We start from the raw sequence: 72,089 nt of genomic DNA, 5'->3' as shown, positions 1-72,089 counted from the left end.
TTCTAAGTGCATAAGACAAGGAGGAGGGAACAAAGGCAGGACAAAATAAAAAATGTATTATACCGTGTGTCATTCAGATTGCGCAAGTGCGGGGAGGCGGGGGAGATGGAAGTGAAGTTAACCCACAAGTGCATTCAGCGGGTGGCTCTTAAGTGCAGAGAGAAGGGACTGTAGGGTTACAGATACGGACCCTTAAGTGCTGAGGAATCTGGAGGCACTGTGAGGGCAACTAGACATGCAGGATCCTGGGCCCGAGTTCAGAGGTTTACCAGGTGACCAGTGCGCGGAGCAGTCGGGTGCATCAGCAGGGGAGAGGAAGAGAGAAAGCGGAAGCGAAAAGGAAGGTCTTGAGTTGCTTCCGGAACCGCAGGTAGTTCTGCTCAAGTTTGAGAGAGGCAGGGAGGCTGTTCCAGAGTGAGGCCCTACCCGAGGAGATAGATCTGCCCCCAATTCTATGCTTGGAGAAGCGTCTGACCCTCAGAGAGTTGGATTTGGATGAGCAGAGAGCATGAGAAGGAAGATGTTTTAGAAGAGAAAGTTGGAGGTAGAACAGTCCCAGTCCCCAGAAAGCCATGTGGACGATGCGGAGGGTCTTGAACTTGATCCTTGCAGCCACAGGGAGCCAGTGAAGAAATTCCAGAGCTGGAGAGATACGATCCCTGGGCTTGAGGCCAAGGACAAGTCTCAGAGTTCTGTTCTGGATAAGTTGTAAAGGTCGTAGAGTAGAGGCAGGAAGATTTAGAAAGAGACTAATGCAATAGTCCACCTTAGAGAGGTCTGGAGACAGTGAGCTTCTGGGCGAAAGTGGGAAAATGAAGAATACCACTGAGGAGGTGCAGCTGGTAGTTTGCCTTCTCAGAATTGTTCGAGATGTAAGGAAAGGGTGGAGTCGAAGATGACACCAAGGTTCTTAGCCTCACAGGAAGGAGCAGGAAAAGGGACCAGAGTGGGCAGCTAGAGAGGAAAGGAAAGAGCGGGTGTCACAATGAGGAGGGTCCTCTTACTGGCATTAAGGCAAAGATCATTGGTGGCACACCATTCCTGAATTGCGACCAGACAGTCTGGTACGAGAGAAGAAGCAGAGGTGGCTGAGGGGGAGCCTGAAAGAGAGCTGAGTGTCTTCTGCATAACATTGAAAATTGGAGCGGAAAGTAGCGATGCAGTGGCCAAGAGGTACCAGGTAGTGGTTGAAGAGCCAGGGAGAGAGGTTAGATCCCTGTGCAATGCCACAAGTAGAGAGAGAGATAGAAGAGAGGAAAGACCCCACTTGGACCTGAGATGGTCGGGTGGTGACAAGAGGTCAACGGGCCAGGGCCTGATCAGTAATACCAAGGTTGTCGCATAGGCGATCGAGCAGGATGGCATGGTTGACCTTGTCAAAAGCAGAAGATAGATTGAGGAGAACGAGGACAGAAGGGAGATTAGAGTCAAGATTGGAGAGCAAGTCTTCACGGGTGTTCAGAAAAGCAGTTTCCATGCTTCTGGCAGCTCTGAAGCCAGACTGGTGTTCACAGAGGTAACCAACAGATTCAGTATGTAGATTAAGCTGGGAGAGGGTCAGCGTTTCCAAGAGTTTGCCCAGAAAAGGAGTGATGGCGATCAGGCGATAACCAGAGAGGAAGGATCGACCAAGGGCTTCTTTAGAAGGGTGTGCACAAGGGAGTGCTTAAGGGGCAGGGGAACATTCCAGTGGCAAAGGAGTGATTGCAGAGATTGGCCAAGGCTGTCGATGTGGTCCTTGATGGATTTGGAAGAGCAGGGGTGAACCTGCTTTGACAAGACTTTCATAGATCAGACTTGCCTAGAAACATCGTCAGAGGTGAACAGGAGAAAGGAGGACAGGAAACAGCCTCAGACAGGCCAGGAGTGATAGAGGAGGAGCAAGAGGAGGTTGGGGAAGAGAGGGTGGAAAGGATATCCTGAGTTTTAGTGGTGAGAAGAGAGGACAAGGCCATGCAGGGGTATAAAATAGGCTATGGTATTCTTATTGAACATCTGATCGCTAAGATGGAGTCTCCATTCAGCATCGTGTCCTGCAGTTGAGTGGATTCCACATAGAGGCTCAACACAAATCTAAGATTCAAATGAAGTTTGTTAAACAAAAGACTTCCCTCTCTAGGTGTAAGATGCAAGGAAGGTGTCGGGACAGTTCTTCCTTGAACATCTCCTACAATGCAACGCCTTCCTTTTCAAAAGTTCACAAGGGGTTGGGTTTACAATTGCGTCACTAACACACAGTCTAAGCAAAAATCTCTTGTACTCCCCATGGTTGGTCCACTTGCTGATGGAGGGATACGCCCACATCATGATTATCACAAATCTTCTCTCACTATTGTTGTCTCTTCCACCAGCCGCAGCTTGTCTTCTACGTCCAATGCCTGCAACAGTCCCCTTTTCCAAACACCCACACTACTGTGTAAGAGGCTGGGCTTGTTGTGCACTCTAGTTCCCACCCCTGCGTGTAGTTTGGGTTTAGCTTTTGCACCTGTGTGGGCCGATTAGTCGGGACACTGGATTGGCTCGATGTAATTCCCCGGCCTGTATCATGTATGCATGATTGAATCCTACATTTTCTATTGGGCTGGCACACAGCAGCTTTAAACAGCTGGACTGCCATCTTTAATCTGGATCTCTCTGCACATGCATTGCGCCCTCCCGTCTCCAAAGTGGAGATGTTATGATAGAATGACCAACCTCCTGTTGAACTCGAGGATATCAAGGACTTGCAGATCACCAGGAAAAGTGTTTTTTTCACGACATTGTATTGGGAGTATATTCAAAGACCAGGAACAATCATACAAACAATGCGTGCATAAGTGGCCATACAAACTAACACATGTGTGCTGTTCTTTATCCATGCATTCATCATTAAATAACATCATTGTTTAATCCCAATCCCAATTCAGATGCTTTAGTTTAGCTATCCCTTCGAGGGGATTGGGTCCTCTGACGTATTTCTTATCTATGACAGTAATCACCAGTGCTGTGAACTTCGGAAAATGTTCTGCGATCTGCGTCGATAACGTCGATACGCTGTCCTCGAGGGCCTCCGTCGAGCTGACGTCACTGGATGTTATAAGTAGGACGTGCGACGCCCATAGCCTCAGTTCTGTTTTTTCCGCTAACGTGTTTGCTTTGGAGATCTCAGCGTGCCTCGGTTCTACTGAATCTTGTTCTTTCGGTTCTTCGAACCTGTTCGTTTGTGTATTAACTATGATGTCTTTGGCTTCTTCCACCCCGCGGTCGGGTTTTAAGAAGTGTCGGGTTTGCGGGTCCAAGATGTTGACGGACACGCACGATGCTTGCCTCTGGTGCCACGTGGAGGACCACGAAACGGATGACTGTGTCGACTGCCAGTCACTTACATCGAAGGCCTTGCGGGAGTATAAGAAGAAGCTGTCGGTGGGTAAGGTAGCCAAGCCCTGGAAGTCGCGATCCACTGGACTTTCGACGGACGATTCGAGGGGGGACTCTCTGCATCGTCGTCGTGAGTCTGGGGGGTCTCGGTCCAGGAGTCGGTCTCGCCATTCTTCTGCCTCTTTGAGGCACTCACGGAAGCGCCATAACAGGTTGCCTTCTCCATCCTCATCAAAGGACTCTGCCCGGCGGCAGGTTGCTTGTCCCAACAAGCATTCCACTCCTGCGGAATGGGATTCGTTCCGGCAGGAGATGATGCCGATTTTTCAGTCGCAGGGCGCTGTTCCATCCATGCCGTCGAAAGACGCCGGCTGTGAGCGTGCTAGAGATGCCACTCGTACGCCTCCGGGCTCGAGCGGTCGTCGCGACCACCGGGCACCTTCGAGGTCCCGGTCGGACAAGGCTGGTCGCTCTAGGAATGCCCGTTCCAGGTCCCGGTCCTCGACGCCCTCGAGACCATTGGAGCCTGTGAAGTCTTCGAGGAAGACATCGACGCCTACGGCACTGAGGTCGTCGAGGGACTCAATTGAGGATCCGCCTCCGAGGAAGCCGTCAACGCCATCGGCGCCCAGGCTGTCAAAGGCCACGCTCGGGGCTCCGCCCTCGAGGACTGTGTCGACGCCGTCAAAGTTGTCGGTGCCGCGCTCGACGTCGACGCCGATTCCGTCGACGCCCTAGACACCTTTCGAGGCTGCTTTGTTGGAGGTACCTCGTGGCACGGTGGAACCCCCCAGAAAGGCTCTGGCCAAGGCAAAAAATGTCTTTGTCCCTTTTTCTGTGCCCTCCTTCCAATCTCTGGATTATATTTCTGAGGGTGATGAGGTGTCTGAGGAAGGTATGGTGCCTGAGGAGGTGCCTGATGAGATTTTGTCTGGTCATAGCCAGATTGAAGACCTGCTTCAGTCGCTGCACGATGCCAGTGATCTGGACACTTCTCCGGAGGTGGAGTTCTGTAGGCCTGAGCCTGGCACCCATGCCGAGTCCTCATAGCGGCGCCTTATGTCGAGGGTCACGGAATACTTGGGGTGGTTTGCGCCACCTATGGATTTTCTGCAGGATGACCTGATGGACATCCTCGACCAAGGTTCTCCAACTGACCCGGTACTGCCTTTCCATATGGCTTTGCAAAGAAGGGTGGCGGCAGCTTGGACTGCGCCGGAGAGTATCCTGGCAGTGAGCAAATCTTTTCTGCGAAAATACCACCCAGCCAGTAGCGACCCCTGTTACTTGACCACGCACCCCACTCCAGAGAGTTTGGTGGTGCAGTGGCTACGGCCCCAGCAAAGCAGGCATCGTACCCTACCATCCCTCTGTGAAAACAAAATCAAAATATCGAGGCCGAGTACCCCAAAAGGAAATACACCGAACACGGGTTACAAAGGAACATACAAAGTACTTTATTTTATACTGAATCCAGTTACAAAAACAGAGCAAAATCAGATAGCTATCGGCCCTCAGTACAACACAACGAACTCCAGCATGGTTCAGTGTGTTCCGTGAGAGAGGTTGTACATTAGAATGCATTCGCTTTTTATACACTTGGTGGGCACGATGTCCAGCCCCACCTCGGGTTAATATTCCACTTAATACATCACCGATCTAGGGTTTGTGCCAAGTCGCGAACAACCGCATATAACTGGTTTGCCTTTAATACATGTATCAACAAGCCTATGCAATAACTGTGTATTCTAAGATTTTCCATGCAGGCCTTCTCAAACATTAATACAATGTAGTTAAACAGATGTTCTACGTTCAGTATTTGAATGCATTGTTTCAACATATGCTCGTGGATTAGTTTAATTGCACGAGTAATCCTTTTACACACAGGTCAACGAAGGACAAGGTCTCAGTTCACGACCTCAACAAGTGGCCTGCATACAAGTTACATATTAGCTATGTACAGAGGTCAAGACGGCCATGTTGTATTCTGGAATGACATCGTCCACCATTTTAACTCACAGGGTGACTTTTACAAAGCGAATCCTAAAATGGCGGATTGACCTAAAATGGTGGCTTACATTGTTTTAAGATCAGGACCTTGCAACACAGATTCTTTTGCAAGCGACTTTCGAGCAGCTTGGCGTAGGCCAATATTAATATATTTATTGCAATAGGAGGCACGATATAATTTCCCTTTTGACAAACCCTCCTTTTGGCCTATGCCAAGTGCTAAAACTACTTTGGATCTCCTTGCAAATCACTCCATGCATCATCGTCCATGCACCCTGAATCACTATCGGAAATATCTATTGCCATTAGGTCATTTGCTAAAATATCTTTCAACACATATTCTTTGGAAGTTTTATCCGGGGCATACATTTTATGTCCTATCGAACCTATTGCTTGTGCGCTACATCCCCTAGCATCGAACACATACCAGGTAGACACTGAATAGAGCAACAAAGAAACAACAGGGTTCCCAAAATAATTAGCAAGACCGAAAGTACCTTCCAACCCAAAGATCACGAAGTCCCACAACCAAGCGCTTAGATCCCAGTTTCCCTCAGGAACATGCACTTCGGAACTAAGGACGTGCAGATTCTGTATTGCGTGGAAGATAGTTGGGGAGGAATCTGGTACGAAAACACACCAAGCTGACCCCACTAATTTACACACACCACGACGCTCAGCTATAATGACATCTAATGCCATTCGGTTTTGAAGTGCTACTAATCTTATCGCCTTTTGTTCTAACGTCATATTATAGAGTATATCTGTGGTCCGGTTGATGGTTCTCTCCAGTACTCTCGCTAGTTTTCTGATATCTTCTGAATTCGACATCTGCCCCCAAAATGGCACAACTGATTTAGCTATATCTCCCAAGATTTGTGCTGGGGTGTCACCATTCTCGTCCCGCCGTGGACGGGCCTTCGAAACTTCTCTTGTACTAGCTATAAACAACCCAGGTAACAGGATCCCTAAATAACAGGTTCCCTGCCAATCCCTGGGCAACCATGAGAATGCTACATTACCGCAGACAAAGTAGACAGGTTCGCCTACATACAAAGGTCTGTTTTCCCCAGTCAAATTTGCAACGTTGGCACAACCTGGAAAATTTCCCATCGACTGAGTTCCATTCCTCTGTAGCAAAAAGAAACTGAATCGGGGCTATGGTTAACAGTGTAGGAAGGAGGCATGGCATCCTTATTGCCTATTGGAGCCATCTTAAAGGAAATCAAAGATTGGAAAAGACGAGACAGTTTATCAGAAGGCCTGATTGAAGCAACATTCGGTTTACTCCTGTTTGCGAAAAGCGAGCATCCCAGGGGAGTCAAAACACATTTCTCAAAACTATTAAAATTGGTGCCATCAAAGTTCCCTGAGATGCTATCATTCTACCGGCCAAAGAATAGTGCTCTAAGAGAAGCATAGCAAGCAGTTGTCAAAGGTAAAGGATGAATATACCAACCTAGCCCCTTACCCCCGTGTTGCGGTAAATGTGAGCAGACCCAGCAGTTAGATCTATTAAAAATGGCATGCGTAGCATTCATGATAAGCAGTAGAGTATTATTGTGGTACCTTTGTCTGTGCTGAGAATCCCTAGGGGATAGAGTATGCAAATGTACAAAGGGAGTAGGAACAATAGGTGCACTTTCAGTGGGCAACAAAAGCTCTAAAGAATGGGTTTCCTTGAGGTACCATAATCCTAAGGCAGCGACTATTAAAAACCCAAATATCATTGTAAAAATACAGCAATACATTTTTCGGGGCCCAGGCATTTTGTCCATTGTCCCGGTTGGTCACCCCCTTATTTACAAGTCCCATACGAGCGGTAGCGGTAGTAGGCATTGTAGTCTTCAAATGGATAACCCAAAGTTCGTTGCTGGCGACCTCCTGGTCGAGCGACTTCTTAGTCCTTCCACAACCCTAGCCAACAGAATCCCCTTTCTCAAATTTGGGCAAAAAAAACAAGCCCTTGATGATCCTTTTCTTCTTCAGATTCACAGCAAAACTGTGCCGTAAGTCTATTTCCTTGGGCGTAGATTGTACCTTACTTTTCCCGGTACTGATTGATCCGGAAACAATATGTCATCACTTCCTGCTGGAAGCAACGTATCGGAAGCAAATGAAGGTGCTGAATTCGAAATAGCAGTTTCCGAATGCAACATTTTTGGAGAGTGTGGAGACAAAATGGCAGCTTCCCCAAGCCTCACGGGGTCAGAGAGATTCTCCGACACACTCTCAGTGCTACTTACTGCTTTGGGATTGTTGGTTGCAGTATCAGCAAGGGGTTCTGTTTCTTCTGTAACATGTGGCACAGGGTGAGGAAGTTTCTTGACGTGTGACGCGTGGATCAAGTTTTCTCCCAGCGACCCGCACCGCTGTCTGGGTGACAGGACTTGGAATGGCCCACGCCCGCGAGGCAAGAGGAGCACTCGAAAGATTTGATGAGCACCCAGCTTCAAGGCCGTATGCTGTGGCCCGGGCCCTCATATCGCACAGGTAAAGCTTCTCGTACCTGGTGATGAATCAAATACAGGTTTTTAGTCAACTGGCTACAATAATCTGAAAGTAATACATTTTCAACATTTCTTAATGAGTTACATTTTGGAAGGTTCCAAATATTGGCAGACTCCCCATTACCACCTCAAATGGAGAGAGCGCAGTCTTAGTTTGAGGGGTTGTGCGCATGGATAACAACACGATCGGTAAGGCATCTGGCCATTTTAGTTTAGTGCCGGCACACGTTTTAGCGAGCTTGTTCTTGATGATACCGTTGTATATTTGTACTATTCCGGCGCTCTGAGCATGTCTGGCCGAATGGAACCGTTTGTCAATTTGTAATGCCGTACATATCTGCAGAATTACAGCAGCGACAAAATGTGGGCCATTGTCCAACCAGATAACTCTTGGCAAACTGAACCGCGGGAAGTACTCTTTTAACATGGTTTTCGCAGTGGTCATGGCTGTAGCATCTTTGACAGGGAAAGCCTCAAACCATTAACTAAAAGCACAGATAACCACCAGTACATATTTCTTATTATCGCATCGTTCCATTTCAATAAAGTCAAAGTGGATTACTGCAAAGGGGACAGAGGGTGGCCCAAAACTACCCATTGGAGTTACTGTCCCTTTTCCCATGTTGTGTTGTAGGCAAATCATGCATTCCTGGGCGTAGCGCTGGGCAATTTTCAAAATGTTGTCATTTACCCAAACTTTCTCTAACATTTATGTCATCCTCTGGGCACATAAATGCATAGGACCATGGGCCATGATGACCATCATCATGACATACGCGTCAGGTAGTAGCCATTTCCCTTCTACTATGTCCACCCAACACCCGTCATCGTCAAGTTTCCCCAAACCTTCAGCCCACCTTTTGGATTCTTCTAACTAACGTGGCATCAGCTTGGATATCCCGTACAGACCCAACACCCTCATCCATTGCATAAGCATCTATAGACTCCCTTGAAACATACATCTCCGTAAGGAGATCGGTAGCAGTTTGCCTAGCTACCTGATCAGCAAAAGCATTCCCTTTCCCTATATCATCTGTAATCTTTTGATGTGCTGCACATTTCATAACTGCTAACTGAGTAGGGAGCGCAAGCGCTGACAGTAGTTGTACTATTAGGGAACCATGTTGAATTTTGGTGCCATGCGAAGTTAGGAACCTTCTCTCTGACCAAAGTCTCCCAAAGTTGTGAACTACCCCAAAGGCATACTGACTATCAGTATATATATTTACTGCAAGCCCTTCGGAAAGTTCACAAGCTCGGTCAATGCTATAATCTCTGCGGCCTGCGCAGAATTATGCGTGATTCTCTTAGTTTCCACAACCGTGCTCAATGTAGTGATCGCATAAGCAGCTGTGGATGTACCATCCGGAAGTTTGAAGCAGGAGCCATCACAAAACAGCTCTCCTTGCGGATTATCCAAGGGAGTATCTTTCAAATCAATTCTACCCTTTGTCTCTTGTTCGGTCGTATACAATCAATCATGTGGCACTTCATCGCTGCAAGTAGTATCTTGCGGGAAAGGTAGGAGTTCAGCCAGATTAAGAACACAACACCTCTTAATTTGAATGTGAGGAGCAAACAAGATCAATTCATATCTTGTCAACTGTGCAGAAGTGAGGTGCTGCGTTTGAGTTTGGTTCAGTAGAACATCTACAGAGTGAGGCACCATCAGGGTTAGATCATGGCCTACGACCATTCCCTCACTCTGTTTTACAGACGCAGCAGCGACAGCTCGCAAACAGGATCAAGGGTGGAAGAAAAGTAACCGCACGGCCTATTCTTCCCTCCATGTTCCTGCGTTAATACACCCAAAGCACATCCATCACATTAATGCACAAACAACACAAAGGCCTTTTCATAGTTTGGTGTGCCCAAAACTGGTGCAGAGCATAATGCAGTCTTAAGCAAGTCAAACGATTGCTGGTGTACCGCGTTCCATGGCAATGGAGAAGAAATGCCCTTCTTTGTCAAAGCCAACATCGGTTTGATCACTAGTGAAAAATGTGGGATCCACAACCTACAGTAAGAAGCCATACCTATCAAGGCCCTAGCTTCCTTCTGTGTATTTGGGACAGACATGCCAGAAATGTGTTTTATTCTTTCAGGTGTCAATCTTCTTCCCTCCTTTGACAGGAGATAGCCTAAATAGGTGACCTCCTGACAACAATATTGAAATTTTTTAAGCAAAGCTTTGTGACCATACTTAGCTAGATGGATAAGTAACAACACAGTGCCCTCCTTACAGGCACTCCGAGAGTCAGCAGCTAGAAGCAAGTCATCAACGTACTGAAGCAAAGTACAGGTAGAGGGCAATTCAAGGGTATCAAGTTGTTCCTTCAAAGCCCTACTATAAATGCTAGGACTCTGTGTACCCTTGAGGTGCACGAGTAAATGTGAACGAGCGTCCCCCTAAGGTGAACGCGAACAAATATCTACTATCCTTGTGTATAGGAATACTAAAGAAAGCATTCTTCAGGTTCACAACACTAAAGTAAGTAGCTGTAGCTGGAATCATGGTTAGGATTGTCGTTACATCAGGCACAATTGGAAATTGTGGTGCCACGACTTTATTAATGGCACGTAAATCAATTAAGAAACGGAATGGAATTGCATTATCGCCTTTCTTGTACACGGGTAAAATCGGACTGTTACAAAAACTCCCTGAAATTTCTTCAATCACCCCGCGATGCGCAAAATCGGAAACAATGCATTTCAAAGCTTGCTCGCCCTCAACTGAAATCTTATACTGAGGAATCTTGACAGCTTCAATCTGTAAAACACCGACATCATTGTCGTCGACAGCCCACAATCTCTCTGGTAAATTAATGAATTCTGGAGGAAAAGGTCTAGTCAAGAATTGCTGGACAGAAAATTGCTGTGGTGAAATCGTCAAGCGTACTCCATCAGAAGAACGATAAATCACTGCATTTAATTATTTTATCAGATTCAAACCCAGCAAGTTCTCTCCGCAATCCGAAGTCAACAGAAATGGACAATGGTCCGTAAAGGGACCCAAAGAAATAGGTACCAGCAAAGAAACCGGACAAACAACTGGTGTGCCAGAAAACCCTACAGAAACATTGGTTTGCCCTGACAGTGGAATGTTTGGAACCTGTGAATGATCAATGGAACACTTCTGTGCTCCAGTGTCTATCAAAAACTGATGTTTCATATTTCCCACCACCATTTCAACGTAGGAACCTTTCTGATTGACGGGAATAGGTGTAGGTTCCAAACCCTGCTTCGGGCAATCCTAACGAAACAGAATATCATCGAAAGGAAGCTCTTCAGATAAATATGCAGCGGAAGGATGATCAAATATGTTCCTGGTGTCCACACTCGGAATCTGATTGTCCTGCGAGAAAGGTTTCTGAGGGTCCTGTGTAAACTGACCTCTACCAGGGCTCCCTACACCCGGGCAACCTCTGGATCGCCTACCCATATTTCCAAATGTATTAGTTGACCTTTGTTGAAGGACGGGGCATTGTGCTCACCAATGACCCTCTCGACGACAATAAGCACACTGGTTAATGTTCACAGGACCCAAGGGCACATTCCCCTGCGGGACATACTGACCTCTAACCTGAGAACTAACCCCTCTGGGGCCTCTAACAATTTGTTGCAATAGCACTTTAGTTTTCAGATCGCCTTTTCGTTTTTCAACCCTATCTTTTTCATTATTGACACGGTTCTCATAGTACTGAGCCATGTGCAGTACTTCTGATTGTGAGTTCGCCTGCCAAGTGCTCTCAGAAGACATCATTTGTGACTGGATGTCGGGCAGCAATCCACGCACAAATTTGTCCATGAACAACCTTTTCCCAGACTCTGTGCCTAGGTCTTGTCCACTGAAATCCGAGAATACCTGTTTGAACCGATTAAAAAACTCGGTAGCACCCTCAGACTTTCCTTGGACACAGGCCGTAAATTTGTCCCATATAATTCTTTTTTTCTGGAATTATAGTTTTCAATTTTGCAATAATTCTATCAGGCAAAGTTAGTATCACCTGAGGCGGTCTTTCACCAGCTGGCCTTTCTCCATCGTGTCTAGTTATATTCACCCATGTATCTCCCAACCCTGGTATGTCGTCAATAGTTCTAACTTGTTTCCATAGATCTACGGGCAGGAGTACAGGGAATAACAAATCAATATCGCCTAAAATGAATACTGAGGATTGCAAAACGGACTCTATTTCTTTGTAGAATCCTGTCGGATTTTTCAAATAGTGAATGGATTGTCTAATAGTGTTCACTTCCTGTCGTGAAAATGGGACATGAACGAACTGTGATACATAATGTGCGGTAATGTCCACAGCAGGTGTACCTGCTGCAACATTAGCAGGAATCTCAACCTTTGGGACAAATGTCGGAGGTACCTCTCTCATAGGCAACTGAGAAGTAGGAGAATCTGAACGCTTACTAAGCAACAGAGCTAAATCGAGCGCTAAAGCAGTCGAAGAAGTGTCAAGTGAAATAGCTCTCTTGTAAATACTCAATAAATCTGTGGGACAACGAATCTTTCTTTTTACACAATCATCCTGTAGGTACTCTATCATTACCTGTATCACTTTCCTCTGCATTTCTGGTGTATACTGACTATACGTGTCGTATACTTCAACAGGAGTTATCGACATATCCGAAATCCATCTAAGTGCATCTTTCGTACAAATTTGTGCTTCCTTAGATATCGATTTACGACAAGGAAGGAACCGTTTCTGTACGTACATATCTTCCTCCTCGTCATACTCATTCTGTAACTTTTCTAACTCCTTTCTATACCCAAATAACCTCTCAACATGCTCATTTACCTTCTCCACAGTGTCTCTAGAAAGCGCTACACTATTTAGATCCCTTAACCCTTGCGGGAGATCTGCATTATTTAATCTTCCCCACATTATACATAGCTGAATCCCTAAACCTTCAATAAAAACATTTTTCTCAGGAAAATTATCCATATTACAAAGTGTGGCAAAAACACTAGCTTGATCATCCTTCTCCATACAATGCTTAGCCCATGCAATTAACTCACGTTTCTTCTCCGGTGGTACAGTATTGCGAGTGACAGCCTTTGACCCTGCACCTCAATCGATTACAAGCGGCGCAGGACCACTTGGAAGAGAGGGAGCAGGCAAACTCGATGGAGGCACTGTAACTGGTGCGATAAAAAGAGGTGGGGGAGCTGGCGGAAGGGCAACATTAGGAGGAACAGGAACAACAGGAACGATAGCAGGTAGAACAGGAATAACAGGTGGAAGAGGCAAGACAGCAGGAAGAGGAACATACGGAGGTGGCGCAGAAGCACCAGGCCTTCATATAATAATTTGTCAATAAACTCATAAGAAACATAAAGATCTTTAGAAGGATAGATTTTCTGAATACCGAGTGAGAAAGCCCTATCCATATGTTTAGTCACCTCAGACTTTGTCCTGATCATATAACAACGCTTTTTCAGCGTTCGTTTTATGACGGCGCGCATGTTTCTCTCTACTTTTAAGTTGTTGAAACTCTTCTTTTTTCCAATTCTGTAAAACATCAAATGCTGCAGGTCTAGCCTTTTTCTTTAATAGAATTGACTCTAAATACTCAATACGAGGGATTTCAAAACTACCATTGATTGGCCACTGAAGTTCAGAGGCATGTCTGGTTTGTCTGTGACAAATGTCATTTAATACTATACTTCCAATGCCATGCTTACCGTACATAGTACATGCCGGCGACCCCTCCTGTGGTGCCAGACGGCTAATTTCCAAAGATTGTCTATTGAATAATGCCCTAAAGCAGATAGACAATTTCCCAGGCATATATCAAATTCTTGGTGTTACCTGGTCAATAATTGTGTCTGCAGATACAATGCGCCAAATTCAAATTATCAGGATTAAATTAAGAATCGGGCCACGACTCACATGACCAAACCTAAGGAGGTCCAATCGGATTTCAAAGAATCTCACCTAACTAATCTTACCTCGTGTATGGTGATTTCGACAAATCTGCCCGCCTCGATAAGTGGACCCTCGTCAAGATGCCGTCTCGGACCACACGCTTATCGTCCAAGGATCGGGTGGTGCAGCGCTGCTGAGGTGTCGCGTCTCGTTCATTGGGGCCCCTTATGTCACACCGTCCGATCCTGGTCCGATAGCGTGCGTCAACCTTCAACAATCCGGCATCAATCTTGAGGGTCCCTATTCGGGCACCAGGTGTGAAAACAAAATCAAAATATCGAGGTTGAGTACCCCAAAAGGAAATACACCTAACACGGGTTACAAAGGAACATACAAAGTACTTTATTTTATACTGAATCCAGTTACAAAAACAGAGCAAAATCAGATAGCTATCGGCCCTCAGTACAACACAATGAACTCCAGCGTGGTTCACTGTGTTCAGTGAGAGACGTTGTACATTAGAATGCATTCGCTTTCTATACACTTGGTGGGCACGATGTCCAGCCCCACTTTGGGTTAATATTCCACTTAATACATCACCGATCTAGGGTTCGTGCCAAGTCGCGAACAACCGCATATAACTGGTTTGCCTTTAATGCATGTATCAACAAGCCTATGCAATAACTTTGTATTCTAAGATTTTCCATGCAGGCCTTCTCAAACATTAATACAATGTAGTTAAACGGATGTTCTACATTCAGTATTTGAATACATTATTTCAACATATGCTCGTGGATTTGTTTAATTGCACGAGTAATCCTTTTACACACAGGTCAACGAAGGACAAGGTCTCAGTTCACAACCTCAACAAGTGGCCTGCAGGCAAGTTACATATTAGCTATGTACAGAGGTCAAGACGGCCATGTTGTATTCTGGAATGACATCGTCCACCATTTTTACTCACAGGGTGACTTTTACAAAGCGAATCCTAAAATGGCGGATTGACCTAAAATGGCGGCTTACATTGTTTTAAGGTCAGGACCTTGCAACACAGATTCTTTTGCAAGCGACTTTCGAGCAGCTTGGCGTAGGCCAATATTAATATTTTTATTGCAATAGGAGATGCGATACAATTTCACTTTTGACACCTCCTGATAGGGACGACAAGCATTTTGATGGTTGGGCGAAGAAAGTGTTTTCTTCAGGGGGTATGGCTTTACAGGCAGCCCACTCCATGTGTGCTTTGTCACGTTTCACACACACTCTGTGGAACTGTATTTCATTGGCGGCTGAACATATTCCCAAAGGGGAGGAGCCGGATGGTTTTCTTGCAATTGTACAGGATGGCAAGGATGCTATGTGTGAGTCCGTTCAGTCGGGTCTGGACATGGCGGATTGTGTCAGCCAGTCCATGGTGGCGAGCACCGCAATACGCAGATTTGCGTGGTTGTGGAAGTCTGGGTTTGTTCCTGATGTGAAAGCCCGGCTCCTAAACGTGTCCTTTGATGGTGAACATCTTTTTGGCAGCAAGGCTGACGAGGGCCTTGAGAGGTTGCAGACCTCAAAAGCTGCAGTGAAGTCATTGAGCGCTCCAGTTCGCCAACCTCTGCCTTTTTATCCTAGGGGACAGCAATGGTGGGGAGGTTCCTTTCGATATTACTCAACCTTTAGTAAATCGAGAGGAGCTGCAAGTGAAAGGGGCCACCTTAGGAGTGCCAGAGGTGGAAAACAGGGTACTCTAAGTGCCAAGGCCCCTCGGGCAGTTTCCTCTTTGCCCTCAGACGCTGCCGCAGCCGCTTCAGCTCAGTCGTAAGGCCATGTCCCATGGTTCGCCGGTTGGGGGAAGGCTGGCGCAGGATCTTGTAGAGTGGCGTGCCATTACTTCAGATGTGTGGGTTCTGGAGATCATAGCCCACGGCTACTGTCTTCCTTTCCGGCAGTGGCCTTATGACAATCCACCAGGGAATCTCTCTTTGAAGTGTCCGGATCTGCTCCTTGCGCAGGAAATTCAGTCCCTGCTGGAGAAAGGCGGCATAGAACTGGTGCCTGTAGCGGAGAGGAACAAGGGATGGTATTCCCCTTATTTTTTGATTTCAAAGAAAAACGGGGGATTGAGACCCTTCATGGACTTGTGCGGTTTGAACAAGCTCCTCAGGAAGGATAAGTGCAAGATGGTTACTCTTTCTCAAGTCCTCCAGGCTCTTCAACTTTAGGACTGGTTTGTGTCTCTCGACCTCAAGGACGCTTACTTTCATGTGCCGATCCATCCCAAGCACAAGAAGTACCTGAGGTTTGCGGTTGGAGACTCGCACTTTCAGTTTCGGTTCCTGCCGTTCGGATTGACCTCCGTCCGAGGGTCTTCACCAAACTCATGGTGGTGTTGGCAGCGTATCTCAGGAAAGGGGGGATTCACGTCTACCCCTACCTGGACGATTGGTTGATCAGGGTGCGCTCTCCCGAGGAAGTCCTGGATCATCTGTCTGTCACCTGCCACTCCCTTCACAAGCTGGGCTTCTCCCTTAACTTAAAGAAGTCCCATTTGACGCCAACCCTAGCGGCTCCAGTACATCGGAGCAGTGCTCGACACATCCCTGGGTGCAGTGTTTTCCTCCCCAGGTGAGGGCTCTTCACATCCAGCAGATGGTGCACAAGTTTCAACACGCCCAGTGTCTCCAGGCGTTCGAGTTCTTGAGGTTGCTCGGCCTCATGGCATCCTGCATTCTTCTGGTGCCAGAGGCCAGGTTGTGGATGAGATCTCTGCAATGGGCCCTCAAGATGCAGTGGTCACAGTCCTCCGGCAGGATGTTGGGCCCCGTTGAGGTGCCGCCCTCGGTCGCCTAGGACCTTCTGTGGTGGGCCATTGAAGGCAATCTGATGAAGGGGGCTCCATTTTGGCTACACTGGCCGGAGGTAACGATCGTGACGGACGCATCCCTCACGGTATGGGGAGCGCATGCAAACGAGTTGACAGTCAGCAGTCGTTTGTCTCTGTTGGAGTCCAGACTCCATATCAATCTGTTGGAGCTGAGGGCCGTCAGGCTTGCCCTGAAGGCTTTTCTGCCGACTGTGCTAGGGAAGAATGTCCTGATTCTGACGGACAACACAGTGGCCGTGCACTACCTCAACAAAAAGGGGGGGGGCAGGGTCACTTCCTCTGTGCAGGGAGGCGATACAGCTCTGGTTCTGGGCCATCCAGCAGGAAGTTTCCATCTCGGCAGTTCATCTGGCCGGAGACGAAAACGAGACGGCGGACGCTCTGAGCAGGCAGAGCGCGATCTCTCACGAGTGGGAGTTGGCTCAGGAGATTCTCATGGAGATCTTCGCCCTTTGGGGGACCCCTCAAGTGGATCTCTTCGCTTCCAGTGTCAACCGGAAGTGCGAAAGGTTCTGCTCACTGGAATGTCCTCCAAAAGGAGCCTTGGGAGACGCGTTTGTGGTGGAGTGGTCCTTTCCACTGCTGTACGCGTTTCCTCCAGTCCCTGTCATCTCGCAAGTGCTGCGGAGGTAACGGAGGTTCGGTTCCCGGATGATCCTCATTGCTCCGGCTTGGGCCCAGAGGACGTGGTACCCAGACCTTCTCGTCTTGTCCATCTGCCCTCCACGTCGTCTTCCCTACCGAGACGATCTGCTCTCATGGGAGGGGGGTCAGGTTCTCCATCCAGAGGTCAGATCCCTCAACCTTCACGCTTGGCTTCTGAAAGGTTGAGGTATAAGGGTTGGGACCTCCCTGAAGACGTGATGGAGGTGTTGCTTTCGGCCAGACGGCCGGCAACAAAGTCCATGTACCGTTGCCGGTGACATTCCTGTGGTTCTGTCTTTTTTGCTTTTGTTGGCCCACAGGGGCCTGCAAGTGGGTACTGTTAAAGGTTACCTGGTGGCGCTGTCTATATTTAAGCGCTCATCTGAGGAGTGTTCCTATCCTTTAATTTCTCAGTTTCTCAAAGGACTCACTAATGTGTTTCCGCCGTCACCTTTCCAGGTGCCTGGTTGGGATTTGAGCCTTGTTCTGAAATTCCTTATGGGTGCTCTGTTTGAGCCTTTACATTCTTGTTCTTTGAGGCTGTTAACCCCTAAAACTGTGTTTTTAGTTGCGGTCACTTCCACTCGCAGAGTGAGTTTCAGGCACTTTCAGTTAAGCCACCCTTCACTGTGTTTCATAAGGACAGGGTTGTCCTTCGAGTTCGTCCTTCCTTTCTTCCAAAGGTGGTGTCGGAATTTCATTTAAGCCAGAAGGTTATCCTTCCGGCATTTTATCCTCCTCCACATCCTGGTAAGGAAGAGGAGAGGCTCCATAGGTTGGATCCTAGGAGAGCTTTAAGTTTCTACATTTCACGCATGTCCCGGGTCAGAGTGGACGATCAGCTCTTTATTGGTTATGCTGGAAGGCATTTGGGACAAGCTGTTACTAAGCAGACTTTGTCTAGATGGATTATCTTGGCAATTTCTGAATGTTACAGACTGGCGGGTAAGGACCCTTCGGTAGGCTTACAGGCCCATTCTACTAGGGGTATTGCTGCCTCTACTGCCCTGCAGAGAGGTGTTCCTATTCGTAACATCTGTGAAACAGCCACATAGGCTTCGGTCCATACTTTTGTATGACACTATTCCCTAGATTCTATCCATGGGCAGGATCTGGCCTTTGGCAAGGCGGTCCTTTACTCTGCAATTTGATTGGGCATTCTAAATTTCTATATTCTAAATTCTTTTTCCCTCCTCCATACGTTGATACTGCTTTGGGAGTCTGTCATAGATATGGAATACGTCGGAAGACCCAATCCCCTCGAAGAACAAGTTACTCTCTTACCTGGTAACGTTCTTTCGATGGAATGGTCCGACGACGTATTCCATATCGCTCCCTCCCTACCTGCCCCGCTATAGAATTCCTTATGCGATTGCAGCTTACATTTCCGCAAGACTTTCTGTGGTCATACTGACAGTGGTCTTGTGCCACACATTCCAGGGAAAAAACTATAACTGAGGCTACGGGCGTCCTACTTATAGCATCCGGTGACGTCGGCTCGACGGAGGCCCTAGAGGACAGCGTATCGACGCAGGAGGCAGGACGCAGACGCAGGAAATTTTCCAAAGCAGCACAGTTGTGGTGATTACTGTCATAGATATGGAATACGTCGTCAGACCATCCCATCGAAAGAACATTACCAGATAAGAGAGTAACTTGTTCTTCTCAATGACCCTCCCACTGCAACATGGAAGGAACGCCATTAAAATTTCCTCAGTAGCAATCAACCTCACCACACATTGTGATTGATCAGTGAGAAAGTACCCTTCAAAGTCAGGAGCCCCAACACCCCCATCCTCATAGTTTGAACCTATTCAGATCTCTATCTAGTGTACAATTGGAGTCCCCAGCCCAGATAGCCATGTGTCGACACATTTGCCACACTTAATTACCAGATCTGTAAAAAAGACCTATTTGCCGTATTGAGGGCCTATAAATTAACCAAGCAGAGCATCTGCCCCTCTATCATTCTGGGCACTACTGGGAATTGACCATTCAGATCTAATACGATGTTCTCCAACTCAAAGTGGATGGCATTAGTCACGCATAGTAACACTACTCTGGAGAATGTGGAGTAAGATGTACCGAACACCGGACCATACCGATCCTGTCAGCGTTTGGTCAATTTCAGCAGCACTCCCTCCATCAAATGCATCGACTGAAAGGATATCAGTTTCACCCCATGTCGTTTTCTGAATGATCCTACCCGAAATCTGTTAGTACAGTTAGCAGACCTCGAACGGTGGAGGTCAGTATGGTCAATCCACTCATTCCTCCGAATACCTGCTCCTAATCCTCCTACACTCGTGCGGTAGCTACGCCTTCCTTTCACTGTCATGTCCCTGCCGCCCCGAATCCCATCTCATCTTCTACATACCCCAATCCATTGTATTCATCCTAATCAAATCCAAACTTTGGGAATTCTGTTTCCGATGGTTCCAGACACGCATGATGCAATTACTCTTTTCCCTGCATTACCCGCATAGGCATCAAAACAAATCATAACCAGGTTTCTCTGATTAATTGTTAACCTTGGTACTAATCTGCTCCAAGGCAAAAGATAGCCCGCTCTTATAACCAGGTCCCCTGCATGGTCTTGACACTGCTGAGGGATCGCCAAAACCACCAATTATGTCTGTATCCAAAAAACCCAGCAGTAGGGTTGTCATGCTATCAATACAATTCCGAAGAAACATGTGCATGCACGCTCCAGCCAATCTAAGTAAAAAATGAGTGGCATTTCATCACATCTCAATTCGGCTCTTTGTCGCTGCAGATCCACTGCAAACCACCACAGTGCTCTGCAGTGACAGAAGTAACATCTAACCATTGTTGTCATTATAAAGTATGTTGACATTTGAGATATTGACTCATAATAGTTATGCCCCTTATTCCATATTTAAACTTTCTTTGAGCAGTTCAAATATGCCAAGCATTCCCCCATTATGCCTGCATTAAAAGATCTGGGTTCCTCATCTCCATCCATCGCGTTACTGATGCTGCCGCCCCACTTAGGTTCATGACTGAGCCTCTTGCCTCTAAAAGTTCTCAACCCTCATGTCTCCATCAAATCCTCTGTTGCCCTGAGGATAAAAAAAAATATATATTTGCCCTCGTGAACCTTGCGATTTGATGTGTATGATAACACATATTTTGTTTGGGTCATATGCAGTATTTTCTTCACTTGAATATGTGATTGCTTGGCTTTTTGCATTTTAGGTGTGTAGTCTGGGAAAATGTATATCGAGGAGGAGATGTATGGGATGTACCCTTCTTGTGGGTATGCTGCTGTATAGTCTCTTTTTCTCTGAAATGTAGTATCTTGGCAATCATCGGCCTGGGTGTGGCACCTAATGGTGGTCATTTGAATACAACTCAAGGGGCGCTCATTCCACCCCAAGCATCGTCGATAGTTTGAAGCACTCAATTCTTTGAGGAATAACTCTTCCAGAAATGTATGCAGGTCCCTCCCCTCGTTGCTCTCAGGCAGTCCCACAATATGAACGTTTCATCGGCATGCTCTACCCGCACTATCTTCCTGTTGCTAGTCCAGCAATTCGACGTGACTTAGTGCTTTTGTAGATGCTGACTGTATGGGCTGAATAACTTTTCCAGCTCTGTCACTTACCCTTCCATTGTCTTCAGCCTTGCGCCACTTTGTGCAAAATTGCATGGATCAATGAGACGTCAATCTGTACCTCTCCCATCTTCTATTCTAGAGTTGTTCTGCAGTACTGGAATGCTTCTAGAATTGCCTGCTTTGATGCACTGAACAACCCCCATCCATTTCTACCACAGTTTTGGCAGCCATTTGTTTTGAGGTCATGAAATGGTTCAGCTTAGAATGCTTAACGGTTTTGGGAGATTTGCCCACTGTCATCATATGGCGCAGTATTACAAGATCTTATTGGCAATGCCAGTCAAAATGAAGCACATCACACAAATTCCACAGGGAGCTACTCCCCTTTTATTTCCAAAGGCTTGCACACTGCTGCAGTTAGCCTAGGAAATGTATGGTCTCCACTACACAAGTATTCATGGCAATGAAGCTGAAGACCGACACTTTATGGGCTGTGACGAATCCCAGGGTATTGTCATTGCTTCCATGGGAAAGACCCTTCCCATGAGGCCTGGTGGTGAGGCCGCTACCCAATAGTCCCCCTGGTGGAGGTACTCAGCAGGAGGATTTTATGGGGAGGGAAATCCTCCATGGGACCAGTGACAATCACCTTGGATAAATGCAGTATTCCCCTCCTTTCTGTCTGCCCCCCCTTCCTTTAATCCCCACACTTACATTCACCTTTGTAGAGTTGAGGAAACTAAGTCCCAAGAAAATACTGAGACGAAGAAGAGTGGTACTGAACTCTACAGAGATCATGCATTTAGTACTGTGATGAGGAGAAACGGTGGAGCAATGAGGACTAGTGATGAGAACCAGAAGCTGCTGTCTAGTTGTTGGAGACTGCCTATTGGACAAATGGAATGCAAATTAGAAGATGGAGAAACTCATGTGTCAAGCCTGCCCCAGAGGAAGCAAGAGCAAAGTTTGAATGCTGCAAATGTAGAACCACAGGAAGACGTGTAACAAATCCACCGCCCGTGTAGATGCTGCCGAGAACCAGCAGACCCAGATTTGCAGAGAAGAACCAAAGTGCGAACAACACTTAGGACACCTCCTGCAGCCGAACCGTGCAACCCGACTCGCTGAAGATGAAGGAAGCCAAGCAGCTTGACAGTATGAGCAGAAACGAGAGAAGCAGAAGGTCACCCAGAGAATCTGAGGAACCCGAGGAGGACGCCACGCAGCCAGAACCTGGAACCAAGGTACAGGTGCTACCTGGGTCAGTGAGAGGGGCTGGAATCCAAACAATGGGAACCTAAGGAGGGTCAGGGAACCAAGACAAGTTGAAGCAAATTATACGCAGGTCAACCCCAAGAGGAGTATCCGGACATAACCAAAATATTGCATCAGTGAACTCTTGGAGGAGAGCGAACCAAGTGTCCTGGAAGACCGATGTAATGGGATCTAGAACCCAAGGGAATTACAGAAGTCAAACTTGGTCTGGGATCCGAGAGAAGAACAAGGGGAAAGAAAAGTAGAAACAAGCTCTGTTACAAATTCTATGTGGAACAGTACGTGGCAGGAGGGTACACTAGGTCTGTTCAGTGGAACAGTTCAGCACACCGGGTCTGGGATCCATGAGAAGGTGGGCAAGGCTCACACAAGCAAGCCACATGGGTCATGGACCCATATAAAAGAAAGAAACACTTCCCAGGAGCTAAGGCCCTTAACAAGTCAGGGAGAACCAGAGGAAGTTTAAAGGGGCCTGGGACACACACAGGAATGGCAGAACAAGTTGGGGAGTACCTGAGACAGCCCAGAGTGATCTGGGACCAGTGTGAGGATGTTAGGGAGAACCCAAGACAGCCCAGAGGGATCTGGGGTGCATGTGAGAGAGTCGGGGAGAACCCGAAACAGCCTTGAGGGAGCTGGGACCAAGGTGAAAGAGTCGAGCTGAACACAAGCCAACCCAGAAGGATCTGGGACCCATGTGAAAAAGTGCAAGAGGATGAAGCAATGGGTTGAGGATCCACATTAGAAAAAAGAGACATTTGCTGAAGTGTTGAGTTCTACAGTCAAGTCTGTCAGGATAGTGGACGAGACTTGGCATTACAGTTTTGAGTTGGAGGAAGAAAGAAGGGCAATGGACTCCCCTTTTTGATACTTGGTAGCTATGTCACTCATTGTGTTTTCATGTCATGAACTGAACTTTATAGGCTGTCTCCAGAGAGCGAGAGAAACCTCCCCCTGGATTATGAAGACATCCAGCTTTTCCTTAGTTTAGGGTAAGGGTCGGAAATAGGTTTGGATGCAGGATGGTGGACATTTTATGTTACGCACGTCCTGACAGAGTTCTTAGTGTTTTTGTTGAGGTTGGGAAACCCCTCATAGAATTAGGGCAAGATAGTTGTTTTCTTTTCTTTTACATTTATAATAAAAGTCTTTGGCAACAAGCATCCTGCCACTGTGTCAGACTTGTAGTTCTGCACCCTTGTGTATGGTGTCAGAGTGGGATACTGATTCACTTGATAAATTGTGGTGAAACCTATAAAGCATTGTGTGCCTGCTTCATCCCTCCATCCCTAAATGCTAATAATAGTTAAGGAGACACAAGGGGATGAGATTCAGTTAAGTCTCCCCAACGGAACCCATCTATGCTTTAAAGCAGTTACTCCTTAGCAAACTAAGAATCCCAATATTCCAACAGAAACTCCTTTTTGAAGGGAGGCCATTAGCTGACAGTGCTTGTCTATCCGATTACTCAATCGGACCCAATCAGAAACGAAATCTAGTCATCAAAACCTCTAAAAACCTTCTGCCAATTGTAAGGCTAGGATAAAACCAATCTTAAAAAAAAACCTCCACAGTTAATTTCTAGGGAATCTGTACCGAAACACACCTTGCCCGATAGTTCAGGGCCAGATAATGAAGAAAACATCCTAAGAGCCTTTTGAGCTAAGACCACTCAAATCGAGTCTTGTAGACCCTCGAAATTAAAGAAATTACTCACAAAAATTATTTTTTGGAGCACCCAAGTTTTCTTCTTCAAACTTAGGTTCCCTAAATATTCCCACCAAAAAACCTACAGACCTAGAGCTCTGCCCGGGACCCATCCCAACACAAACCATGAGTATTTCATTTGATGAAATCAAATGGGGCTTGGTACTCAGAGTAGGACAGACAACATTTTACAGAAATATGTTTCGGGAAAATTAAATTGAACCCAGGTAAAACTCAGTGAAGTTGGGGGTTAGAATTTAAAACACCTTGTCGCTATGGTTAGGGAAGAAACCCCTCCAAGAGGTGTTGGAAGCCTTAACCCTGGAACAACTTATAAATTGCTTACCTCCATCCCTCCAGAGACCCATTTTGCAAATGAGTAAGTCCACCCTGGTGATAGCCATAGAAACTGCCCAAAATCATGCAGAGGCTAATAAACATCTTCGGCTGCTACAGAAGACAGGTGAGGAAAGAAAGGTGATAAAACCAGGACTCCGAAATTCTTTTTGTCCTGAAACAAAGGTCCACGTTAGAGAAAAAATTAATGAGGGCTTACCAAAAGTTAGGAATACCTAATTGACACTGACATTGAAACCACCAGCAATGACTTCTGTCAGACTATCCCTTTTAAAATTTACCAACCCGTCACCGTTAATGGGGTCCAAATATCGTCTATGATGGATTCACAGAGTAAGCAGACAGCTGTAAGAAGTGATCTTGTCAAATTCAAAGAATTGAAACACAGTAAACCTATTAAAATCACCTGTGTACATGGGTACTGTGAGGAACCTGAAGGTGTCTCACCTGCTAGTCCCCACAGATCTCTCTTTCAGGTGGCCAGGACACAGCCATCTCCTTTGCATTCAGACCCTGGGGGTGGACCAGTGCGGGAGGATCACCTGGGTGAGGGGTCCTCGGGGAGAGAGAGACATTTGCTGAAGTGTTGAATCCTGCAGTCAAGCCTGGCCACATAGTTGACCAGACCTGGTGTTAGTTTTTAGTTGGAGGAAGAAAGAAGGGGCAGGGACTTCTCACTTTTTGATACTTGGGAACTGTGTCACTCATTGGGCCTCGTTACGAGTATGGTGGTGAGGGAAAAAAGTGGTGGAAAGGGAATTACTGCCACCTTTCCTACTCTGCCATACTACGCGTTTGGCCCTGGAGTGGAGGATTGAGTGAAAAATCAGCAAAATAGGTGGAATTACCACCGCTGTAATTCCACCTATTCTGCTGATTTTTCCACCTTATTCCCCAACGGAGTCCTATGGACTCCGATTGAATTTGGACTAACACTGCCACCACCACTTGTAATCCGGCAGTAAATCCGCTGGACCAAGTGGTGGTAATGATATTTCTGTTAGGTGGTATTCTGGCAGATTTACTGCTACCTATGTCAGTAGCCTTTTGGGTGCACTGTGCACTGGCCAATCGGCTTGCCCCTGTTATATTTTGAACAAGCAATTGTTTGTAAAAGTATATGAAGTGAACAACAAAATTCTGTGGCACAGATTAGCATGCAATAGAGGTACTCGGGAAGCAGACTCCAAATTAACTGGGACTAACACTGCCACCACCACTTGTAATCTGGCAGTAAATCCTCTGGACCAAGTGGCAATAATGCTAATTCTGTTAGGGGATATTCCATCAGATTTACTGCTAGATTACCGCCAAACTCATAATGAGGCCCATTGTGTTTTCACGTCATGAACTGAACTATATAGGGCAGTGTCCAGAGAGCGAGAGAAGCCTTCCCCTGGATTAAGAAGATGCCCAGCTTTCCTGAGTTTAGTGTAAGTGTCGGAAATAGGTTTGGACACAGGACGGTGGACATTTTTTGTTACGGACATCCTGACAGAGTACTTATTGTTTTTGTTGAAGTAGAGCAACCCCTCATCGAAATAGGGCAAGATAGGTTTTCCTTATTTTTACATTTATAATAAGTCTTTGTCAACAAGCATGCCACCACTGTGTCAGTTTCGTACTTCTGCACACTTACAGGGCTCATTGACTTATTCACTTTAGTCAAACTGAGGCCGGTTCTCACCCAGTCCCAGACGAGTGATCGCTCTTACTGTGCCTCACATTGACATGGCCGGGGAGCACTGCCTGTTAGGAAAGATTTCATGATTGCAGGTAATTTTCCTTCCATGTGGCAACCCCTAAACTTTTTGCTGTTGTTTTCACCGTGTTCTTGACTTTGCCAGAGAAGTGCAGCCTTCTGCCGCACTCCTCTGGGCTTTCGCTCCTTTTCTTACGGGGAAACTGACATGCCCTTAAAACAGTCAGTACCGGGGAACGCTGTTTCCCGTTTTTTCTTTTATCATGTTGCGGCTTTAGTGCAACATGACACAAGAGGGCACTGTAAGCTAAGTTACAGCTCTCTTGGGTCTCTAGCCTTCTACAGGCCCTAGATACTCTTTTAGGATGGTATTTTGATCGGTGCAAGTCATTCAGGGACTGGAATGGTGGCAGCGATCGTTTTGTTTATTTTGAGCTCCTTTTGGCGTTCGGAGCACGTTTTTCGCGCTGAACCCAAAATGGTGGCCTGGCTCCCAAAATGGCCAGACCACGAGGCTCCTTTGTCCTGTCCACTGACCGTCTTGCTCCCTTCACCTTCCCCAGGTCGGGCGACCCGGGGCCTTCCTTATTTGGGCATGTACTTTCCCGCGAAACGTGGTTGCTTTCGCGGGCTTCTACATGTCGTTTGTGTGCCTCCAGGGTGTGGGCTGGGATGTCTGGTCCCAATACACATCCTGGGTGCCAGAGAGTCTAGGGTGGTGTGAATGCCTGGGACCACCGTGGTCCGTGATTGGTCCACGTATGGTATGTGTGTTGATGAGCGGATCTCCCATTGGCTCCCCTCCGTTTTGGCGCGAAGGGAACCGTGGATAAGAGGGGGCTGGAAACACCACTACCATGTCGATCTCCTGAGTTCTCACGAACGAAGGAATACAGGAGCCAAGTATCCTGCAACCAAGAGGCTGGACCGAGGAATCGCTGGTGACCCGCTGAAGGACTCCTCCATTGCACTGCTGTCGTCCTGTGAAACCCTTTCCTCCTTGGATCGAACCAGAAGGCCTGTACTGGTGCTTCGACCTTTGGAATAGCAGGAACAGCTATTCTCGGCGACTTCATCATCTCCTGCCAAGTAAGCCTTCGGAAGTGTCTCTGGGCCATCCAGTTGACTGACCAACTTACAAGGGAGTCCTGCTCTGTAACCGCCGCCAGGTTGTGTTGTATTCCGAGTCCTTGTCACTCTCCCACGCTTCGTACACTTGGCGTTCCCAAGTCTTAAGGGAGGAGTGTACATTTGGCTTGAATACACACGGCCGCTCCGTTGTCCTGCTGCGGCAACAAACTGTGCTGGTTTCGTCGATTGGGACGTCTTTTTGCTCTACACGACTACGAGGCGTTCCCTGCTCTTCTGAACCTGCCAGCTGCTGAAACTAATGTGGAGAAGCCTGGGTCTGCTTGCTTCGGGGACCGGTGAGTAGTTTAGCTAGGATCTGGTCGCCCTCCTGCAGTATCCCATTGTTTTTCCCTGCTGTGTAAAAACAGCACCCTTTTGGCCGTACTCGCGCTCTGCTTCTGCCCACTGTGGAGGCTGCGCTTGAGTTGCGGAACCTGTTCTCCTTCTGCTGTGCACTAACCCGAACTGCCTGACTTCCTCCGAAGAGCTTCCCCTTTTGCCCGTTGGCACCGGCGTGGCAGGTACTTTGAGCACAAGGCTCCACTCTTCGCAGGGCTCGGACTTCCATCTAGTTAGGTGCCTCTGAAGGCGAACTGAGTCTAAAGCGTTATCGCACTGCCTGTTTTCCTTTCCTTTCAGGTGGACTACATATTTCGTGCTTTAAACGCTTGCGACTGTGTATTTGTATATATATTGTGTTGATATGGTATGTGTTGGTTTAGTATTGTGATATTGTGATTTTCTCGCTACGGTCATTGTTTTAAAGGCCTTAAAATAAATGTGTATCTATTTTTGATATAACAACTGTTTGGAGTAGTTTGTAAGCGCTCTTGCTTTGTGTGCTCACTGCGGGCTTTCAGTCACCCTCACCCCTCTTGAGACCTAGTCTTGACCGCCGCGATCGCTACCTTGATTGGTCTGGCTTGTCCAGAGGTTACCCTGTTCCAAGTAATTAGGTTGGCCTTCTGAACTTCTGCGCCACCAGGACAGAGTTCAGAAATCCGTCTTAACAAATTGGTGGCAGCGGTGGGATACGACTGAAGGTATCCAGTGTTGCGCTCGAACTAAGGCATTTCAGGTTATTCCAACCAGTACACGTAGTGAATTGTTGTAGTATAACTTTAAAAAGGCCATAGTCCTATCAAACAGTATGGAAACAAATAGCTTGTTAACTTTAAATGCTTCCAAATCAGAAACGCTGAAAAAGATGTGTGCGGAGAGAGGTGTTTCCTCTCAAGGCACAAAATTGGAAATGATCCAGAGAATCGTGGCGTGGCAAGAAGCGCAGCTTGACGCTATAACTTCCGAGGACAGTGCAGAAGGTGGTGGGGCTGCTCTCACTGGTAGAACCGACGGTTCTGCCGCTGCACTGATCCATCGCGACCACGAGGACAGGGAGGATGTGATGTCTAATGTTTCCTCTGCCAGTGTTGATGGGGAGGCTATGCTTGAATTCAAGAAGCAAGAGCTGCGGTTTAGGCAGCAGGAGCTTGAATTCAGCATAGCCAAACTAAAAATCGAACAGGCAGAAAAACAGAAAGACAGGGATCACCAGTTGGAACTGGCCAAGCTTCAGGTTGCAAATGGGTCCAAGGGTCCTGGACATGGGTCTGGGGCTTTCTCTCATCCACGGTTTCCGAAAGATCTGCTCAGTGTGTATGAAGAAAGGAATGACATTATGGACTGGCTGAATGCGTTTGAGTATGCATGCGAAGTTCAAGAAGTTGACAATGCTGATAAGATTGCGTGGTTGCTCAGTAGACTGCCCCATTCTGGCTGTAGTGCCATTATGGAAATGTCGAAGGCTGAGCGGGCTGATTTCGCAATGTTAAAGCAAACTCTCATTTTAAAGTTTGGGAAGACTCCGGCCCAATATTTAAAGCGTTTTCGAGAGTATAAGAAAAAGGAAGGTGGTACTTGGGTATCTTATGTCGCTGAATCTTTGAAAAACTTAACTGGCTGGGTCGAAGGTTATAAGGTTTCTACCTTCGAAGGCATGATAAATCTTGTCATGCTGGAACATATTTTTGCTTCTTCTTGCCCGGAGCTTAAGCAGCATTTGGCCGATTCGAAGGAGATAGATCCTAAGAAGCTGGCCATTGCAGCAGACTTATGGGTGTCACATCGAGTGTCCCATAAGGACAAAACTCATCCTGGTAAGCAGGAGGAAGGGAAAAAGTCCAAAGATATGGAGGGTGGGGAATCTGCTAAATCTTCTTCCCATAAGGGCCACAAAAAGAAAAACAAGGGTAAGACACAAGAGAACTCACAGGGTAGTGGAGGTCAGCCTCCGAAACAGAACTCTGGTTACAATAAGCCTCCCTACATAAACAGACCCACTGGGGCTTGTTTTTCTTGTGGAGCAACTGACCATGTGAAGGGGGATCCCCGTTGTAAGGTTAGACCTTTGGGGGTCCACTCCGCTAATCTGGCCTTCTCCTCCTATGAGGAAGAAGAAATTACAGGAGCATCCTTCTCCTCAGACTCATTTCCCACCGGAATAGAGGCTGAGGTAGTTTTAGTGTCCCTGGGTTCCTGGGAGCCTAAAGTTATAGAGGCTTATGCTAGGATTCCGGATAATACCAAGCACTACTTTAAAGACAGTGTGCTGATCAATGGAGTGGATACTCCAGCTCTTAGGGATAGTGGGTGCAGTCGCACTGTAGTGGATTCTACCTTGGTAGACTCAGAGGAAGTTGCCAGAGCTACTCTGATGCCCACTAAATTGGCTGACGGCCCCCTCCGTATGTTTCCCGTGATCCCTGTAAATCTTACTTTAAATGTACAGCAGTCAGGATTCCAGTGAGCATTCAGAGAAACGTCCCGGGAAAGGTCTTGTTGGGTAATGATCTCAGAGCTTTAGGGCTCGTAGGAGACACTGCCGAAAGACCCTACACACGGTCTCAAGCACGGGCAGCATTGGCCAAGTCCAATACGCCGCCCCAGCCGAAGGGGAAACCCAAGGCGAAAGGAGTCTACAAGTCAAAACGAGGGAAAGAGAATATTCCCCCGAGCTCGCCTACCACTGCGGTGGAGGAAGTTGGTCAATCGCCCGGGCCTGACGAGGAGGTGGCGATGCCTGAAGTATTCGACCCCAACGATCATCCTGAACTAAAAGACTTGTTAGTTGAAGGAGGTCCTGATAGGGACGAATTCAGTAAAGGCCAACGTGAGTGCCCATCTCTGGAAGGCCTAAGGAGACAGGCCTGCTCCCAGCTTGAGGGTGAACCTCCTGGGAAGCATAGGATTTATTGGGAAGGTGGACTCCTGTATAGTGAGCCCACAGAGTCTACGGAAGGAGACCATAGGAGGTTGGTGGTTCCCCTTGCTGTTAGGCCCTTCCTCCTGCAGTTGGCGCATGAAGTTCCCCTTGCTGGTCACCTTGGTATGAAGAGGACCAAGCAAAGGTTATCCATGCACTTCTACTGGCCCAAGATGGGGGTGCAAGTAGAAAGTCACTGCAGGAGTTGTGCCTCCTGCCAGTTGTCTGGTAAGGTTGGCGCGACAATCCAAGCTCCGTTGGTACCGCTCCCAGTTGTGGGGGTACCATTTGAAAGGGTAGGGATCGACATCGTTGGTCCCCTTGACCCGCAAACATCCTCGGGCAATAGGTTTATCCTGGTGCTGGTCGACCATCAACCAGGTATCCTGAGGCCATCCCATTGAAGACTGTAACTGCCAAGTCAGTTGCAAAAGCTTTACTCGGCATATTTACTAGGGTTCGCTTCCCTAAAGAAGTTGTGTCAGATCGTGGCAGCAACTTTATGTCGAAGTATATGCAGGCTATGTGGAAAGAATGTGGGGTCACCTACAAGTTCTCTTCTGCATACCACCCCAAGACCAATGGTCTGGTGGAACGTTTCAACAGAACGTTAAAGAGCATGATTGGGGCTCTGGAGGAGCCCCAGAGAAGAAAATGGGATCTTCTTTTACCATGCCTACTGTTTGCCTACCGAGAGGTACCACAGGAGGGTGTTGGCTTCAGCCCCTTCGAACTTCTGTTCGGTCATCCCGTACGGGGACCCTTAGCCATCGTCAAAGAGGGATGGGAGATGCCCACTCCCCCTGTTACTACCAATGTAGTTGATTATGTGCTAGGGCTCAGAAAACGGATGGTACTTCTGATGGGCTTGGCTAGTGATAAATTGAAGGCAGGGCAAGCGCTGGTGAAACATTGGTACGACCAGAAAGCTTCCCTCATCAACTTTACACCTGGTCAGCAAGTCCTGATCATGAATCCAATAAGGCCTCGAGCTTTACAGGACAAATGGTCAGGCCCTTACACAGTGGTGGAGCCCCTGGGTGAGGTGAACTATTTAGTGGACCTTGGAAGGCCTGGACAGGCTCCAAAAGTGTTTCACGTGAATAGGCTGAAGGCTTTCGTCCCAAGAGTCGAAATCGCAGCACTGCTACTGGCTTCAGATGTTGAGGAAGAGGAGTCTGAACCTCTCCCCGACCTGTTCCACAGCGGTCCTTCAGATAGCTCCATTGAGGGTGTCCGAGTGGCCCCTCACCTGACTCCGAATCAGCAGGCTGAGGTGAAAAGTTTGCTTAGGCAGTTTTCCCCCCTGTTTTCACAGTCCCCTGGTTTGACACCTTGGTGCAAACATAACATTGACACAGGAGACAGTGTACCTACCAAAAGTAGGGGATACAGGATGTCAGACAAAGTACGGTCTTATATTAAGACCGAGGTCAACAAGATGTTAGACCTTGGGGTGATTGAACCCTCTAGTAGTCCTTGGTCCAGTACTGTGGTGTTGGTTCCAAAGGCAGGCACTTCTGAATTGAGGTTCTGCGTGGATTACAGGGCTCTGAATGCTGTCACCAAGACAGATGCCCACCCCTTGTCTCGAACAGATGAGCTGGTGGATACTTTGGGTGCCTCCAAGTACCTCAGCACGTTTGACCTCACTGCTGGCTATTGGCAAATAGCTTTAGCAGAACATGCCAAGGAGAAGACAGCATTTTCTACTCCAGACGGCCTTTACCAATTCCGGGTAATGCCGTTCGGGTTGAAGAATGCACCTGCCACTTTCCAGAGGCTTGTGAATCATGTGTTGAATGGGTTGGACGAATTCTGTCTTGCATATCTGGACGATATAGCAGTTTTCAGTGCCACCTGGGAAGACCATGTGAAACACCTCGGGATTGTGCTCCAGGCTCTTCAGAAAGCCCACTTGACCATAAAGGCTAGTAAATGCCAGATTGGACAAGGCTCAGTGGTTTACCTTGGACATGAAGTAGGTGGAGGGAGGATACAGCCTCTACCCAGTAAAGTACAAGCAGTACAAGACTGGCCTACCCCCACTACGCAAACCCAAGTGAGAGCCTTCTTAGGACTCACGGGGTATTACCGCAATTTTGTGGCAGACTATGGCACCATAGCTGCTCCTCTGACTGCCCTCACAACTCCGAAGAAACCCAAGAAAGTAACTTGGACCGACGAGTGTGAGAAGGCCTTCAATGGCTTAAAAGACTCCTTGTGCCAGGCGCCTGTGCTTAGGGCCCCTGATTATCAAAGACCTTTTATCGTGCAGACGGATGCCTCTGACACTGGGATAGGAGCTGTACTATCACAAGTAGATGAGAAGGGTAAGGAACACCCTATCGGTTTTATTAGTCGCCAGCTTAAGGACAGAGAGCTCAGATGGTCCACGGTAGAGAAAGAATGCTTCTCTGTTGTGTGGGCCCTAAGGAAGCTGAGGCCCTACCTCTATGGGACCCACTTCACTGTGCAGACTGACCATAAGCCGTTAAAGTGGCTAATGAACATGAAGGGGGAGAATCCAAAGTTGCTTAGGTGGTCCATAAGTCTACAAGGCTTCGACTTCACTATTGAGCATATGCCAGGTGTCCAACATAGCAATGCTGATGGGTTGTCCAGAATGTTTAACCGACCTGAACAAGAGACTCATCCAGGGGTGGATTAGTTCCCCCTGTCCATAGTCTGGGAGGGGCGAGTGTTAGGAAAGATTTCATGATTGCAGGTAATTTTCCTTCCATGTGGCAACCCCTAAACTTTTTGCTGTTGTTTTCACCGTGTTCTTGACTTTGCCAGAGAAGTGCAGCCTTCTGCCGCACTCCTCTGGGCTTTCGCTCCTTTTCTTACGGGGAAACTGACATGCCCTTAAGACAGTCAGTACCGGGGAACGCTGTTTCCCGTAGTTTCTTTTATCATGTTGCGGCTTTAGTGCAACATGACACAAGAGGGCACTGTAAGCTAAGTTACAGCTCTCTTGGGTCTCTAGCCTTCTACAGGCCCTAGATACTCTTTTAGGATGGTATTTTGATCGGTGCAAGTCATTCAGGGACTGGAATGGTGGCAGCGATCGTTTTGTTTATTTTGAGCTCCTTTTGGCGTTCGGAGCACGTTTTTCGCGCTGAACCCAAAATGGTGGCCTGGCTCCCAAAATGGCCAGACCACGAGGCTCCTTTGTCCTGTCCACTGACCGTCTTGCTCCCTTCACCTTCCCCAGGTCGGGCGACCCGGGGCCTTCCTTATTTGGGCATGTACTTTCCCGCGAAACGTGGTTGCTTTCGCGGGCTTCTACATGTCGTTTGTGTGCCTCCAGGGTGTGGGCTGGGATGTCTGGTCCCAATACACATCCTGGGTGCCAGAGAGTCTAGGGTGGTGTGAATGCCTGGGACCACCGTGGTCCGTGATTGGTCCACGTATGGTATGTGTGTTGATGAGCGGATCTCCCATTGGCTCCCCTCCGTTTTGGCGCGAAGGGAACCGTGGATAAGAGGGGGCTGGAAACACCACTACCATGTCGATCTCCTGAGTTCTCACGAACGAAGGAATACAGGAGCCAAGTATCCTGCAACCAAGAGGCTGGACCGAGGAATCGCTGGTGACCCGCTGAAGGACTCCTCCATTGCACTGCTGTCGTCCTGTGAAACCCTTTCCTCCTTGGATCGAACCAGAAGGCCTGTACTGGTGCTTCGACCTTTGGAATAGCAGGAACAGCTATTCTCGGCGACTTCATCATCTCCTGCCAAGTAAGCCTTCGGAAGTGTCTCTGGGCCATCCAGTTGACTGACCAGCTTACAAGGGAGTCCTGCTCTGTAACCGCCGCCAGGTTGTGTTGTATTCCGAGTCCTTGTCACTCTACCACGCTTCGTACACTTGGCGTTCCCAAGTCTGAAGGGAGGAGTGTACATTTGGCTTGAATACACACGGCCGCTCCGTTGTCCTGCTGCGGCAACAAACTGTGCTGGTTTCGTCGATTGGGACGTCTTTTTGCTCTACACGACTACGAGGCGTTCCCTGCTCTTCTGAACCTGCCAGCTGCTGAAACTAACGTGGAGAAGCCTGGGTCTGCTTGCTTCGGCGACCGGTGAGTAGTTTAGCTAGGATCTGGTCGCCCTCCTGCAATATCCCATTGCTTTTCCCTGCTGTGTAAAAACAGCACCCTTTTGGCCGTACTCGCGCTCTGCTTCTGCCCGCTGCGGAGGCTGCGCTTGAGTTGCGGAACCTGTTCTCCTTCTGCTGTGCACTAACCCGAACTGCCTGACTTCCTCCGAAGAGCTTCCCCTTTTGCCCGTTGGCACCGGCGTGGCAGGTACTTTGAGCACAAGGCTCCACTCTTCGCAGGGCTCGGACTTCCATCTAGTTAGGTGCCTCTGAAGGCGAACTGAGTCTAAAGCGTTATCGCACTGCCTGTTTTCCTTTCCTTTCAGGTGGACTACATATTTCGTGCTTTAAACGCTTGCGACTGTGTATTTGTATATATATTGTGTTGATATGGTATGTGTTGGTTTAGTATTGTGATATTGTGATTTTCTCGCTACGGTCATTGTTTTAAAGGCCTTAAAATAAATGTGTATCTATTTTTGATATAACAACTGTTTGGAGTAGTTTGTAAGCGCTCTTGCTTTGTGTGCTCACTGCGGGCTTTCAGTCACCCTCACCCCTCTTGAGACCTAGTCTTGACCGCCGCGATCGCTACCTTGATTGGTCTGGCTTGTCCAGAGGTTACCCTGTTCCAAGTAATTAGGTTGGCCTTCTGAACTTCTGCACCACCAGGACAGAGTTCAGAAATCCGTCTTAACACTGCCCCCCCGCAAATTCCACAGGACAGACGCCAAACAGGCAGACCAGTACATCAGTGGCCTTACCTGTACCAAAATGGTGGGTTGCGATTGCCGTTGGCTCTACCACTACACTGCAGCTCCTTCATGATCCAGAAGGAGGCCAAGCCTCCATGTGTCTTTTACCCATTAGCCGGGACTACTTTCGTGGCATCTGATCACCCAAAAATATCTTGAAAAACTAGGATTTATAAGGTCTTAGGTGGTGGTGACTGTACTCCTCGAAAATATTTAATGTGATATGATAGCTTGTGAGAGATAAGTGTGGTTGGGGCAAGGTGATTTTAAGGTGAGCTCTTGCTTTTCGGGTGGATAGTGATAAGGATCCGCACATCGGCCGTTGTCCCCCTCTAACATTAAACTGTAAGTCTAGTTTCTAGTTTTTTTCTTTTCTGGTGGGGCTGCACAGGCTAAGCTCTAGCTTTCATCTCTTAGGATTGGTATTTAATAAGGTGAAAATCACTGGATAGACTGCTGGAGCTGTAAGCAATCAGAATTAAGTAGAAACAAACTCAGGAGCAGGTGGAAGGGTAAAAATATCAGACCAGATCAAAAAACCCCAATGTAATTTATCGACTTAAAGATCCAAAGAATTTGGAAAATTGTGCAGGAGCAGAAACAACATGCTGAATTAGCTTCATTGTGACTGCATATCCAGATCACTCTACACCAGGGTTGAACTTGTCCAACACCAGGCCTTGTGGGCCAAAAACATGTCAGATTTTGTCAGGATATCCCTCATTAACATTTATGAGAGAAATTTGCAGACAATGATTCGAAATGTATGCCCATTTTATTCCATGACTTTTCATGAGGCATATCCAGAAAACCCATCTGGATTCTGGCCCGCAAAGCCTGGAGTTGGGCAACCCTGCTCTACAGTCTGACATTTGTCCAATTGCAGACTAAACCTCTGCTAAGTGCTCTTCTGAAACCCTCAGCACGAATCCATTGCTTGACATTTTCTCCTAGCAATGTATCTTTGGTAGGGGTGGTGGGTGATCCACCCTCTTAGATCCTACACAGTGCTCAGCCTATCTGGCAGGCAAGCTTCACTCCATATAAGCCCCATATGGAATTTAGAGTGCACTTGTAAGGTTAGGTCCTTTCTCACTTTCTCTGCCACTAAACCTCTAATATCTTCACTTATCAAGGTTGTTTTATTGCTCCACATTATTCTTTAGTCGTCTTGTTTCTCGTCTAGCCCTTCTGAAGTCTATTTTTAACTCGTCAACTCTTCTTCTCCATCTTCTATTTCCTCGTGCCTCTATTTCTGCCTCGATCTCTTCTTTAGGATGGCTTTCTTTTGACTCAAATTCAATTTTCTTTGTATGGTATATAAATCTCTTCACGGTCTTGCACCAATCTATCTTGCATGTCTCGTATCTTTTTATGCTCCTTCTCGATCTGTTTGTTCACGATCTCTTGGTCTATTATCAGTTTCTCTCCCTCCTTATGCGCAATCATGTTTTTTTTTCTTTTTCACTGGTTGCCCCTTTTCATTGGAATGCTCCCCCTCTTTCTCTTCGCTCTGATGACTATTATTCTGCTTTCTTCACTGCCTTGAAAATCTTTGTACTACAATCTTAACCTTTTCTTCCTTCTCATTCTTTTGAAGATTTTTTCGTAAATGTTTACCATTATGGTAAAAATGTAATTGTGCTGTAAACTGGATCTGTACAACGCCTTGGTGTAAGGCGCTATTTAAATAAAAAAACATCTACAAAAAAACACTCTAGCTGGCATTCGGATGCTGCGTGCTGGCAGTGCAGCAGTGAATGTTCAGCTGGGCTACTGAACAGAGATCTTTTTTTTGTTTTCTTGTTGGTAATTACTAACTGATCTTAAACCAGTTCCTGTGTAAGTACTTTATTTCAATTTGGCAGTAAGGAGGTCACCTCCAGCACCAATAACCCAGCCAAGGCCGGTTCTGGCCACTTATGAGACGGATAGTCATCACTCCTCCAGGAGCTCACCATGTGAGGAGGTGACCTCAAGTACAAAGTGAATTCAAGTGTTTGGGCTGCACAACCTGGCTAAGGATAACACTTATGAGCATCAGAATCTTCTCTGGGTATGGTCCAGCGGATACTGTTACACGTCATGTTACACCTGTGTGAATCCTGCCCTACGTCTAGGAACAAGTCTGCACTGCGGAACAGGACTAACACAGTTTTGCAGTGTCACCTCTGGCTTACTTTGTGGATGGATACGAGCATCAAGAAAACGTGCTGTAAAACGTTTCTGTCTGCTATAAGTTACCAAGCATGCGGTCATTCTTTCAGTTATCCTTTAGAGACCACTGTAAATTGTATATAATTTTACCAAGGATGGGGTGACATACAGTGACCCTCTGCACAAGCAAACTGGCAGTACAAGAAGGGACAGATATTAAAGCCTTCCCAGCTGCCACCTTCCCCCTCTAGGGTAGCACTGGCTCTCGGTTCTAACCTGCTAGGCCTCCCACCCCAGGCTGAGAGGTGTTCCCATCTATTCTTGATATGGTCGGGCTGATCACCCATTCACTCTACTGACACATCACACACCAATTGGATCCACAACCAACACTTATCCATTCCTGACTTCTATAGCATGCCATGCAAACAATTTAGAAGTGATGGATGAGACCAGATGTGCTGCCTCTAGGAAATAAAGCAATTTAACATAACATAACAGGTGTATTTGTAGAGCACGTTCACCCCCAGAGGGGCATCTTGGCACTATTGACAGATGTTTGTTACCCAATTTACCGGTACTCATTTTATCGACCTCATAAGGATGAAGGGCTGTGTGGACCTGCTGGGATTCTAACCTGTGACCATGAGGTCAAACCCAGGCACCTGTAGTGGATGCATTAGTCCACTGAGCCCCAGAGCTGGCTCAATTTCGATGTTCTACCTTAATTCTGAAGGGCAGAAGCTATGCCAGCACTTAGCTACTACACAACAAAAAGACGGCAGGAAAAACGAAATCCTTAAGAGCTTGGGTACAGAATGGACACAAATGTTATGCCCAACTTCCGTGTCATCATGCAACATGCATCCCATGTACTAGTGAAACACGCTGGCGTGTGTGCAGGTGAATATACAGCAGTTCTTTCGTCAATGGCCGCCTGATGCAATTTTGTCTCATTTTTAGATGAGGTGTTCAGAGATTAATTGATGGTACAAACAAATGACATATCATTGAGGGAAAGATGATGGCAAATCTCAGATCCAACATTGGATGAAGCCGCACCCCTAGCCAGGGCCATGGAGAGATCCATGGGTTGGGGCAAGACCATTGACTTCGAAGAAAAGATGAGCAAGTGACACCTATGTTCTGTGTTGTAGACACGATGGATAAGCAAGGACCTAGACATCCAAGGAGTGCAGTGACTTCAGAATTGTGTGTGAGGAGTGTCGGCGCACAGGACACTATGCAGACTTTTGCAGTGGTAAGAGTCATGAAAATAGGCCGAAAACACCAAACGGGACCCCAAAAGAATGAGATGTGCACATTAGTAGACTAAATGGAGGGTCAAGACCCACCAGATGAACTGTGTGGAGCCATGAAAGGGATCATTGTAAAGAACTGGTGTGAGGAGTCTCAGGATCTCAAAAGACCCAACTGAGATCTCTCTGTAAATGGGAGTCACCTTGAACTCCCAGAGGACTCGGGTTCCTTGCAAACAGTATACCAGGAGGTACTACCACACAAGATAGCTAAGCTACAACACACATGTGCCCTTAATGGATATTTGACCCCCAAAATAGAGCTCCAGAAGAATGTTTTGGTAGTAAACAGCCCTTTAAAAGGAAGTTAATTAATTTCACTGCAATGGGCCTGATTATGACTTTGGTGGTATTAACAGGTGTAATGCCACCAAACTCATTTACCATTATTGCATGCAGTAAAAAATGCAGTAATGGAAGGCTCTGTAGGATTCAATGTCATGTGGACCCTTCAAAACGTCCCCAGTTTGCAGTGCCAGAGGTCTCCATGGGCCTTGGTAATTACCACAAGCCGTAATTCCTGTGGTGGTAACTAACTTCAAAGGAAAGTAGGTTTCAGGACTGAAATGGATAGTTTGGCAGAGTGGTAGAACACCTACTAATCTAAAATGACAGATGGTTTAGCAGTTATTCCAAACTCATAATCCTGTCCAAGGAGTAAATAATGAAATATGTTTTCTTTGGTTTTTAGTTTTGGCTGTCCGGTGCTGAAACAATTGGACTGGAGTACAGCGGGGAGGGAGTTGGGGTGAGAGGAGGGACACACAGCTTGTGGATGTTGTTTGGTTATTTACACATCTACTGATTGCCCATGGGCATGCTACTTCTTGTGGCCCTATCCACTACCTGCCCTCGTTCGTTGCCCAAAACACATGCTCCTGGGATCCCTTTAAGCAGGCTTTATCCATCAGTAAAATCAAACTTTGTGCTGTAAGTGCCTGCCAGTTTTTATTCAAAGCAGTCTTGAGAGAGGAAATTGCTAAATTGCAGCTATAAATGCATTACTGATGTAATGCAATATTTTAACCAGGTGTCTCATCATTCACTTGGTTTGTAAGCAGTATGTTGGTCTTTGCACTAATGCACAAACAAGCATTGGCAAAGCTAACAGTGTTTCTTGTGCATAAGCGTTTGCCAGGCACTGCTTTCATATGCCCTGGTACTCACACCATTTTGCAGCTTTTTCCATCTTCTGGCCTGGTAGTTCCATTATGGCAGTGCTTGGAAAATACAGATCCTATGTCAATGCTTGTTTAAATAAGTAACAGGATCCCAGCGATTCACTTCCACATTTAGCCGTATTGTGGCACTGTGACCAGTGTCTGTATTTATTCAGCCTTTGAGTGGAGGGGTGCAGTAGGTGCACAGATATCAGCCCACCCACTTAAATAATCATCTTCTTTCAAGAGGTTAGTTTAGAAAGGTAACTAAAGTGGTGAGCTTTTCAATAATGAGAAAATAATACCTTATGTATAATGCACTCTGTGTACAGAGTAACCATCGCGATCACATGTACCATAGTTGCTTTACAGTGATTTCTCCAATCTGAATGCATGTACCGTACACATTTGGTACAACTGCAGTATCTGGCTTCCTCTGTTCCTGTCTGTATGTATGTGTGTGGGATGTCTGAGTGTGCAAGGTCATGTCTGCATGCTGTGCGTGGAATTAATCTGGTGTTCCATCCGTGGCCGCTGGGAGAGTTACCTGGGTGGTGGGCACCAGTGGGTCCACTTACATGTGCTTTCATCTTAGTTAACATATAATTAATAGTGTCATACCTGGAAAACTTATTTGAGGATCCAGTCATATTTCATTACTACAATTTACCCTGATTCATTTGGTTTATGAACTTGAGAAAGTAACGTCTCAACGGGACAAAACTGAGCTGCTGATGTTTTGTACTGCGCATTCATGATCCAAGCTTGACCCCAAGTACCAGTCTTTCCACATTCATGGTGCTCCATCCAGGTCTCACAGAGTGTTAAGACTCTAGGTTTCTACCTGGACTCTCTGCTTAGTGCTGAGGCTCATGTTAATCAGATCGTGAAAAACGGTACCTACTACCTCAGGTTACTGAGGAACCGTCGGCCTTTCTAGTCGGAATGTAAATGTTCATCTGTGGATCGGGCAATTACTTCACCCAGATTTGATTATGGAAATGTGCTCCTGATTGGAGCCCATAAGAAGAATATCGAGGCCTTGCAAGTGGTCCAAAACAATGCTGTCCGCATTGAAAAAAGGAAATCCAAAAGAGACCACATCTCAGACAGCAGAAGAGATCTGCACTGGTTTCCTGTTGCTGCCCCCTAAAATTCAAAGCGGCCTCACTTGTCCACAAGTCGTTACATGGCACACTCCTGTAGCACATCAAAGACCTTAATTGTCATTATGACCCCCCAAGAAAACTACGCTCATCGTCCTTAGCACTGGTCAAAAACCCAAAATTCATCCTTGCTAACTCCATAGGAAGATCCTTCCCTTTTATGGCTGCCAAAATCTGGAACTCCCTTCCTTTAGATCTTAGACTTTTGAAGCCGTTCAATATGTTTAGTCGGAAATTGAAGACTGCTCTTTTGAATTAAGCCTCTGATGACTCTGCCCTGTTGTCGCGTTCTGCCTGCCATCTGTGTGTCTATGTTCCGGCGCCCGGATGCCTGCGGGCTACAGCACCTTATAAATGAATGAATAAATACATAATGAAAAAACATTTCCATTTGTGCACTTTGTGCATTCTATGGAGAACATTTTCAAATGCTTCTAACCTCTTGTTGCATTATAAAAAGTAACTTTTTAGAAATTAATTTCCCTTTCCAAAAAGATTTTTTTTTACATGTTTTTCATACTGTAGCGTGGTTCAGAGTGCTTATCTCCAGTGCTTGATTTTTAGCATTGTTTGCCAAGGCACAGCCGTGGCAATTATTTTTGAGCACTGGCACTTATTGTCTCAGACTGAGTTTCACCCATGGCAGCTGGGAAGCAGGTGTAAGTGGATCTAGGTCACCTGGCCTAAGCCCCGCCCACCTGGTGCCTTCCTGGTTGCTGCTCTTTTTCACCACTTAGCAAGCCCCGCCCACCTGGTGCATTCTTGCGTGCCACTTTTTTCCCTACTTAAGGAGCCCTCCAGCCTCTTTTCCTTTGGAGCTGGGGAGCAGGTGTAAGTGGATCTAGGTCACCTGGCCTAAGCACCACCTACCTTCTTAGCCCTGCCTCTTCCTTCCTGCTCTTAACTCTTAGACCAAGGGTGTCTCTCGCCCAGGCGTCCAAAGCAAAGGGCAGTCAAAGAAAAGGGCAATTCCTGTTTGGACCTGTTCAGACCAGGAGGATCCAGGACCCGAACCCCTGCTAAAACAGCAGGTAAGCATTCACCAACATGTGTTTACACCCTCTGTCCCCACAGGCCATCCCCACCATCTCTGGTCCCCCTTTCTTGTTCCCTTGTGCCCCCCACCCCTTCCCACACACAGGAGTCTGTCCTGATACATTCTGGTTTCACCATCTTGTGGCCAATGCTGGATTTTACTTTTATGGACTTCATTGATTCACGGTTCGTTACACTTTCTGAACTCTCATGCTGGACTTCCTTTGCATCTTGTACTCATGGTGGCCCTGAATCATGCTGTTCCCATCTTCATCTTGTATCCAGGCTTGCAACATTATGTGTTACTACTGCCTTCTGCAGTTGTATTCGCTCTCCCCTCTTGCTTCTCCACGCCTTTTGACTGCTTACTCTCTGTTCTCTCCGCCCCTCTACCTTTTCCTATATCCTCCCCTCCTCCCCTTACTTTCTCCTATGCACTTACTCTATCAGAATTGTCCCTGGACCTAGTATGATAGCAACCTCACCTGTCGCTCCCCCTTCCCCTTACTGGCCCCCGCTCCCTCCAGCACTGTCTGAAACGTTGTCAGGCCTAGTACGATAGTCGCTTGTTTTGTTCCTCCCCTCCCTTTCTGCACCCCTCTCCCTCACCATTTGTTTTGCTCCGGCTCTACCAGAAATGTTGTCAGGCCTAGTCCGGTAGTCACCTGTCTGTTTCCATTTCCTTCCCACTCTCCCCCTCCCTTCCTTATCTATGTCTTAGCTCTTGCACTCTCTGAAATGTCGTCAGGCCGAGTACGATTGTTAATTTCACATCCTCACTGTTCATGGCCTGTAAGAATGTCATTGTATTTTCCCTTATTCCCTCCTTTGCCTTGAAGCGCTTTGAAACACATTGTGTATAGGTGCTATATAAATAAACTATCATATATCATGCTGTCGGCATTTGTCTATCAATTTACCATAGGAGAAAAGCACGTTTGCTCAATTTTTTGTGGTTAGACGGTCAATAAGCTCCACTTGCCAACTAAAGAACCACAGCGAAATGTTAATCATGAAGTGCTTAAAGAAGCATTTCAACATGTGTCTCATTTCTAGACACAACTAGTATCTCATGTTATTATGTCTTATGTTGATTGGTATTCGTACATTGGATGTCTGCCATAGTCAGTGTATCCATCAACACCAATGAGCCTGTGTGAATGGCAGCTATAACCGCAAATAGGCCGACACTGTGGGGAACAGCTGTTGTTGGTGGCAACAGTGGCGAGAGCTGGCCATCGCAATGTGGGTCATGCAATTATTATTATTATTATTTTTTTTTTTTTACAAATTAAGCACTGCGTATGTCCTTAAGGTGGTATGGTTGATGGTTCCTTTGTTTCCAGAATGTTAGCATGTATATGTTTTGAGAACATACCTGTTAACACGGGGACCTGTTCGGATACCTATAATTATGTATTGTAGAACTTTACCACTGTCACGTGTGAAATGGTCCCATTTATGGGATTAGTAGATGGGGTTGGGAATGTCATTGGGAATGGGTAATCTAGGGCCTGGCTGAGGTATGTGGAATTTCTGCCATCCTCTCTCTAACCTATGCTGTTCGCCAAGTCTCCCCAGTTTTTACTCGGTGCACCGCCTGTGCAAAACTCTTTGTTTTAGCCATGCTATGGTTTTGCCCTCCCAGAGCCGCATGGGCAGTGGGCTCCACATAAAGCCGGGACAACACAGAGCCCTGTGACTTGACAGGAGTGTAGCAGCGGTTCACAGCATGCCGAGCAGAGAACATGACTGCAGGTGACATGACTGCAGGTGCACGCGTGAGAGGGCAAAAGCTTGGAGGTAGAGCACTCATTGGCTTGAGGAAGCTGGAAGGATTGTTGCCCACTACACACAAAGCCCACACAACCAAAACTGCTAAGGAGATGGAAATCAAGAAAGCAGACAAACCTCTTAAAGGTCTTGTCTCTGGATCTGTGCTGAGATGCAAATTAATTATATGAGAAGAACGAAGCCATTTTGTAGTCAGTTCCCCACTGCTGAACTGGATGGAGGGTTTGTCGCCCATGGAGATGTGAACACGGTGCCATAAAATAGTTCAACTCTACTGAGTCAGGGAGTTCCTGCAAATGTAGTGCTGCACAGGTGTGGTAAAGGGCGTGTGAGGAATTAGATCATCCGCACGGTGGGTGTGTGCTCGCCTGGGCTTTTTTTGAAATTTTAAATGAAATTGAATGATGGTAGATCAACTTCTGGAAAATGTGTTTGGCTAATCCGCACATATTTTCCTATGCTCCCCGTACAACATACATGTAGACCAATGTACTGTCGGTGGACACAGCCTACAGGCGCAGTCCCTCCCCATCATATTTAGTTGGGCTATGATAGGAGGAGTACACAATGCACCTCCAGAAGGGGGAGGGCCAAACCTTCCCCCTGCCATGGCCAGCTTATTAACAAACAAAGGCTCCAAGGATCCGCCCTGTCCTTTTGGTTGGGCCCTGTAAGTGGTGGCCACAATTTACATAATAATCAGAAGGTAATTCAAACAGACCCACATGGTGTCTAGCTACAGAGGCCAGCAAAGGAGACAGGAAATCCCCACAAACTTTCACATGAAACTGTTTCAACCAGATGCCAGCTCCTGCCATTAGTATCAATTGACAGTGAAATGTCATGTCTGGGACTGGGTGTTTACAATAGTCATCCCTGCAGGGGGACCCCATTCAGAAGTTACGAGTATGTGGTTTGATGGAGCCAGAACGTCTGGTCTTGCCACAGCTTCAAGGGAGACCTGCTGCTTTATTCCGGAACCAAAGAGAACTCCATTAACCAGAGAGGCCCTTTGACCCACAACAGACAGGAAGATGGGTGGGACTTAGTATTACATATTTTCACCCCTTTACCTTTTCTGTTGCAATGAACTCTGGTTATGACCTCATGCATACAGGAGATTGTTGGATGGGGACCCAGTATTGGTTCATTAAGGTAGGCTTTGCCTGCACCAATCCCTGTGGTCCATTTGGCTTTAAAAGAGGGCCGAGCCTCTCTTTTGGCAGATCATCTGAAGGCTTCACCAGAAGCAGAAGGAAGAACTCATCATTGGACCCTGACTGAAGGTACAGTCTGCCTTACATCTTCCGCCAGTGAAGAAAGGCCAGGATCTTCAAGAGGGAAGCACGATCCCTCCCCAAAGCATCTCCCAGGGAACAGAGGGAGATACTGAATCCAGAGGACCCTCCAGCAGCTTCAGCACCTGGTACCCAGCCAGAACATAGCAGGCCCTTGCTAGGCTCTTCAGCATGATTCCTAGGTGGGAAGTGCCAGAGAGTCTCTGAACCAGAAACCAAGAACAAAGCAGCTGCCTGCATCACACTCCTCAGCTTTGGATCATCCGCCTTAAACGACATGAGCCCAGAGAAGAAGCTAGGTCAAGTGCCTCAACAAGCACCTTCTGATGTCCACCTTAAAGGACATTTTGAAGCCAATCGAACCTCTTGAACTGCAACCGACTGTACTGATGACTGTTGTTACCCTGCAGTCGCTAAAGCCGCCTGAGACACCTCGACCAGTGCTTCAGAAACACCAACCAGCACTGAGATGATTCCTGACCCTGAGCCATTGTGTAGGCCAGTCTGCAGCCATCCGTCCAGCCTCGATCGCCGAATCAGTTGCTGCCTGATTCATGCAGCTGTCTCCTGTCTTGAACTCTGTCACAGAAGCTGCAGAGCACCCTGAAACCGACTCGACCCTGTCGATCACCAAGAACACCTACAAGCACAAGGTACATTGTGGTTCTGTCACTGTGGTCCTTCTCCGAAGGCCCCTAGTGACATTGTACGACTCATTGACCCTGTGTGCTGAAACCAAGTATCCTTGAACTTTTGTGATTATATACTATACCGACTACCCTCCTGTCAGTATCCAGAGTGCATCCCTTTTCCTTCTTTAAAAATGTCTGTCCTCTGCATTCCTTTACAGGGTGGGTTGTATTTAGTAGTGTGCTAGAACTATCTGTTGAATAATAATAAAGTAGGTATTTTTTATACAACCTTGACTGGACAGTCCCTTATCATTGGGTAATAAATGTATTTTTTAGCTGTGTTGCAACTAACCAACGATCAAAGACCGTTCGGAGATCAGCCTGCTGTCCCATCCACGTTACCAAAATTGGACATGGAGGTTTATAATTTGCTTGTGTTTCCAATCTGTTGGGATTCCTTCTGGTGTACTAAAGGTGTGGGGCTGATTGATGGTTTAGAAACCGATATTCACCCCTGGACCACTGGTGCCCCAGAAGTTGATTCGTCGCAGGGCGAGCAGCATAAAGAGTAGCAGCGATTGATGAGGGGAGGTGAGGTAGACATGCAGAAATTGGCGAAGGAGAGAAAGATAAAATGAATGGAAATATGAATTTGGTACAGATGGGCTGAGAAGCAAGGAAAGAGTGTGACACTTACACTGGAGGTGGGAGGATAAGGAAAGTAAAACGCAGAGGAGAGTTAATCATATCAGGTGCAACTTAATCAATGGAGGAGAGGAAAATGGAACGAGTGAGGAGTGTGATGCTAAGTGCACTGACGAGGGGAGAGGTGGAAAGAGGAGTGGTGGATGAAAGGTGGCAAGGAGGAAAACAGGATGAAAGAAAATAGAGTGCCCAGTGGTAGTGCCACTACAAGCTGGGGAAGAAAAGAGGCTGAGAAAAAGAAAGTCGAAGAAGAAGATAAGCTAACAGGAGAAGTGAATAGGGCGAGATTGATACAATGCATTGGGGAGGAAATAAGAGAAACTGCAGTTAGGAGAGGAGAAAAACAATGCTAGGACAGAGTCACAAGTTGGTGTCCTGCAGTGCCAAGGGACAGTACACAAAACCATTAGGTGCTAGTTGCGACCGTGGCAGTTTCTTCCACCAGCAGGCCAGAGTCTTCTATACACCCTATCCAGGTCTGCTGGAGTCTGTAGGTGGCTGATCCAACCTGTGAACTACATGTGTGTCCCAGAGCGAGCACCTAAAGCCACGTTAGGGGGAAGGAACCTCCAGAGAGACCAAGAATGACAATGATATAATGGAATAATGAATCAGCCAAGCCAAGCAAAAGGTTCAGGAAACACCTTAAACCTCTCAGGCTGTGAATGGCTTTCACTTAACTACCTGGATGCAGAGCTGAAGGGTAGATAGGAACGTACTGGCAGACTATGGCCCTTAATCCAGCTGTAATGGCTCATTTGATGCTTTGGATTATCCCCTTTGTTTTAAAACCGGTCCGTTCTAAACTATTCGCATTATTTTGTTTGTAAAATTAACCTTATTGAACCTGTACATGATAATTCTGTATTGTCTGTCGATACCTTGGCCCCGACACTTGATAATCTAGACAACTCCTGACAAATTGCGCTCTGTCTCTGTCCACACCAGGCTAACAGAAGTATTTCATAATAAGGAATTTGGTTCCAAAAATACCTAGATGGCCCTAATGTGCATTTTCTAAAGTCCCGATTATGCTTATTCTATCTGCCTTTCTCTGTATTGCAGTTTTTCACATTATGATCAAATGCCACCTGTGCAAGGGCAGCGCCTTTCTGACTACAAGGTTTGTAACTGCTGTGAAAACAGAATCATTTAATTCCATATGCTCTGCTCCAAAGTCCTCTGCCTGCCGTTGCAGATCACCAGGAGAGTATGTCATTGGGCAGTATACCGCTTCGAGCCAGTAGATAATGGGCTTAGTGGCAGAATGGGGTTTATCCCTTGGTCACTCTCATTTGGCCCCCACTGCATGACAGAGTACAGTCACATGGGGACTCCCAATCCCTCTCCTCAGGCTGAGGACCTCAAAGGCCCCTCCCTCATCCTTGCACACACTTAGGAAGTCTAAAAACCTGCTGACTCCCACCACACCTCATGGGGAGCCAAAGGAAAGCTGTGGAAATGCCTGTGACCTACCCCCTGTGTTGGGTCAAAAATGAAAGCCGGACACAAAGTTGTCATGTTTTGGTTATAGACTTTTATTCAACTTAAATGGGTTGGGGAAATGCCTCTCTGACCCTATTCTAAAGAGGAATTTCCATAACTAAACACCAAAACCTAAGGCTCTCTCTGTGTCAGGTTGTCAGAAATAAAACGCTGTCCTGGTGTCCAAACATTCTATCCTGACCCTCACACTACAAACAAAATAACCAAGTGAGAAGGGAAATGTCTTTAACCTGGTATTGGGAAAATGTGTTCATAAATGAAAATTAGAATGGCTCCACCGTAAATGTTCTCCAAGCTGAAAAAGACCTTGGATCCAGAGGGTGATTCCCTCCCCCTTGATTCTTCAATGGGGTGGTAATGTCTCTTAATCTCAAAGAGAGAAGTGAAAACACCAAGCACACTGAGCTATCTGTATCACGTAAGTTAATATAGGTAGAATATTTTAACTCTCCTTGGAACAAAGAGAGCTATTTTTAGGATGATTCAAGGTGCAGGGGAGAAAGTTGGCAGCCCTGGCATATGGGCTGTACATACAAATGAAGACAAAATAAGTTCCCACTTTGGGAACTCGCGTCCCCTGCACACTATATATGGCTAAAAAAGCTCAATGGAATTATATCTCGTAAGAGAGATTCAGTATAGATAAAATAGACAGGTTTCATACAATTCAAAATATCTGTTTGTTTAGAAAAGGCTTTAGGCCAAATAATTTTGGTACAACTTCAAAATAAATTTGTTCTTGAAGATGATTTATTTTTCATGGTGGCTATGCCCAACGCGTTTTGAGATCAATTTCTCTTCATCAGGGGCTGTAATAATTCATTCTACGATCAACAATTTTCTTTAAATACAAAGGAAATATGTACAATTATATCATAATTCAATTTTCAGAACAACTCATAGATTCACAGGATAACATTCATTGGTATCAACATTTTGGAGGGTTTTCTTCAACCTTCACCTCAATGTTAACTAATACCTAAGATTCACCGCCTCATCATAACCAGAGACTGATTTCTTTTGTCATTTGTATCCACATTGTTAAGAAAAACAATTCGATGTTAGCCAATCCCATAATTTCATCGTATGATTTGCTTTTATTTGTGTTAATATGGTAGAAGATCTTATGTATCCTTACAATGTCCTAATATTGAGTAGTACCATCTATTGATCATATGTTGGTCATATAATGCTCTTGTTAATCACTAGATACATGATGTTCCAACTGGTGCCCAAGGCCTAACCTGATCACCCATTTAATGGGATAGTAAAGTAAATGTTAAAACATTATGTTTAAAAGCCTACCGTTTTTTCATAATAGTAGTGGAAAGCGGCTGAACAGTGTACGTCCAAAATTCAATGGATGGAGGGAGGATCTTCCCTATAGTGACACATAAAATACTATGTCATAGGACTTAGTTAATGGCTACATAAGGCCTACTAATATTAGAGATCAGAAAAGGACTCACTGTCAAATGTCCATAAAGTCAGGTAGTTTGCAGTCCTTCCATCAATGGTAGGTTTCTGTTAGGTTTCAAGGGAACGCTGAAGACTGTGTCCACACGGCGGTCACCTACAAATGGAGGCGCAATATGTAAAAAAATATAAGTAAAAGGGGCAAGCCACCGAGTTACAACGGGGCAAGAAAGAATTACTAGCAGTAAGGAGGTGTCAAGCCTCCTAGAATACTGAGGCTCAATAGTAGTACTTACTTGTATCAGTACAAGAGAATGCTGTGCAAGAGAATGCTGTGGAGAGGAGCCGATCCAGCCAAGCGCTGTGGAATTGGTAGCCAAAATGGCCGTTGATATATGCATCATAGTTGTGACATCATCACGTAGGTATGTGAGTGACGTCACATATGTCAACAAAGGGTATTCATCAAAATGACGCGTTCGCATAACCGGGTGAAATGTGAGATTCTCTTGTCAATATACATCGCTAATAGCTAGGATATCCTTCGCTGTGTGTAAGCTATAAGATGTGGTAGGGGCAAGGAGGAGCGGATGATGTTTCGCTCCATCTTTAATTGTTCAATACTTGGCACTTATAATTATGCACTGCTTTACTTAATCTGAGAGAAATATGTCTTATATACATGGCTTATCCTCTTGGACCCCTTTCGTTCTTTGCAGTTGCTTCTTGCTGTGGCATCCTTGATCTTGAGCAAAGCAGACGCCCTAGGTTCTTGCACAAAGCTGCATTCCAGCGCTTTTCAGCTCTGCAGCCTTGGTTTCTCTCCTCGAGATTTCTTGCTTACTATTATACAATGCCAACATCCATTTTCTCAACATGGCTTCTTTACTCATGTTATATTTCTCATTTTAGCAGGCTTCTACATTCTCTTATCGACCTTGCGTTTCTGCTTGTATACATCTACTACATCTGTCTCTTTTATGTGCGAATGGTTTTCTTCATATTCGCATACATGTTTACTTCGTTGCTTGAGTTACATCCTACATTCTATGAACATCCATTCATCAGATTCAGTGCATCTATGCATCTTCTGTCTTTGTGTGGCATCACTTCTCTTCTGTTCGACTTTACTTCTAGTTCTTCTATGTCCAGTGTTTTCTGCAGACTCATGACTACCATCTCAGTTTCGAGGGTACATTTAGTATGGTTGTCTGAGCGCATAACATCTCTCATACCTGATGTGGTATTGGAATGATAACATGTGTCATACACAGTGCTCTATTGCTGTTCTTCCAGCATGATGGAGGTGAGGGGGCGGCCTCTATAAATGACTTATACATCTCTCTTTCTACATTCCCCCCTCTGGTCAAGTCTTTGACGATCTCCTCAATTTTCTTCACCTTTTCTTTACACTGTGGTTTCTTCAGAATCCATATCTTTGTCACCCCCCTCAGGTCACCTACGTTCTTTGTGTTTATCCAGACTCTAGGTCATTTGGCAACACTGCACATCATTTGACAGAAAACCCAACATCCCACATAGTTCTTATGATCCCTGGCATAGTAAGACTTTGTTCCTGTGGGTGCTAGCATAATTCCTTTCAGGTGCACATAGGTGGTATTTTCAGTCTGTGTATGCTCATCAGTTACAGCATTCACATTGATCATTATCTTCATCCAAATAGCTTTCTTTCCGTGCATTGTCCTATGATTATTCTTATAAGACAGAATCCTAGCAAAACCAACACTAGTATTTCTCCCAATAGTTTGAAGGTGTTTGCCAGCCAGGCTGAACCCATGAGAAAAGAGATGACTACCAATCTTCATCTTCAGTCTCATCTTCTTCTTCCACCATCTTTGTATGCATAGTTGACAGCATAGTTATTGCCTCCATCAGGGTTCCATTTTCTCCATCATGGGCAGGTGTAAATGTACAGCAAGAAGGCCCAATCTTGGCACACATACCTCCGTCCAGTGCTATAATTATGTCCAGGACATACCTGTTCTGGAGGGTCATGAGTCCGATGCCCCTCAATTCTTCTTGAGTTGCATTAAATTATTTTATTTTTGTGTTAATTGTTCGTAGTAGCTCCCACCTCACGATTTGTAACCACTTGGCGTTCACTGCAGTTTGAATTCCTGACATGAATATTGCTGTAAATATCACTGCCCTTCTACTGAACAACTTGTGCTCATCTGGGATGTCGTGATAAGCTTCTATTGATTCAGCCGAAAAATTGTTTTCTTTCTTCTGTCGGATGAAGGTGAATGATCTCTTCTTTCTTTGATGTGCACCCATTTTCGGAAAGTTGCCAATGTGCCGATCACTTTGAGGGTTCACTAATGAAGGAACATGTATTCTCACTATGGAGCATATTCCTCCCCACTTTGTATGCAGCTTCATATAAGCCTTGGACCCACAGACCCAATAGTGGTCCATCATTACAGCAGTTCCTCCATTCATTCCTGGAACATCAATTAATTGCTTGCATCCTTTATTTTCTCCAACTTTAGTCTGGCCACTGTTTCTGAAACAGTGTCGCATTCTTCATTGGTAGTACAGGTCCGGCTTCATTTTCAACCCAGGTTAATAATTTCAATTACTTGGCCCATTCACTGAGGCATTCATCATTCACTATTTGCACTATCTGTACTGGTGCTGTCATCAATAAGTGTGCACTGCATCCCAACATCCAAAAGTAGCCTGGCAATCAAGGTTTTTCCTATGCATCTGCACAATTCAGTCTCTTTTGTTCAACAGCCATAATCTGTTCTCCAGTCATACCACTTAATGAGTACAGGAGCATTCTGCTTTTCCAACTCAGTTGTATCCATCTTCATTTTTATGAAAGCATCTTCAGATGGGAACGTTCTTTTCGACATCCACCGTAGGGTTTCCCAATTTCCTTCAAATTGTCCTCTTGTCATGCATGCTGCTAGATGACTGAAACACTTTGCATCATGTGTAGGTATTTCTCATGCTATACATGTTCTGGCTGTGCTCATGGCATAAGAGATGAGAGAACACACATAGCAGCTCTCATCTGATGTTTTTCTCCCCACTTCCTTGATGTGCTGATACCACAGGTTACTCTTTAAATGTACTAGATTTCTCTCATGCTTTTGTTAGGGATAGAAATAGATGTACTTTTGCTAAACATTCCATCTATATTATAAAACATCATTTGGTGAAATGCTATAATAATATACAAAATAAAGACTGCAGATTGTACAAAATGTAGCCACAAGAAATATTGCAAATAAATTAATGCGTCTCACTGCATTTTGTGTGTTGATGGATCTTCTTGCTAGCAATGTGTCTTTCACAAACTGGAAAATTCCCATTCTCTTATCAACATGTAATTCCTCTTACTCTTTATAATAACCACACTTTTTTATAATGGAAACTGTAATATTATTGCAATGATGATCCTTTGAATAATAGGGGCTCTCTTCGGATTTCCAAAAAAGGTGACCATGTCAACGTTTCGTCTCATCAGAGCTGGATAAGATCGAAGTATATAAGTGAAAATAGCATACAGAAATGTGTGTAAAGTTATAGGCAACATGAAGTGTCCTGTGCGTTTCTTCTTTTTCTGTCTTTTTAAACCTATCAGGAATAGCTTTTATGAACACTGAAAAGTTTGTTAATTTCCCTTTTAATTTGGGAATAATCAGAAGTTCAAATTGTCTTTATTTCATCTGTTCTTGTTGGCTCTTGGTAGCCGATCTAGTCTGCATTTGCAGAACTTCTTCTCTTGCTTCACTGTCAACGTGTGCCAGAGGGTTATGGGTCACTCCTTTGTAAGGCTTTACATCATTCACACCCTGCCAGGCTCGTCTTTCTTGGAGCTTTGCTGCAGTGGGAGTGACCTCCTCTACTAGGTACAGTCCTTCAAATCAGGTCTTATTCCAAGTGAGTGCGAATGAAACTCTTTGCAGGCACTTGGTCATGTGGGTACAAACTAGGTGACAGTTCTAAAGGATTGGTCATTTGGCTGTCTTCTTAAATCTTCAACCCTTCCCTCCGATATTTGATCTGTTGGGAAATAAAAGAAACTCTAGCAGCCATATTTGTCAAATAATCATGCATCTCATCCCCTAATGTTTTTGCTACACTATGGGCACAAGTTTCTATTCAAGTGGGAGGAGCAAGGGGCACTCTCATGTGGCGTCCAGTCACCAACTCATGAAGAGTAAGGTGGTGAGCTGAGTCAGACTGATTTCTCAATGCATATAGAGCAAGGGATAGGCAATGTAGCTATCCCTTCTTCGAAATCATTGTGATTTTAGCTATTCTTTCTTTAACAAGTCTGTTTAAGTGCTCCCAAATAGCATTTACCTGTGGTTGATGGGCAGATGCAAATGTATGCTTTATGCCTAATAGAAGAGTAATCTGCTCTAACATGTCATTTATTAAATGCAGCCCGTTATTAGACCGCAGGACTTTGCATACACCCCATCTAGGGAACATCCCACGTACGAGAAACTTGACAGCACATGTGACATTGGGGTGCAAATATGGACATGCCTCAATCCATCGGGAAAAAGGACACACTACTACGAGCATGTATCTGTAACCATTGCATGTTTGCAACATATCCACATAATCTATATGCAGATGCTGGAAACGACCATTAGGGCAGGGGAGTGCTACTCTCTCCGTTCGCAAGGTATGCCCTGCTGTGAATTTCTGGCATACAATGCAGTTCACAATAAACTGTGCAATATGTTCTAATAAATTTAGCGAATACGAGTCTTTTGTGATTGTCGCAGCAAGATTCTCTCTGGTTATATGAGCAGGATAGTGACGCTGATCCAGTGCAACTCTCAATAAGTCTAGAGGCATAACTGGCTTTCCAGTACTATCTTGTCTCCATATAGCTTCTGTGGGGTGTAAAGAACACCCCTGTCTCTTCCATAAATCCTGTTCTTCCTGTGGAGCTCAACATTGCAACTCAATTAACTGTACAATGAATAACATATTAAAGACTTCTTTCGTCATCATGCAGCGTTGTGCCATTTGCTTAACACTTTCTACTTCAAAAGTGGAAATATTTGTAAACTATGCTGCTCTCTTTGCTTCTATGTCTGCGGCTTCATTAACACATGAAATCATGTCTGCCCTCTTAGTATGGGCTGCTCACTTCACCATGGCGATAGCCAATGTGAGCTTTGGTACCTTAATATGCTTGTCCAATAGCGGCGCTTTGTTGCACTGGAGTGCCATCTGCATGAAGGAAGCCCCCCCCTTTTCCAGCAAGACAAACTTGCATGCATGGTTGACGTCACATAGACGAAGTCTGAGTACACTGTTACTTCCTCATTCTCATATCTCTGAAGTGCAGCAATAAGTGCCACTAATTCTGCAGCCTGTGCTGAACAATGCAAAGGCAATCTTGCACTTGTCACTACTTCAAATTCACCATTTGTTTATAGTTTCACTACTGCCAAACCTGTATGCCTTTCTCCTGTCATTTGGTCAATTTTTTAATAAATTCCCCTCCACCCCCCATCCTAAAGCATTTTCCTTAATGTGGGGAATATCTCATAAAACTCAGTATACGTTGTACAGTCATGTACATAGTGCTCATTTCCTACTGGTTCTGCAATAAATGTCGCTGGATTCCATACTCTGCATCTAATAATTTTGAATGCTGGGTTCAAAATAATCACCTCATAACCTGACAACAAAGTCAACTTACTTTTAGGTTTCTCCAAAATGCCGAATAGCAAAAGCAGCAGTAGCAGCAGCAGCTCATGCTTGTTTTGCAAGGGTGATACCCTCTCATTACTGGGTCTACTGTGATAAACCAATGGTTTGTGTCTATGCCGTAGTGTTGTTTTCTGCTTGCAGATTGCTGTAATTACCACTCCATTTGAATGCGAGAATAAAGAAAACTCTTTGTTATAATCTGGAATCCCTAACAAAGGGGCTGTACAAATCATCTTTTTTAACTCTTCAAATCCTTCTGTCATCTCATCTGTCATGTTATGACGTCTTTCCCTATCTGTGCTTCTTTAAGTCCTTTCAAATGTGGTCTGATATATGTGCTGTAGTCAAAAGCCTATGCCATACAATAATTACATAGGCCTAAAAATTGCTGCATTTCCCTCACTGTCTTAGGTCTTAGAGTGTTCAGGATTGCTTCTGCTCTCTCATATGTCACTTTTCTCCCCTATTGAGGGATTAGCTGTTCTATGTACAGTACCTCTTCTGGGCAATACTGTAGTTTCTCTTTATCTATTTTGTATCCTTTATCTGCCAATACTGTCATTAGCTGGACTGAATGTTCTCTACATTTGTCTTCTGTCTCACTGCACACCAATATGTCATCTACGTACTGAATTATTGTGCTCTCAAGTTGTACGTTGCCTAGGTCCATCTGAAAACCCCTATTAAAGATTGATGGGGAATCACTGTACCCCTGTGGTAATCTTGTATGTTTCCACCACTGATTTCTGTACGAAAATGAGGTAAAATCCTGGGAGTCCTAATGAATGGGATTGGAAAAGAAAGTGTTCTTTAAATCTAACACTGTAAAATATTTAGCTGTAGCTGGGATGTTACATAATATCATACCTGAATTTGGAATCAGAGGAAACTCTGCTTTGACAATATTGATTAGAGGGTATGTCATGAATAAATCTCCAAGACCCCCCCGCTGATTTCTTAACAGGGTACACAGCCGTGTTACACATGGAGTCTGATTCTACCAGTATTCCCTGCTGTACTAAAGTGGAAAGGGTTTCAAATATACCTTCATCTGCTTCTCTGGCCATGTAAAATAGCTCCTGGCTTAAGCTTAATTTTGACTGCTCCTGCTCCACTCAATAGACCCACGTCATATGCACTGTTGGTCCATAAAATGCTTGGCACCATGTCTAAATCTTCTTGGAAAAAGTACGGCTTCTTTTTTTACCAATGCCATTCTCTGGGGTATTTCTATATTCTCAACTTTCATCCAATAGGTAAAGTTTATGAAAAATACTAGTTAATCATCTGAATACTAGTCTGTGAACAGCTCTTCGTTTGTCAAGTCTGTTAGTCTGTACCCTTCGTCAAGAGCTATAACTGTTCTCTATGCTCTTCCTTCATTGTCTGTCCCATGAACAACCACCCTTTCTTCTCTTACTATTGCTGCTTCTAGTTCTATATGAATAACCTGTCCTTCCGTGTCATCCATAGGTATTTGTGGTCTAAACAAAAATGTGTCAGATATCCTCAACAATTTACCATCAATACAGGAAGCAATGTCAACAAAATATTTACTCCATATAAAAATGCTTCTGAGTCTAAAGGGATTCCTCATAATGCCTTTTGGCCTGCAAATGCTAATATAAACTCTCCTACATTAATGTAATGTATCCGTGGAGTGGAACATATTATCCCTTTGTCAGTAAATTATATCGGCATGTTAAGTTTTGTCATCAAGTCACGCCCTAATATGTTACCTGGTGTCTGTCAAGAATACAATAATGGCATAGATGCACCACGTTCTCCTATTGAAATTGGTAATTACTCCGTAAAAGGAACTAACCGCATAGCACCAGAGAATCCCTGTGAATTCATGGCAATGCCAGACATTGGGTACTCTCCCTCTTGAACACAGGAATGGTTTGCTTTTGTGTCTACTAGAAATGAAAATGTCGTGCCTCCTATCGTTTCCCTGACCCTTGGTTCCTCTTGGGGATCTGGTGTCACTGATCGTACTGAACACATCAGGTCACTCTGTGGGCTTGTTTATTGTGGGTATTAATTCACCCCTGTACGCATAAAAGGATTTTCTCCCACCACTGTCACACTCCCTCTCCTAGGTGTAGGTGTTTGTGGGGCTCCTCTATTCACATTCCATTGTGGCATCATCGCCTGTTGTGTCAGAGTGTTGGGTCTGTACTTGTTGTGTTTACATAGGTGCTTGCTGAGGTTGCCCTTGTGGCAACTGTGATTGCAGCGGAATCTGCTGAGGAATCATCCAATGAATAGCAAAACAAAAGAATTGATGGCTGGAAGGTTTAGAATAAATCATCCAATGAAGCCATAACATCTTCCCGGTAGTTGTCTCCTCCCATTTGATCCTCTCTCATATAGCTGGCCTCAGAGTCAGAATCAGGTAGAGTCTGCTGTCCTCTGGCCACATGGGAGGAGGTCACCACTGAGAAATCCATGATGACTCCCCTGGATTCATCACACCCCCCAGGCAACACCAGGGCAGCAATCACTCACCAGCTGTCTCCCAATAGTCTGCTCTCCCTGTTTCTCCATACACAAACATAAAATCCAAGCTGGCCACCAAGGTTGAAATTAACTTAGGATGGCCCTCTGCCAATTCACAAGACCATATGCATATGATTCAATAACTGCCAAATCTACACTGCGCAGGCACAGCCACTGAAGGGAAGACACACCAAGGTGGAGTGGTTACTGCTCTATATATGCAGGCAGTTCAGTCCAGCAGTGTGGATTGCAGAAGCAGGAGGATTGCATTTTGTGGAAGCTGGAAACTGTTAGAAGACCAGAAGACTGTCGTAGTGGAGGAGATTGGAGGAGTCGAGACCGTTTGAGGTAAGGTTGGGTGAAGGATTTAGGAGGAGGTGTAGCAAGAAGGAATAGGTGGTGAATGTATGGAGGAGGCTGTAACATCAGTAGGCAGATAGAGTGTTGAGGAGGTGGCTGTAGAAGGAGAAGATGGTGATAGCTTGGAGGAGGAACTAACAGTAAGAGGAGGAAGAGAGTTTGAAGGAGGTGAATGTTGGAAGAGGAACTGGTGACTGTCAGGGGTAGGGTATAACATCAGGAGGAGGGGTAAACATTAGAATGGTAGTATTTTTTGAAAAAGGTGGAAGCCTCAGAAGAAGGAGAAAAGAGGTTGGAGGAAATGATTTTCATACAATGGGGTGTGAAGACAGTAAGAGGAGTAAGGTTCCAGTGGACCCAGTTGGTCAAAGAGAGTTGGAGGTATGAGCCGCTAGCAGGGAAACCTGAGCATGAAAGGAGGCGAGGGGAAAAGAAGTGCCCACTTGGAACACCATACATCGATAGGGGGCCTGGGAAGTTGAGGTTGTTAGTGGGGACTCCTACCTCCAACTCCCACCCTTGAAGAATCCAGCTTTATCTCTACTGGTGGCAAGAACACAGAGAGGTGTCAAGGTAAGAATCTGAGGTGCCAATCTAAAATAGAGTTGTTATGGACTTTGGTATTTGATTTTCCTGGATATGGGTTCCTGACAAGCCTACATCTAACTGGTTAGTCAGTAGCCCTGACAACTTTGGATCACCAGGGTGAGAGACTTTTACCATATGTGATGATTCACTGGATCTTGTCACTTATCCCCAGAGGGGACCCTTTCCCTGTGAGGCTAGGGAGGTGAGCCCGCTATGAAATATTCTCCCTAGGGGTCAGCAGCATCTCACAGGAAGAGACTCCCCTGTTGGGGACAAGTACTCCCATTCTGCTAAGGAACTCCCAACCCCACTTTCCTATGGACCATTCAGACCTCTGGAGACACATCCAGAACACACCATTGTGTGTTATTGTGATACCACTTCCAACATTAGATGCCAATACAAATCCACTGAGAAGAAGAAGAGTGGAGAAGTAATGCTGATCGTTCCTCTATGGGAATAGGGTATACTGTGAAGAGTGCGAACTATGGAGTAAGAAAGAACACGTCAGACAAAGAGAAGAAGGACAATGAGCCTCTGCCGGGGAGAACTCAGCTAAGATGCATAATAACCAAAGAAGGACTTGCACTAGGGGGTTGTGTTCACTGAGCAGGTGAAGACTGGGAAGTGTGAACCTGGGAGAGAGAAGCCAGGGCATTCCGGCAGGTCCTCAGTCGAGAGGACGTGGAGAACAAAGAGGAACTTAAGTGGTGCAGGAGCCATCAGGGTGCCTACTCGTGTGTGTGTGTTTGTGTGTTTGTTGCAAGCATTTCCAGGTGGTGGAGTGACCACAAGGAGGTGGACCGCGTGGTCCAACAACGACGATGAGACCATCTACCAGACTCCTCAATGGAGCTGTAGAGACCAAAGCAGAGAAGAAAAGGAAGGCTTTGGAAGCCCTTATCGAGACAGCATGATCCTGATCCCACTGAAAGAATTGGTGATGCCAAACCGACAGGCTAGATGTAATGGGAATGGTGGGAGACCCAGGAAGGGCCACGGGCAGGGGCTGAACAACAGAAAGTATCACGAATAGTTAGAAAATCATCATACTCATCCCTGTAACTGTAACGATAGTAACAAATATACCGAATACCAAAAGACTAATCATACTACTCTCAGTAACAGTAAAAGCAGCGAAGAGTAGAATGACTACAGCGGATGTCATTGTACTCGTTCCAGTAACTTTGCAAGCCACAGAACACATAACGAATATCAAAGGACTCATCATACTTGTTCCAAACAGAGTGAAATCAGCAGAGCATATATCAAAGACAAATGCACTCGTCTCACTCGTCCCAGTGATTACAACAGTAGTAAAGACACTGAAGAAAATCAAAAGACTGGTAATACTGGTCTCAGTGGTTGGGGCGACCAAGACAATATCAAAGAGGAACAAAAGAACCTATATGGTGGTTCCCCTAAGTGGAAGTGTTTGGAAGATAATGAAGTGGTACGAGGGATTGGGGACACTGGTCTCGGGGAAATGGCAGACTGTGAAATAAGTACAAATGAGAAAGATATAGAGGCAAAAGAAACCCAAAGGAACAGAGGCCAAGATCCTTGAGTAGGAAACAAGGAACAAATATATAAATCAAGATGGAGATACCTGACAGAAGGTAAAAGAGCCCCCTTGAGGAATTAAAGGAAATGATTAACTATGTTACAAGGAACTATCTCAAAATAGACTACACAGGCTGGGAAGGCCTTCCTAGGAAAAGGGAATCATTCTCCTGGAACCCCTTTTTTGGTTAGTTGATAAATTAGTGGTAGGGCCAGAGAAGGGTCGTTTTTGGATGGAGGGTGGATTATTTTGATTCAGACGACCTCGCTGACAACAAGCACCCTAGTTAGATTCTCTTAGGCAGGGGAAAACCCCTGTTTTGTACGGATAGATAGGCCTTTGGTTTATCATTTGAATAGAATTTCAGGTAGAAAGTCCACCTCTTTGTCTGCCTCCTTCTTCTGACCTACCACACAGAGAACTCTTAATTCTGAAGCATTATGTTATGTTAGTCACATTTATAAAGCGCACCTTCGCCGAAGCATCTTGGCGCTAAAAAGAACCATGGTTTTGTTTTTCAAAAGCTGACACAACTGTTTAAAACAAGTACGTTTTTAGATGGTGTCATAGGCAGAGAGTTCCATAGCTTAGCAGCTGCCACTGAAAAGGAGCAACCATCCACCAGCTCAAAGTGGTAGCGGGGTATCGGAATAAGACAGGAATCCTTAGAGCGTAGAGCAAAAGATGGCACATAGGGCTGGAACTTCTCCTGCAGATACTCGGCTCCAGATCCATGAAAAGCCTGATGCACCAGTACCAATGACTTAAAGTGAACCCATTGAAGGACGGGAAGCCAGGGTAAGGAACGGAGGACAGGGGAGATATGAGCACTGTACGGCGTACCTGTACAGACACGAGCTGCATAATTCTGGAGAAGCTGCAAATGATGAAGTAAATACAAAGGTTGAGCCAAGAAAAGAGAATTACAATAATCCAAGTGACTCAGAACTAGGGAAGCCATTACCACAGGCCTAAGCTGGATAGGAAGGAACGGCAACACTTTACACAGGATTTTGAGTTGGAAAAACCCCACCCTACAGATAGCCCCAACCTGAGCACCCATAGACAAAGAAGCCGAGAAGACAACCCCAGGTGTATTACCTCAGACACTGGGGTGGAGCACAGACCCAGCTCAGTGGGCCAGAAAGCCGGAGACCAAGTTGATATTGGGGAAGAAGAAATAGAATGAGAATGAGGACCATGGGGAAGTACACCACCAGGACCTCCATCTTGTCCCCATTACGTTTCAGCCAATTGTCGGCCATCCACTTGCCCACGGCCAACAAGCAACCCCTAAGTTGAGACACTAAGCCCGGTTGGGTGGAGTCCAACCGGATGATGAATTGAGTATCATCAGCATAGGAGTAGCACCTGAAGCCATGAATCATGTATGGAATCTTTGAGATGTGTGTGTGTGTACCAAAAATAGACTTTGAACTACATCTTGTGTGTCCCTACACTGACTCCATGATAGCTCCCATTCCTCTTTGCTGACTAGATCTCCACTTATTTCACACATATCCTGCAAACTGCCCAGTCCTCCTAACATGAACTTTCTGATTCCAACGGCAGGCTTGACAGGCAGTCAGCAACTAAATTGGAATACCCTGCCATATATTATATGCAGAACAGAAACTGTATCAATCTTAACCCTATGCATGCCACTCTTGGTAATAATTTACCCCCATAAACAACCCTCAGAATCTTTACTGAAGGTTTGTGATCAGTTTTTGTGGAGACCTCCACAGGAAATGCCTGAAATGACCATGCCATCAGTGAGTGAGTGGTAAAGTCTACTGTAACTGTCAACCCTCTGGTCTGCTGGTTGGTTCAGGACAGCCCCAATTCGTTCATCTATTACCTCCAATGTAAGAGTGGTACTCATAGAAGGAGCAAAATGAGTTTATCTGGGAGCTTTCATTACTACACGCATTGCTTTACTGAATACTATTTCTTGCATGTCTCCCTGCATGAATTTGGGGTCCCATTAAACCACATTCTAAAAGGTTTCACCACCATAGAAATGTTATGGAGAAATTTAGAATAACACTCAGTAATTGTATAAAGGATATCATTCCTAGTAATTGCCAGGATCTTCTGAAGGCCATTATTGAGCTTTCTTTTGGACTAATGCCATCTCTTAAAAGTATGCGCCTAGATATTCCACTCGTTCTTCATACATTTTTACAGTTTTCTTCCTTAAGTGGACATCTGTATGTCTTTACAATGAACCATACCTTTCTACCAATGAAGTGTGCTCACCCACACCCTCTGCACGTACTAAATGACATCTTGAATGTACATAAATTGAGATAGAGTCTTGAATAGATTTCCCATACGCTTCTGAAACATGGATTCTACTGAGGCTAATCTGAATGGCATGCAATTAAATTGATATTGTATGAAAGGTGTTACAAAGGTCATAAGATGTTTGTACTCATGAGTTAGCTCTATCTGGTGATATGTGTTTCCCTAATCTAAGGTGGAAAATACCTAACTTTCCCACTATTTCAGCATTTCACAGATAATAGGAAGTGGGTGGGTCTCAACAATTATGTTTGCATTGAGCCTTCATGTCAATACAAAGTATTAAGTTGTCCAGTTTGGAGACCTGCACCACTGGGAACACCCACTCAGGCAATTCTGTTTCTCCTATTAGCTTATTCCCTAGCATGTCCTGGAGAAAAGTATTCAGCCTTTTGTGCAGCCTTAAAGGTGCTTTCCTCACCTCATGCTTTCCAGTTACGGCTTTCTGCTTGAGTTGCATCTTATATTGAGGTTAGTGCATCATGGATGATCAGAAGGACCTGTTCCACTGCTTCACTGGGTCATTCCAAAACCACCTAGTAGCCCCTGCACAGGCTAGTTGGTTCTTTGCTTGCCACATTTATGCCCCTTGTAATGAACTTCATGTAACTCCACTGAAAATCAACCATTAACTAAAGCTCAAAAACATTGACAGCAAGTAGTGCCTGTAGATAAATGACTAATACTTCTACAAATCAGGCCTGCCCATCTAAAACTTTTAGAAGTCCCGGCCAGGTAATGACACTAGTGCTTCATATAATTGGACTATTCTGCAAGCTGAGCTAGGAGTAAGATTTGCTTTGGTGATCATTGACTACTTCATGCACCAGCCTGAGATTAAGTTCAGAGTGGTGGGAAAGGCTGCAAGGGTCAATAAATTACACATGGAAATATTTAATCAGGAAGATGTTCCATACATTGTGATGACTGAAAACGGTGATGTAAATGTGCCATGGGTGACAAAGGATTTTCTAAGTCAACAGGGTGCGGAACATTAGGTGGCAGCACTTTATCAACCACAGGCTACTGGACTGATGGAATGGTTCAAATGGTGTACAGGCAGTTTACGACCAGCCCAAACGAATGAAAGCATTCTATAATCAAGGTGTGACGCATTGCTAAACTTCCCAATTTTATCCAAGTGTGATGCATGGCTAAACTTCACAATTCTATCCAAGTGTGATGCATGGCTAAACTTCACAATTCTATCCAAGTGTGATGCATGGCTAAACTTCACAATTCTATCTAGGTGTGACGCATGGCTAAACTTCACAATTCTATCCAAGTGTGATGCATGGGAAACTTCACAATTCTATCCAGGTGTGACGCATGGCTAAACTTCACAATTCTATCTAGGTGTGACGCATGGCTAAACTTCACAATTCTATCTAGGTGTGACGCATGGTTAAACTTCACAATTCTATCCAAGTGTGATGCATGGCTAAACTTCACAATTCTATCCAAGTGTGATGCATGGCTAAACTTCACGATTCTATCTGACGCATGGCTAAATTTCACAGGTTTATGTAAGTGTGACCCATGACTAAACTTCACAGTTCCATCTAAAAGTGAATGGCTAAACTTGGCGCTTGGCTAAACTTCGCAATTCCATCTAGGTGTGACGCTTGGCTAAACCTATTCCTACTTGCTCAAATATGTAATGAGATGGCCAAGTCAATCATCGATTCTATCAGCAAAGCTGCTGCTGAGTGGCTTGCTACCTGCACACTCTGCTGCCCAGGCTCCTTCTTGGCCCCTATGCATGGACATCGAGCAAAGAATCAAAGGAGCGCTCGCTACGTGGCAGTGCTATCAACTTATTTAAATCAATAAGTAATCAAATCCTTATGTTCTTTCGGATCACAAGGCCTATGGAAGGGCTCAAAGCGAAATGAAGGCTGCATTTATGATATTATTGTGCTGCAGATCTCATAGGTTATTTACCAGGACGCACAACCCAACATCATTATTAGATTTTGCAGGCAGTTTAAAAATATCTTCAGCTTTCTCAACAGTGAAACAAATAGTTGTTTCGTGTGTACATTATCTTCAATTTGGTCCTGCGGAAATAAACTGCTCTTATAGACTGGAATCTATGAGCACGTTTTTTGATAAGATAAAGTGTTTTATCTGCCTCTTGAATGATGTCAGATCAAGAGGGTATGGAATGCTCTTCTAAAACAAGCTGCTTATGAAACAGCACATGACCAGAGTCCACTGTTATAGGTCCAAGAAATGCTATATTTTGGTTCTCTTTAGCTTTTTGCCCATGGCCTCCTGTCTGGAGTTCAGAGAACAGGTCCTCCGACAATTTTGCCATATTAGTCCTGGGGTCCGAGCCCATACTCTGAGCTATTACGAACCACTTAGTGCTTGAGCATCTGATCTCTTCCTCGAGGCCCAGTGATTTGTGCGTCAGAACATGTCTGCAATCCTGATGCCCTGAGTTCACTGCTGAGGTCCTCCAGAGTCTTTTCCACAATTCCATCTTGAACAGAAAAGCAGTGTTAAGGAATGGCCGACCGTGCGATCTAGGCAGAATGCTTCTAATTCCGCCTGTGAGGCTGTAATTACAACACGTATGGCTGCCTGCCACTTCTCAGTTGTGTTTTTGAGTTAGACATATGCTATTACATAATGAACGATTTGTATTTTTTTTTTGGTGTTGTAATGTGTTGTGTATTTGTCCATTTTTGTTTAACCTGGGGCTGTGAGCACGGCCTGGTATAAGCCAGGATGCCCGCGGCATCTACTGTGAAAGGCCATTGGCATATGCAGGTGACTTGAGACCAAACTGTTCAGGACGCTGGGGTTGGAGCCAGGATGCAAATAAAAAGAAAACAAGGATCCATTTCTCTATGAGAGTGTGAGGTTCAAGGAAAACAAAATGTGTGAAAAGGACATACAAAGCGCTAAATCCTAATTCTGGACTGTGGTCCATCCAAGTGACCTAGTCTGGAACTGTCTTTGGTCCTGGTGGGCCGTCCTGAAGGAATCCTGCAAAGACACACAGTTCTTTTAGGTTCCCTGAGTTGCAGGACCCTCGCACCAGTTTCTAGCCTAAGTTGTCTCCTCTTGCTCTGGTTGCTTGGCGACCATATTACATTTGACTTCGTCCCTGTTTGTCGTCGGGGGGGGGGGTCGACAGGGTTATAGGTCAAAGGATCGACTGCAAAGGGTCGAATGACAAAAGGTTCGAGTCAATAGTCTCGAAAAAAAAGGTTCGAAAATTATTATTTTTTTATATATTTTATTTTTTTGGGAGGGGGTTCCGCCCCAACCACCGTTTTTGTGGTAAAAACCACTTTTTTTACCTACACAGAAACCCAAAAATAAATATGTAAATAAAAAAAAATTCGAACCTTTGGTTTTCGACCCTCACCTACTGCATTCGAGCCTTTTGTAATCGATCCTTTGACTGGACACCGATCGACAGGCTGCAATAATTTCTTTTCACGCCACCATGCCGCCACCAGGTAATGGTCTTTTTCATAGTGCTGAGCTAGTCACTGACTCAGGTCGCTCAAGAGCCCACCACATTTCTGTAAGAGAGCCTAGCTTGGATTCTCGGTAACTGCTCAGTTTCTCAGTGAGATCTCCTGGCTCAGGTTCTCCAAAAGCAAACCTTAGGGTCTCATTTTGAGTTTGCCAGCTGTGGTAAAACATTGTGTATTTCAAAATAACAGATGTTTTACCACTTGCTAATTTTGGTATTCATAACTGAAGCTCTTCAAAACCACCTGCTTTTGTGTTGAGGTACTTCTCTCTCTGCTCCCCTTCTTCTCTCTTTTTCACTTGGAGTCTTTAGGTGTTTGGCCAAGGCTAACACGTTTTTCCATTATCCCTGGCACCTCTGCTGCACCTCAGTTCAGGCCTCTCTTTTCAGCACCCCTACCAGCCCTTGGCCCTCTTGGCCTAGCCAATACTGGTTTCCTGGCCTGGTCCACTCTGTCCACTTTATCCTTGCCCCTACCCCTCCTCCATCGCTAACCTCTCCCTGCTAACCATGCCCTATTCTTTTGTTTTTGTCACTTCTCTCCTACAACAGCTATCTGTTTCAGTTGCCCTCCTTCCTAGGCTGTCCATCCTTCAACTGTGTCCTTTCCCTGGCCTCCTTTGTCCTCCTCCCTGTACATGTCCTCCCCCATCTCACTGTAGATCTGCCACAACCCCATTTTACATCCATGCCCACTATGGGACTGGAGCAATGAGTGTCTTTGGGGACATGTCTGATTGGATAATGGACAGCAAACCCTCTGCTTGCCCAGGTGTCCTTAATGCTAGTCTTCTGGCGTGGGCCACCCACTGTGAAGAGGCCTTACATTTTAGACCCACCATCTTGGAATCAGCTGACCCTGTCATGGCGACCTCCTGAGCACACCACGGTTTTTCCAGATCTGAGTGCATGTTGCTCGACTTCTCCAAACCGCTACCTCCCAAGTTGGCATCTACTTACAGCTCTCCCATGTCTCCTGCTGTAGCAAATACCAGGTAAAATGGCAACTACAACTCACACAGCCGACCGTGCACGCTTGGATTCACTCTCTGATGTTCTGCATTGTGTCTGCGGTACCGACCACAATCCCTGTCACTGTCTTCCAGCATCTAAGTAGCTCATTTCAATGGTGTCTCAGGGGAGGTGGGTAGACCAAGTAATGAACTCTGAGCCTCTTATTCTACTGGTTTCTGAGGGAATGTTGGTGGTCCGAGGCATCATATTGGAAATGTGTGAGAGCCCCCTGGAAAATCCCTCATATACTGCCATCGGTGTCAGCATCTCAGAGGTGTTGGCTTTCCCCAGCCCCCAGGAGCACTCTCACCCAGTTCCCAGCCTCTTAGTTGTGACTTTGTCAAACTGCATAAAGGTGGGGATTAACAGGCCACAGGTTCACAATTGGGTGAAGGCAACTCCATCTGGAATTGGATAAAAAGGCTGTTAAATTGTATAAATACATGCTGAACAGTAATAATCCAGGTTGTGGGGCATGGACATACCTTACTAGTCACCCGACACATCCCTACTTAAGTTAATTTGGTATTTTCAGTTTCTTGCTGTTGTGGCCTATTCACTGCTCAGATGTAATGCTTCTGGTGGCATATCAAGCTGCTGAAGGTTAAGGCCAGCAGCCTTACTAGACTTTAATTTCCTTTGTTGTATTATTTGTATTGTCACTACTAAGAATGTTTCAACTATACATTATTATTTCAGAAATAGAAGACCAAAAGGAGAGCAAACCCTAAATGTTGACTCCTTCAGTGCTCCAGCCCCTTGCAACCCTTTCTCTCCAAGGTAGATAGAAGGTTGCATAATTGTCTTGAGTAAACATTAAACTGCAGTGGTGACAGGCATGACCCCTGGGGAACGCCGCAAGTAAGAACAGTCCTGTTGGAGTATGCATTGTCCTTTGCAACATTTATACTTCTAGGACCAAGAAAGGATTTAAACCATGCTGTGGCAGAAGGGGTACGTCTGCCAACAGTAGATAGACTATCCGCCAGAAGACCATGGTCCCCAAGATCAAAAGTGGCGGATAGATTTAAAAGCAGAAGCAATGCTGCATTTCCCTCTTCAATAAGGCCTGCAATATGTCAGGTCTAGCAGAGCCATCTCGGTTGGGACAAAAACCAGATTGCTGGACTGCTAAGATGTCCTGGTTTTCAACAAACATTTGGTACTGTGTGTATGCGATTTCATCCAGAATATTCAGGATAAAGGGAGCGTTGGTTATGGGGCAATAGTTACCAACTTCTGCCAGATCAAGGTTGTCCTTCTTCAATAGTGGTGTAACCCAGGCCTCCGTAATATTTCAGGTACATAGGCCTCTTGGAAGGAACGATTTATGAACCTTGTGACCCAAGGTGCTAATGTGGAGATAAACTCTTTGAACAATGTAGCAGGAAATATTTCGCCTTTGCAAGAGGTGGGTGTACGTTTGTGGACTACTGTTGTGATTGGCCTTTCTTCCTGTGTATTCACCTCAATACCTCCTTCCTTTACACCACAAGAACATACATCCGTAACACTTTGTTCACGTGTTGTAGTGTGGGCTGCACAAAGTGTTATGGGTGTATGTCCTTGTGGTGTAAAGGAAAGAGGTGTTGATGTGTCTGTCTGTGAGGTGAGATGCAGTTTGTATGGTATGGTATGGTATGGTATGGTGTGGTGTGCTTGTTTCAGTAAGGGAAGGAGGTGTGGTGATTGGCCTTTCTTCCTGTGTATTCACCCAGCCTGGATGATGTATGATGGAGTGATGTCACATGTGGAATGTTTGCTGTGAGCTTGGAATGTTTGGGTATGAATGGGTTCCACCCCAGGCAGTTGAGATATGTGAGCCTGGGTGGTGGGAGCCAGTGGGTTCCTGTCATGTATTTCCTATTCTCCTGATGGGCTGGTTACATCTGATGAACTTATGTACCTGAATAAAGCCACTGAAGACTATTATCAACTTGACAGTGTATCCTTTTGAATTATAAACCTGAACAACCTGTCATAACAACTACCTCCAGGACATCCTCCTCTGATACTGTTTTGAATGTAAAAAGTACCAGATCAGGAGCAGGTCCTTTAGCCATACTTGTAGTAAAATCAGCAGAAGCAGGCAGCAATTTTACTTGGTCTCGTATATTGTCCTGATGTTTATGTGTTTAATCTGTGAAACCATCATGGACACGTTGGCACCAATTGTTGTCTGCAAGTATTGTGGAGGTAGTAGTACATCTTTTTAGTTCCTTCAAAATTGAAAAAAGCTGCTTAGGCTGTGATTTTGCTGCTGGCATCCGAGTATTTAGATTTGTTTCTTTAGCCTTAAAAAATCAATGATTTGAAGATTTTAGCAGCCTGTTTGTAGCACTATGATTAAGATCTGTGGGATATTTTTGCCAGGAGCGTTCCAGTTTTCGCTTCTGTGCTATGGAGTAAGTATGCAGTCACATCTGTGCCTTCCACAGATTTCAGTGCCACACAGGAATCCTTTCCTCCATGTTAGTAGGAGGAAGCTGCTGGTTCATGGTTCTTTGAAGGATATATTAAGTGGGGAAAGTGAAGAAGGGATCTGGATGATCCCTCGAAAGGGCTCAGTGGGAACCAACCAAGTTCAAAATATTGGTTATCCAATGCACGAGCGAACAACAAAGGCACAAGCATGATGCCAGAAGAAGATGCGTTGAGAGGAAGGTCACGAATGAACACAAGGACAAAACAGATCTGGAAGCAAAAGGCACCTATTCAACCCTGGATGTTTCCAGGCAAGGTGTAAATTGAGAAACAGCCTTTTATGCTGATGTAGTTTCAGCTACCACAAAAGGAGTTGGGATGAGCGTGGGAATCATTTCATGATCCCTTGTTACCTTCTTGCTTGGATCAATAATAATTGAAGTAAATGGGCAGGTCCCTACGGCCTGTCCGTTGGAGAAATGCAATCCATGCATTACAGTAAGAGGCTGCATTTGCCCAGTACATGAATGCCAACTTGCTATATGTCACAAGACTCTAACCAGGCTAAGGCTAGGTCTGCTGTCATCTGCTGTGCAGACATTCTATATCACAAATGAGTACAGATAATGCCTCTACGGGCCAACAGAAGAGTACAAGGAGAGGTGTAGAGTGAGAAAGAGTGTGCAGGTTGAAAGCCGCGCCATGACTAGGACCACAAACAAAAGGGGCAACTTTCTCCAGCATTGGATCTTTCATGGATTCACATGCTCTTTGAATATTCTCCATTGCCAGGCTGGGAATCCTCAATAACCTTAAAGCAGTTTAGCTTGACATTCTCAAACTGTGTGTCCCTTTAGTGCTCTTTTATAGTCATTATTGGGTCATACTGCTCACAGCCAATTAGACAGGTTCCCTTACCTCTTCCCTTGGTGGTCAACTTCACATTTGTTACTGCACGTTAAGTGTTGGGAGTCCTGGAGAATTCTCTCTTCCACAATTGTCATTTATTGTCTATTTTGATAGTTTGCTCATCAAATGTTCCGGTTTTGATGCTGCATCATTTCTTTACACACGCATTGCTTTACTGAATACCATTTCTTGCATGTCTCCCTGCATGAATTTGGAGTCCCATTAAATCACATTCTAAAAGGTTTCACCACCATAGAAATGTTATGGAGAAATTTAGAATAACACTCAGTAATTGTATGAAGGATATCATTCCTAGTTATTGCCAGGATCTTCTGAAAGCCATTATTGAGCTTTCTTTTGGACTAATGCCATCTCTTAAAAGTATGCACCTAGATATTCCACTCGTTCTTCATACATTTTTACAGTTTTCTTCCTTAAGTGGACATCTGTATGCCTTTACAATGAACCACACCTTTCTACCAATGAAGTGTGCCCACCCACACCCTCTGCACATACTAAATGACATCTTGAATGTACATAACTTGAGATAGAGTCTTGAATAGATTTCCCATACGCTTCTGAAACATGGATTCTACTGAGGCTAATCTTAATGGCATGCAATTAAATTGATATTGTATGAAAGGTGTTACAAAGGTCATAAGATGTTTGCACTCATGAGTTGGTTCTATCTGGTGATATGTGTTTCCCTAATCTAAGGTGGAAAATACCTAACTTTCCCACTATTGCAGCATTTCACAGATAATAGGAAGTGGGTGGGTCTCAACAATTATGTTTGCATTGAGCCTTCATGTCAATACAAAGTATTAAGTTGTCCAGTTTGGAGACCAGCGCCACTGGGAACACCCACTCAGACAATTCTGCTTCTCCTATTAGCTTATTCCCTAGCATGTCCGGGAGAAAAGTATTCAGCCTTTTGTGCAGCCTTAAAGGTGTTTTCCTCACCTCATGCTTTCCAGTTACGTCTTTCTGCTTGAGTTGCATCTTATATTGAGGTTAGTGCATCATGGATGATCAGAAGGACCTGTTCCACTGCTTCACTGGGTCATTCCAAAACCACCTAGTAGCCCCTGTACAGGCTAGTTGGTTCTTTGCTTGCCACATTTATGCTCCTTGTAATGAACTTCATGTATCTCCACTGATAATCAACCATTAACTAAAGCTCAAAAACATTGACAGCAAGTAGTGCCTGTAGATAAATGACTAATACTTCTACAAATCAGGCCTGCCCATCTAAAACTTGTAGAAGTCCCAGCCAGGTAATGACACTAGTGCTTCATATAATTGGACTATTCTGCAAGCTGAGCTAGGAGTAAGATGTGCTTTGGTGATCATTGACTACTTCATGCACCAGCCTGAGATTAAGTTCAGAGTGGTGGGAAAGGCTGCAAGGGTCAATAAATTACACATGGAAATATTTAATCAGGAAGATGTTCCATACATTGTGATGACTGAAAACGGTGATGAAAATGTGCCATGGGTGACAAAGGATTTTCTAAGTCAACAGGGTGTGGAACATTAGGTGGCAGCACTTTATCAACCACAGGCTACTGGACTGATGGAATGGTTCAAATGGTGTACAGGCAATTTACGACCAGCCCAAACGAATGAGAGCATTCTATAATCATGGGTGAGAGAGTGCATATTAGACCTCCCTACAGTGTGCCGAAAGGGTCACAACATTTAGCAAATCATGGAAAGGAGAGGAAGTGTGCAAATGGCCAGAGACTGGAAAGGTTTGGAATGTGGGGATAGTTGTTAAGTAAGCCAACATGTGGAATGGCACCCAATTAGTCACATCGGTGGAAATGATAAGTCTAATATGCCAGTAATGGCCAAATGAATGTCAGGCACGATGGTC

The sequence above is a fragment of the Ambystoma mexicanum genome, chromosome 2p, assembly GCF_040938575.1.
Source record: "Ambystoma mexicanum isolate Mex_15411 chromosome 2p, UKY_AmexF1_1, whole genome shotgun sequence".
Taxonomy (NCBI): domain Eukaryota; kingdom Metazoa; phylum Chordata; class Amphibia; order Caudata; family Ambystomatidae; genus Ambystoma; species Ambystoma mexicanum.
This window is presented reverse-complemented; position numbering follows the sequence as displayed.